This window comes from Rutidosis leptorrhynchoides, chromosome 10 (assembly GCF_046630445.1).
Source record: "Rutidosis leptorrhynchoides isolate AG116_Rl617_1_P2 chromosome 10, CSIRO_AGI_Rlap_v1, whole genome shotgun sequence".
Taxonomy (NCBI): Eukaryota; Viridiplantae; Streptophyta; class Magnoliopsida; order Asterales; family Asteraceae; genus Rutidosis; species Rutidosis leptorrhynchoides.
This window is the reverse complement of record NC_092342.1, coordinates 260920214-260992302: the sequence shown is the minus strand read 5'-3', so window position 1 is coordinate 260992302 and position 72089 is coordinate 260920214. Positions and strand designations below refer to the sequence as shown.

The 72089-nt window shown below is 34.0% G+C and overlaps 2 protein-coding genes, 1 long non-coding RNA gene and 1 pseudogene across 6 annotated transcripts; 1 reads left to right on the top strand and 3 right to left on the bottom strand.

Moving 5' to 3' along the window:
* The first annotated feature begins 15228 nt into the window (after window positions 1–15228).
* LOC139871005 (uncharacterized mitochondrial protein AtMg00810-like) lies at window positions 15229–16035 on the top strand. Its single transcript, XM_071858759.1, has one exon. The coding sequence runs from the start codon at window positions 15229–15231 to the stop codon at window positions 16033–16035; it is 807 nt and encodes a 268-aa protein (XP_071714860.1).
* Window positions 16036–48719: 32684 nt separating this feature from the next.
* Window positions 48720–50452, bottom strand: LOC139872979 (uncharacterized). 3 transcript variants are annotated; one of them, XR_011767225.1, is made up of 5 exons: window positions 49967–50452; window positions 49815–49891; window positions 49456–49640; window positions 49152–49379; window positions 48720–49022 (listed from the first exon to the last, which is right to left on the bottom strand). It is a non-coding gene; the product is annotated as an uncharacterized lncRNA (long non-coding RNA). The 3 variants fall into 3 exon arrangements; XR_011767224.1 differs by having other exon boundaries at window positions 49815–50448; XR_011767223.1 differs by having other exon boundaries at window positions 49456–50444.
* Window positions 50453–51154: 702 nt separating this feature from the next.
* On the bottom strand, window positions 51155–59507 carry LOC139871004 (uncharacterized; annotated as a pseudogene).
* Window positions 59508–60019: 512 nt separating this feature from the next.
* On the bottom strand, window positions 60020–70474 carry LOC139873367 (F-actin-capping protein subunit alpha-like). Of its 2 annotated transcripts, XM_071861296.1 has the most exons (6): window positions 70360–70474; window positions 70157–70272; window positions 61488–61577; window positions 60606–60670; window positions 60310–60471; window positions 60020–60217 (listed from the first exon to the last, which is right to left on the bottom strand). In XM_071861296.1, coding segments are annotated over exons 1-6 (549 nt in total). In that variant the 3' UTR covers window positions 60020–60216. The 2 variants fall into 2 exon arrangements, with proteins under 2 accessions (XP_071717397.1, XP_071717396.1); XM_071861295.1 differs by having other exon boundaries at window positions 60020–60471.
* Between the last annotated feature and the right edge of the window lie 1615 nt (window positions 70475–72089).

The following is a 72089-nucleotide window of genomic DNA, read 5'->3' as shown; positions in this document are numbered from 1 at the left end:
ATTTGAATATTTAAGATTTATATATATTAGATATATTACAACATACATATAATATTAATTGTGTACTTAATTTATATATATATTTATTTACACACATTTGTTCGTGAATCGTCGGGCATAGTCAAACGGTGATTGACTACATGAATATAAATTTCAAAACTTTCGAGACTCAACATTACAGACTTTGTTTATCGTATCGAAATCAAATAAGATTCAAGTTTTAATTTATTCGGAAACTCCCGGGTCATCACACTACATATGTAAAAACAAGACTACTAACTTAATGATTTTGAAACGAGACATATATGTAACGATTATCGTTGTAACGACATTTAATGTATATATATCATATTAAGATATATTAATACATCATGATATCATGATAATGTAATAATTTAACATCACATTTGATTTAATAAACAATGGGTTAACAACATTTAACAAAATCGTTAACCTAAAGGTTTCAAAACAACATTTACATGTAACGACTAACGATGACTTAACGACTCAGTTAAAATGTATATACATGTAGTGTTTTAATATGTATTCATACACTTTTGAAAGACTTCAAGACACTTATCAAAATACTTCTACTTAACAAAAATTCTTACAATTACATCCTCATTCAGTTTCATCAACAATTCTACTCGTATGCACCCGTATTCGTACTCGTACAATACACAGCTTTTAGATGTATGTACTATTGGTATATACCTCCAATGATCAGCTCTTAGCAGCCCATGTGAGTCACCTAACATATGTGAGAACCATCATTTGGCAACTAGCATGAAATATCTCATAAACTTATAAAAATATGAGTAATCATTCATGACTTATTTACATGTAAACAAAATTACACATCCTTTATATCTAATCCATATACCAGTGACCAAAATCACCTACAAACACTTTCATTCTACAATTTTCTTCATCTAATTGATCTCTCTCAAGTTCTATCTTCAAGTTCTAAGTGTTCTTCATAAATTCTATAAGTTCTAGTTTCATAAAATCAAGAATACTACCAAGTTTGCTAGCTTACTTCCAATCTTGTAAAGTGATCATCCAATCTCAAGAAATCTTTCGTATTTACAGTAAGATATCTTTCTAATACAAGCTAATACTCATATTCAAACTTTGGTTCAATTTCTATAACTATAACAATCTTATTTTAAGTGATGATCTTACTTGAACTTATTTTCGTGTCATGATTCTGCTTCAAGAACTTTCAAGCTATCCAAGGATCCATTGAAGCAAGATCCATTTTTCTCATTTCCAGTAGCTTTATCCACAAAACTTTAGGTAGTAATTATGTTCATAACATCATTCGATTCATACATTTAAAGCTATCTTATTCGAAGGTTTAAGCTTGTAATCACTAGAACATAGTTTAGTTAACTCTAAACTTGTTCGCAAATAAAAGTTAATCCTTCTAACTTGACTTTTAAAATCAACCAAACAAATGTTCTATATACATATATGATATGCTAACTTAATGATTTAAAACCTGGAAACACGAAAAATACCGTAAAACCGGACATACGCCGTCGTAGTAACACCGCGGGCTGTTTTGGGTTTGATAATTAAAAACTATGATAAACTTTGATTTAAAAGTTGTTATTCTGAAAAAATGATTTTTCTTATGAACATGAAACTATATCCAAAAATCATGATTAAACTCAAAGTGGAAGTATGTTTTTTCAAAATGGTCATCAAGACGTCGTTCTTTCGACTGAAATGACTACCTTTATAAAAACGACTTGTAACTTATATTTCTGACTATAAAAATATACTTTTTCTGTTTAGATTCATAAAATAGAGTTCAATATGAAACCATAGCAATTTGATTCACTCAAAACAGATTTAAAACGAAGAAGTTATGGGTAAAACAAGATTGGATAATTTTTCATGTTATAGCTACGTGAAAATTGGTAACAAATCTATATTAATCATATCCTAGCTAACTTATATTGTATTATACATGTATTCTAATATATTATGTAATCTTGGGATACCATAGACGCGTATGCAAATGTTTTGACATATCATATCGACCCATGTGTATATATTATTTGGAACAACCATAGACACTCTATATGCAGTAATGTGGGAGTTAGCTATACAGGGTTGAGGTTGATTCCAAAAATATATATACTTTGAGTTGTGATCTAGCCTGAGACGTGTATACACTGGGTCGTGGATTGATTCAAGATAATATATATCAATTTTTTTCTGTACATCTAACTTTGGACAACTAGTTGTAGGTTACTAACGAGGACAGCTGACTTAATAAACTTAAAACAGTAAAACGTATTAAAAATGTTATAAATATATTTTGAACATACTTTGATATATATGTACATATTTGTTATAGGTTAGTGAATCGACCAGTGGCCAAGTCTTACTTCCCGACGAAGTAAAAATTTGTGAAAGTGAGTTATAGTCCCACTTTTAAAATCTAATATTTTGGGATGAGAATACATGCAGTTTTATAAATATTTTACGAAATAGACACAAGTAAATGAAACTACAGTATATGGGTGAATGATCGAAGCTGAATATGCCCCTTTTTCTTGGTAACCTAAGAATTAGTAAACCGATCTACTAATTGACGCGAATCCTAAAGATAGATCTATTGGGCCTAACGAACCCCATCCAAAGTACCGGATGCTTTAGTACTTCGAATTCGTTTTTATCATGTCCGAAGGATTTCCCTGAATGATAGGGGATATTCTTATATGCATCTTGTTAATGTCGGTTACCAGGTGTTCACCATATGAATAATTTTTATCTCTATGTATGGGATGTATATTGAAATATGAAATCTTGTGGTCTATTATTATGATTTGATAATATATAGGTTAAACCTATAACTTACCAACATTTTTATTGACGTTTTAAGCATGTTTATTCTCAGGTGATTATTAAGAGCTTCCGCTGTTGCATACTAAAATAAGGACAAGATTTGGAGTCCATGCTTGTATGATATTATGTAAAAACTGCATTAAAGAAACTTATTTTTGATGTAATATATTCTTATTGTAAACCATTATGTAATGGTCGTGTGTAAAAGGTATATTTTAGATTATCATTATTTGATAATCTACGTAATGCTTTTTAAACCTTTATCGATAAAATAAAGGTTATGGTTGTTTTAAAAATGAATGCAGTCTTTGAAAAACGTCTCATATAGAGGTCAAAACCTCGCGACGAAATCAATTAATATGGAACGTTTATAATCAATATGAACGGGACATTTCAGTTGATATCCGAACGTTGGTCTTAGAGAACCAGAAAATTGCATTAGTGTGTCTTATCGAGTTTGTTAGGATACATTAGTGAGTTTGGACTTCGACCGTGTTTTCTTTAAAAATGATTGCTTAACACTTTTGTTGGAAACTATATATTATTAACATGTAAATTTTATGTGGTATATTAACCTCTTAATGTGTTTGATATTGTATGATAGATGTCTACCACTAGTACAAATCCCATCAATTCACCTAATAATAATGAAGAGTCAAATATATTTTGGGAAGATTCACAAATTCTCGAAGAAGAACCGGAAGAAGATGAACCAGAAGAGGAGGAACCGGAAGAGGAGGAACCGGAAGAAGAAGAGGTTCCGGAGGAAGAAATATTGATACCTATCGTAAATCGATTAAATAAAAGAAAATCCTCAATCAACGGACCAAAGTTAATAATGGTCAATGGTGTTTCAGCCGAGAAAGCAAAATATTGGGAAGATTACCAATTTTTCGATGAATCGGATCCCGATGTGGATTCCGATGATGTTATAGAAATTACCTCAACCCAATTTAATAAAGCGAAAGAAAATAATAAGGGAAAAGGTATAAAAATAGAAAAACCCGATTCCAACCCCGATTAACTTTATATGTATCGGCAACATCCGTATTTCTTAAAATGTAACAATGACCCAGGAACCTCTAAACCACCAGGTTTTTCTAAACCATTATGGAAAACGATGGCTCGTATTAGAGGAACACCATATATTCCTAGAAAATTAGGAAAACGAACCAAGTCCGAAGAAGAAGAAACCAGTGATTCAGATTAGAGGGTTGTAATCATGTTGTGTGTTATATGTATTGTAGTGTGCTTGTACTTTTATGTTCTATGTAAAAATTGCTTGTATAGTTTGTTAATTATCTTTTACGAATCTAATCCTTGTCTATTTTACAGTATAAAAACAAAATGGACGTTAAGGGTAGACAACCGAATATTTTAGAAGACATACCAGAGGATATGATTGAAGAAATCTTGTCTAGAGTCGGTCAGAATTCATCAGCACATTTAGTTATGGCAAAATTAACTTGTCAAACATTTGAAAGACTTTCCATAAATGCCTTAGTTTATAAAAGGCTTTCCTTTGATAGGTGGGGTATATCACATTGGGGAGACCGTAAGTTACGCCGTGTTTTCTTTAAAGCATTAAATGCGGGGAACCCAAATGCAATTTTACGCTACGGGTTAAGAACCTATTTTGATTCAACATATCCCAACATAGGATTTCGTGAATTAGAAAGAGCTTCTAACATGCAACATAAAGAAGCATATTATGCTTACGGGTTAGTGATGTTCGCTTCTTACCAAAGTGAGAAAAAGAACATCAGATTGCAACTTTTAAATAAAACCTTCCCACAAGTGACGGATTCAGTAGTTGGGGTGAAAAACAAGGTTTTTAGATTATTACGGGGCTGTTGGACATTACAAAACCCTCATCCTTTTGACGACATTACAACATGCTGCCTAGCCAATGGTCATAACGGTTATTTTCCACAAGACCAAGGATGGGAAGTCATCTTAGTAAAACCAGAATGCATGACTTGTTTCTGGACTTATGAATTACGTGTCTTTATTTCCTTTGCTGAACAACTTGCATATTAACTAGATTTATCTTCAAAACTATCTTGTATCATAGTGTACTATATTTCATGTTATATGTAATATAGCGAAGTTGTAAGTTTGAGGAATAATTGTATGTGATATATTATTATAATCAGTTTTTTCATATGGAATTGTAGTAGTTAAATTGTATATTAGCTACTAAGTATGAACTTAACGGGTAGGTAGTACCCGAATTTAAACTTATAAAACGCTAATATGAAGAAAAAGCTTTTATAAATGAGTTCATATTATGCTATGAAATACTATTGACTACTCTTAATATTATGTATGATTAACTCGATCCAGTTGGCTATTTTGAAGGAAATGGCACCGACTACTCGACACACCATAAATATGAGTGAAGAGGAATTTCGTACCTTTCTTGCTACAAACATAGCCGCAGTATAGACTGCGCTACATACCAACAATAACTCTGAATCTAGCAATGCAGCTAACGGTGCAAGAAATCGTGTAGGATGCTCCTACAAAGAATTCACTGCCTGCAAACCTTTGGAATTTGATGGAACCGAAGGACCAATTGGATTGAAACGGTGGACCGAGAAAGTCGAATCGGTGTTTACCATAAGTAAGTGTACTGAAGAGGATAAAGTTAAGTACGCTACGCATACCTTCACAGGTACTGCTTTAACATGGTGGAACACCTATCTTGAACAGGTAGGACAAAATGCTGCTTACGCACTACCGTGGTCAGCATTCAAGCTATTGATGAACGAGCAGTATCGTCCTAGAAACGAAGTCAATAAACTCAAGGCAGAACTTAGAGAGTTACGAACACAAGGGTTCAACGTTACCACATATGAACGACGATTCACAGAGTTGTTCCTATTGTGTCCGGGAGCATTCGAAGATGAAGAAGAGAAGATCGACGCGTTTGTAAAAGGGTTACCAGTAAGGATTCAAGAAGATGTAAGTTCACACGAGCCCGCTTCTATACAGAAGGCAATTCGAATGGCTCATAAACTTATAAATCAGATTGAGGGAAGAATTAAAGAGCAGGTGACCGAAGAAGCCAACATGAAACAACTAAAGAGGAAGTGGGAGGAAAACGGTGACAAGAGTCACCAGTACAACAACAACAACAATTACAACCACAATCGCAACAACTATCCCAACAACCGCAACAACAATCGCAACAATAACCGCAATCTTAACAATAACTACAACAAACATCTCAACAACAAAAACAACTACAACAACCGTTTCAACAACAATAACAATCCCAACAACAACCTCAATAACAACAACGACAACAAAAACCAAAAACAGCCATGTCATAAGTGTGAAGAAAATCATCAGGGGTTTTGCACGATATTTTGCAACAGGTGTAAAAGAAATGGTCATTGCGCGACAAAGTGTGAGGTCTACGGACCAAAGTTTAACAGAACTAAAGGAACAAATAATGTCGGAACAAGTAATGCCGAAACGAATAGTGTCGGAGCAAGTAATACCAACGCTGTTTTTTATAAATGTGGAAAACTGGGCCACATTATTAGAAATTGCCCGAATCAGGGGAATACTAATGGGCAGGGCCGTGGAAGAGTTTTCAATATTAATGCGGCAGAAGCACAGGAAGACCCGGAGCTTGTTACGGGTACGTTTCTTATTGACGATAAATCTGCTTATGTTTTATTCGATTCGGGTGCGGATAGAAGCTATATGAGTAGAGAATTTTGTGCTAAATTAAGTTGCCCATTGACGCCTTTGGATAGTAAATTTTTACTCGAATTAGCAAACGGTAAATTAATTTCAGCAGATAATATATGTCGGGAGAGAGAAATTAAACTGGGGGATGAAACGTTTAAAATTGATTTAATACCAGTCGAGTTAGGGAGTTTTGATGTAATAATTGGCATGGACTGGTTGAAAAAGGTGAGAGCAGAGGTCGTTTGTTACAAAAATGCGATTCGCATTATGCGTGAAAAAAGAAAACCTTTAATGGTGTACGGAGAAAAGAACAACGTGAAATTAAATCTTATTAGTAGTTTGAAGGCGCAAAAACTAATAAGAAAAGGTTGTTACGTCATTCTAGCACACATTGAGGAAGTTAAACCTGAAGAAAAGAACATCAGTGTTGTTCCCGTCGCAAAAGAATTTCCCGATGTATTTCCGAAAGAATTACCGGGATTACCCCCACATCGATCCGTTGAATTTTAAATAGACCTTGTACCAGGAGCTGCACCAATAGCTCGTTCTCCATACAGACTCGCACCAAGCGAAATGAAAGAATTACAAAGCCAGTTACAGGAACTTTTAGAGCGTGGTTTCATTCGACCAAGCACATCACCATGGGGAGCTCATGTTTTGTTTGTCAAGAAGAAAGATGGTACATTCAGGTTGTGTATCGACTACCGAGAGTTGAACAAACTTACCATCAAGAACCGCTACCCACTACCGAGAATCGACGACTTATTTGATCAACTACAAGGCTCGTCTATTTATTCGAAGATCGATTTACGTTCTGGATATCATCAAATGCGGGTGAAGGAGGATGATATTCCAAAGACTGCTTTTAGGACGCGTTACGGTCATTACGAGTTTATGGTTATGCCGTTTGGATTGACAAACGCACCAGCTGTGTTCATGGACCTCATAAACCGAGTGTGTGGGCCATATCTTGACAAGTTTGTCATTGTTTTCATCGATGACATACTTATTTACTCGAAGAATGATCAAGAGCACGAATAACATTTGAGAAAAGTGCTAGAGTTGCTGAGAAAAGAAAAACTGTACGCTAAGTTTTCAAAGTGTGCATTTTGGTTGGAAGAAGTTCAATTCCTCGGTCATATAGTGAACAAAGAAGGTATTCAGGTGGATCCAGCAAAGATTGAAACTGTTAAAAAGTGGGAAACCCCAAAAACTCCGAAACACATACGCCAGTTTTTAGGACTAGCTGGTTACTACAGAAGGTTCATCCAAGACTTTTCCAGAATAGTAAAAGCCTTGACTGTATTAACGCATAAAGGGAAGAAATTTGAATGGAAGGATGAATAAGAGAAAGCATTTCAATTGTTGAAGAAAAAGTTAACTACGGCACCTATATTGTCATTACCTGAAGGGAATGATGATTTTGTGATATATTGTGACGCCTCAAATCAAGGTCTCGGTTGTGTATTAATGCAATGAACGAAGGTAATTGCTTATGCGTCTAGACAATTGAAGATTCACGAGCAAAATTATACGACGCATGATTTGGAATTAGGCGCGGTTGTTTTTGCATTAAAGACTTGGAGGCACTACTTATATGGGGTCAAAAGTATTATATATACCGACCACAAAAGTCTTCAACACATATTTAATCAGAAACAACTGAACATGAGGCAGCGTAGGTGGATTGAATTGTTGAATGATTATGACTTTGAGATTCGTTACCACCCGGGGAAGGCAAATGTGGTAGCCGACGCCTTGAGCAGAAAGGACAGAGAACCCATTCGAGTAAAATCTATGAATATAATGATTCACAATAACCTTACTACTCAAATAAAGGAGGCGCAACAAGGAGTTTTAAAAGAGGGAAATTTAAAGAATGAAATACCCAAAGGATCGGAGAAGCATCTTAATATTCGGGAAGATGGAACCCGGTATAGGGCTGAAAGAATTTGGGTACCAAAATTTGGAGATATGAGAGAAATGGTACTTAAAGAAGCTCATAAAACCAGATACTCAATGCATCCTGGAACGGAGAATATGTACAAGGATCTCAAGAAACATTTTTGGTGGCCAGGTATGAAAGTTGATGTTGCTAAATACGTAGGGGAATGTTTGACGTGTTCTAAGGTCAAAGCGGAGCATCAGAAACCATCAGGTCTACTTCAACAACCCGAAATCCCGGAATAGAAATGGGAAAACATTACCATGGATTTCATCACTAAATTACCAAGGACTACAAGTGGTTTTTATACTATTTGGGTAATAGTTGATCGTCTCACCAAATCAGCACACTTCCTGCCAATAAGAGATGATGACAAGATGGAGAAGTTAGCACGACTGTATTTGAAGGAAGTCATCTCCAGACATGGAATACCAATCTCTATTATCTCTGATAGGGATGGCAGATTTATTTCAAGATTCTGGCAGACATTACAGCAAGCATTAGGAACACATCTAGACATGAGTACTGCCTATCATCCACAAACTGATGGGCAGAGTAAAAGGACGATACAAACGCTTGAAGACATGCTACGAGCATGTGTTATTGATTTCGAAAATAGTTGGGATCGACATCTACCGTTAGCAGAATTTTCCTACAACAACAGCTACCATTCAAGTATTGAGATGGCGCCGTTTGAAGTACTTTATGGTAGAAAGTGCAGGTCTCTGATTTGTTGGAGTGAAGTGGGGGATAGACAGATTACGGGTCCGGAGATAATACAAGAAACTACCGAGAAGATCATCCAAATTCAACAACGGTTGAAAACCGCCCAAAGTCGACAAAAGTGCTACGCCGACATTAAAAGAAAAGATATAGAATTTGAAATTGGAGAGATGGTCATGCTTAAGGTTGCACCTTGGAAATGCATTGTTCGATTTGGTAAACGAGGGAAATTAAATCCAAGGTATATTGGACCATTCAAGATTATTGATCGTGTCGGACCAGTAGCTTACCGACTTGAGTTACCTCAACAACTCGCGGCTGTACATAACACTTTCCACGTCTCGAATTTGAAGAAATATTTTGCTAAAGAAGATCTCACTATTCTGTTAGACGAAATCCAAATCAACGAAAAACTTCAATTCATCGAAGAACCCGTCGAAATAATGGATCGTGAGGTTAAAAGACTTAAACAAAACAAGATACCAATTGTTAAGGTTCGATGAAATGCTCGTAGAGGACCCGAGTTCACCTAGGAACGATAAGATTGGATGAAGAAGAAATACCCGCACTTATTTCCAGAAGATACGTCAACACCTCCAACTGCTTAAAATTTCGGAACGAAATTTATTTAAATGGTAGGTACTGTAGTGACCCGAACTTTTCCATGTTTATATATATTAAATGAAATTGATATTTACATGATTAAGTGTTTCCAACATGTTAAGCAATCAAACTTGTTAAGACTTGATTAATTGAAATAGGTTTCATATAGACAATTAACCACCCAAGTTGACCGGTGATTCACGAACGTTAAAACTTATAAAAACTATATGATGACATATATATATATGGATATATATATATATATATATATATATATATATATATATATATATATATATATATATATATAGTTAACATGATATTATAATAAGTAAACATATCATTAAGTATATTAACAATGAACTACATATGTAAAAACAAGACTACTAACTTAATGATTTTAAAACGAGACATATATGTAACGATTATCGTTGTAACGACATTTAATGTATATATATCATATTAAGATATATTAATACATCATGATATCATGATAATGTAATAATTTAACATCTCATTTGATTTAATAAACAATGGGTTAACAACATTTAACAAGATCGTAAACCTAAAGGTTTCAAAACAACATTTACATGTAACGACTAACGATGACTTAACGACTCAGTTAAAATGTATATACATGTAGTGTTTTAATATGTATTCATACACTTTTGAAAGACTTCAAGACACTTATCAAAATACTTCTACTTAACAAAAATGCTTACAATTACATCCTCGTTCAGTTTCATCAACAGTTCTACTCGTAGGCACCCGTATTCGTACTCGTTCAATACACCGCTTTTAGATGTATGTACTATTGGTATATACACTCCAATGATCATCTCTTAGCAGCCCATGTGAGTCACCTAACACATGTGGGAACCATCATTTGGCAACTAGCATGAAATATCTCATAAAATTACAAAAATATGAGTAATCATTCATGACTTATTTACATGTAAACAAAATTACACATCCTTTATATCTAATCCATATACCAACGACCAAAAATACCTACAAACACTTTCATTCTTCAATTTTATTCATCTAATTGATCTCTCTCAAGTTCTATCTTCAAGTTCTAAGTGTTCTTCATAAATTCTATAAGTTCTAGTTTCATAAAATCAAGAATACTTCCAAGTTTGCTGGCTTACTTCCAATCTTGTAAAGTGATCATCCAATCTCAAGAAATCTTTTTTATTTATAGTAAGATATCTTTCTAATACAAGGTAATACTCATATTCAAACTTTGGTTCAATTTCTATAACTATAACAATCTTATTTTAAGTGATGATCTTACTTGAACTTGTTTTCGTGTCATGATTCTGCTTCAAGAACTTTCAAGCTATCCAAGGATCCTTTGAAGCTAGATCCATTTTTCTCATTTCTAGTAGCTTTATCCACAAAAGTTGAGGTAGTAATTATGTTCATAACATCATTCGATTCATACATTTAAAGCTATCTTATTCGAAGGTTTAAGCTTGTAATCACTAGAACATAGTTTAGTTAACTCTAAACTTGTTCGCAAATAAAAATTAATCCTTCTAACTTGACTTTTAAAATCAACCAAACACATGTTCTATATACATATATGATATGCTAACTTAATGATTTAAAACCTGGAAACACGAAAAATACCGTAAAACCGGACATACGCCGTCGTAGTAACACCGCGGGCTGTTTTGGGTTTGATAATTAAAAACTATGATAAACTTTGATTTAAAAGTTGTTATTCTGGGAAAATGATTTTTCTTATGAACATGAAACTATATCCAAAAATCATGATTAAACTCAAAGTGGAAATATGTTTTTTCAAAATGGTCATCAAGACATCGTTCTTTAGACTGAAATGACTACCTTTACAAAAACAACTTTTAACTTATATTTATGACTATAAACTTATACTTTTTCTATTTAGATTCATAAAATAGAGTTCAATATGAAACCATAGCAATTTGATTCACTCAAAACGGATTTAAAACGAAGAATTTATGGGTAAAACAAGATTGGATAATTTTTCTTGTTATAGCTACGTGAAAATTGGTAACAAATCTATATTAATCATATCCTAGCTAACTTATATTGTATTATACATGTATTCTAATATATTATGTAATCTTGGGATACCATAGACACGTATGCAAATGTTTTGACATATCATATCGACCCATGTGTATATATTATTTGGAACAACCATAGACACTCTATATGCAGTAATGTGGGAGTTAGCTATACAGGGTTGAGGTTGATTCCAAAAATATATGTACTATGAGTTGTGATCTAGCCTGAGACGTGTATACACTGGGTCGTGGATTGATTCAAGATAATATATATCAATTTTTTTCTGTACATCTAACTTTGGACAACTAGTTGTAGGTTACTAACGAGGACAGCTGACTTAATAAACTTAAAACAGTAAAACGTATTAAAAATGTTATAAATATATTTTGAACATACTTTGATATATATGTACATATTTGTTATAGGTTCGTGAATCGACCAGTGGCCAAGTCTTACTTCCCGACGAAGTAAAAATCTGTGAAAGTGAGTTATAGTCCCACTTTTAAAATCTAATATTTTGGGATGAGAATACATGCATTTTTATAAATGTTTTACGAAATAGACACAAGTAAATGAAACTACATTATATGGGTGAATGATCGAAGTGGAATATGCCCCTTTTGCTTGGTAACCTAAGAATTAGTAAACCGATCTACTAATTGACGCGAATCCTAAAGATAGATCTATTGGGCCTAACGAACCCCATCCAAAGTACCGGATGCTTTAGTACTTCGAATTCGTTTTTATCATGTCCGAAGAATTTTCCGGAATGATAGGGGATATTCTTATATGCATCTTGTTAATGTCGGTTACCAGGTGTTCACCATATGAATGATTTTTATCTCTATGTATGGGATGTATATTGAAATATGAAATCTTGTGGTCTATTATTATGATTTGATAATATATAGGTTAAACCTATAACTCACCAACATTTTTGTTGACGTTTTAAGCATGTTTATTCTCAGGTGATTATTAAGAGCTTCCGCTGTTGCATACTAAAATAAGGACAAGATTTGGAGTCCATGCTTGTATGATATTATGTAAAAACTGCATTCAAGAAACTTATTTTTGATGTAATATATTCTTATTGTAAACCATTATGTAATGGTCGTGTGTAAACGGTATATTTTAGATTATCATTATTTGATAATCTACGTAATGCTTTTTAAACTTTTATCGATAAAATAAAGGTTATGGTTGTTTTAAAAATGAATGCAGTCTTTGAAAAACGTCTCATATAGAGGTCAAAACCTCGCGACGAAATCAATTAATATGGAACGTTTATAATCAATATGAACGGGACATTTTATCTATCCGCTCACCTCCTCCATGATGCGCACCATCACTTCTTCTTCTTTTATTGCTTTATCCTCGGACATTTGGCATCATCGTCTTGGACATCCAGGCGCCAATGTTTTACGTGATCTTAGAAATAAAAAGTTTGTTCAATGTAATAAAACTTCATTGCATTCTGTTTATCGATCATGCGTGTTTGGAAAACAAATAAAGTTACCATTTATTTCATCTAATTCTAGCACATCATTACCATTTGATATTATACACAGTGATTTGTGGACTTCACCCATACCCAGCTCATCCGGTCATCGTTACTATATATTATTTCTCGATAATTACTCTAATTTTCTATGGACTTTTCCCATTGTAAACAAATCTGATGTCTTTTCTGTCTTTCTTACCTTTAGTAAATACATAAAAACACAATTTGGTCGTGACATAAAAACCGTTCAATGTGATAATGGAACGGAATACAATAACAAACAATTTCACAAATTTTGCAATGACAATGGCATGTCCTTCTGTTTCTCTTTCCCCTATTCTTCTCCTCAAAATGGTAAATCCGAACGCAAGATTCGTGCCATCAACAATATAATTCGTACCATACTTTCTCATGCTTCTGTTCCAATCTCTTTCTGGCATCATGCCCTACAAATGGCAACTTACCTCTTAAATATTCTGCCCACTACTCTTCTAAACTATCAATCACCAACACAAGTGTTATATTGTCGAACACCCTCTTATTCTCACTTACACATTTTTGGTTGTTTATGTTATCCATTACTTCCGTCTCACACCATCAACAAACTACAACAACGTTCCACTCCTTGTGTTTTTCTTGGGTATCCACCCAATCATCGTGGATATAAATGTTATGATATCTCTTCAAAAAATTCATAATTTCACGACATGTTGTTTTTGATGAGTCACAATTTCCGTTTGCAACATCAATAGAATCTAATATCTCTGACTACAAAATATTCACTAATAGCATACATCCATTTTTTACTATCCCACAAGAAATATCCAGTCCATCAACCAACTCACGGATACACATATCTACACTGGATTCCAGCCCACTACAAAGTCCAAGTCCACTTTCATGTCCACAAGCGCATACCTCTCCTGAGTCCAGTCCACATGCTTCTACCGAATCCATTATACCTCTTATTCATTCTCAACAGTCTAATACTCTTCCTATCTCACAACCATCTTCACCATTTAATGCATCTGTTACAAATTCCTCACCAACTAAAGCTTCTGTTACCAATTCTTCTACATCCACCATGCATAATTCTCCTCCTCCTCCAACTCGTACAATTACTACTCGTAGCATGACAGGAATACATAAACCAAAAATACAATTTAACTTGTCGTCTCTCACATCTTTTTCTCCTCTTCCTCGTACACCAAAAAACGCTATTTCAGACCCCAATTAGAATAATGCCATGATTGATGAATACAAAGCTTTAATGGATAACAATACTTAGGTTCTTGTACCGCGAACACCTGAGATGACTATTATTAGGAGTATGTGGATATTTAAACATAAATTGAAATCTGATGGGACTCTTGAACGTTATAAAGCAAGATTAGTCAGAGACGGTCGATCACAAACAGTGGGTGTTGATTGCAATTAAACATTCAGTCCAGTAGTTAAACCTGCAACCATTCGTCTTGTCCTATCCATTGCACTTTCAAAATCTTGGAACATAAATCAGTTGGACGTTAAGAATGCTTTTCTTCACGGTTCATTAACCGAAACAGTTTATATGCACCAACCTTATGGATTTCGTGATACTTCAAAACCTAATCATGTGTGTCTTCTCAAACGCTCTCTCTATGGCTTAAAACAAGCACCACGTGCATAGTACCAATGCTTTGCAACATTTGCGTCGTCCATTGGCTTTACACATAGCAAATCTGATAACTCTTTATTCATTTATAAACATGGGCCGCATACTGCTTATCTATTATTGTATGTAGATGATATTGTGTTAGTTACCTCATCTACAGCACTTCGTGAATCTCTGATGACTCTTCTTGGACGTGAATTTGCTATGAAAGACCTTGGCTCTCTTAGCTATTTTCTTGGAATATCTGTCACTACCAATGCACATGGACTATTTTTAAGTCAAAAGACATATGCTGACGATATAATTTCACGAGCTGGAATGAGTTCTTGTAACCAGGTTAAAACCTCAGTTGATACTAATAGTAAGCTGGGTAATTCTGGTCCTGCATATGCTAATCCTTCCGAGTTTCGAAGCCTTGCCGGTGCATTGCAATATTTAACTTTTACTCGCCTTGATATTTCGTATGCTGTTCAACAAATTTGTCTACACATGCATGATCCGAAAGTTTGTCATATGCATGCGCTTCGTCGTATTATACGTTATTTGCAGGGTACTTCTTCGTTTGGCTTGCAACTCACCAAGACGTCGTTGCAATCTCTAGTCTCTTATACAGATGCTGACTGGGGCGGTTGTCCTGACACACGCCGATCCACCTCGGGCTATTGCGTGTTTTTCGGTAACAATTTGGTTTCCTGGTCTGCCAAAAGACAACCAACTGTCTCACGATCCAGTGCTGAAGCAGAGTATAGAGGAGTTGCTAATGTTGTTTCTGAGTCTTGCTGGCTTCGAAATCTATTGCTCGAATTACATTGTCCCATTTCTAAAGCAACGATTGTCTTATGTGATAACATTAGCGCTATTCACTTGTCCGGAAATCCAGTTCAACATCAGCGTACAAAACATATTGAAATGGATATACACTTTGTAAGGGAAAAAGTTGCTCGCGGACAAGTACGGGTACTTCATATTCCGACTCGGTTTTAGATTGCAGATATTTTCACCAAAGGCTTGCCTCGAGTATTATTTGAAGACTTTAGGATCAGTTTAAACGTTCGGCCATCTCTCGCTTAAACTGAGGGGCTATATTAGATAGAAACTATATTTGTAAAATATATTCGGTCAAACATGTTATATAAATTAGGAATAGTTGTCTGCCACTCACAAATTAGGATTAGTTTGTCTGCCAATATTCCCTCATGTTTAGCCTTGATTGTAGGAAATCTTTTGTATTTATACATATCACATAATCGAATGAGGGCAAGGGATCATTCACTTATTCACAATACACAACCGCAATTAACCTACTCGTAAGTAATATTAAGAGGTCAAATATTCCAGCTCTATTTGTTATGGGGGATGATTCTCACACACTGTTTTTTGATCCTCACACACCAATTTACTTGAACTCCTTCCTAATAATAGGGTAAAAAGGTGTGTGAGGATCAAAAAACAGTGTGTGAGAATCATCCCCCATTTGTTATGTGTAAGCATATATGTAAATAATAATTTGATATTAATTTGTGTGGCCTCTATGCTTTTGAAGAGAATCTGAAAGGAGATGAGTGAGACAGACTACTAATTGTTGGGTGGTCGGGTACAATATAATAAAGCTCTGTGAGTTCAACCATGCTCGTGATCACTTGGTATTTAAAATTGTCTCTTTATGATCAGTTCTTTATTAGGGTTTAGCTCAGCAAGCTCGAGAGAAACAAGACAGTAATCACTCCCATGAAAGCCTCCAAGAAAAGCTAATACACATCATATAGACCATTATATAGATCGTATTACTATTAATGTAAGCAATAACATTCATATTTCCTAAAGGTATGGTTTGCTATAGCCTTGAGTAATAACATTCATATTGTTAATGTAAGCAATAACATTCGTATTGTTCTTTTTTATTTTGTTGAATTTGATGAAGTATTATATTTTATTTACATGTTAGTTATATAACATCTACATTTTGGTTAAATAACATCGTCAATTATATCTTATCATACAAAAAAATTTCTTTAAAATCTCATGATTCCACGGGTCTCTGCACTAGTTGACACATACACGTAATGAAAAGTGTCAGCAAGAAGAAAATATGTAACTACCAAATTTAGAAAAATTAAAATAAAAGAAGATAAAACATAAAAGCACATACCAAATTAAAATTATACAACTATTTTTTTAAAAAAAAAAATAGTATAAAGGCCATATTATTGCTTGATATGGTTTGACTACCTAAAACTACAAATTTCCTCATCGCTTTTAGTATAATGAGAACCCAACTGAAAAATAGTATTCGATTAAACCGTTGTTTATATAAACTAATATATACTATATGAAAAATATAAAAGATATAAAAATATTTTAATCTTTTCCTTTTGGAGATGTACTACATTAATGGTTATAAAGAGTTAGCACATACATGTAACCAAAAGCTCCAGTGAAAAGAAAATATTTAATGACAAAATAAAAAAAAAAAATTAGAAGAAGATAAAACATGAAAGCACATACCAAAATAAAGTCATATAACTAATTCTTAAAAAAAGTAGTATAAAGTGGCCATATCATTGGTTGATGTCGTTTGACTACCTAAAACTAGAAACTTACTAGTCTCTTTTAGTATAATGAGTGATATCATTACATACATCAAAGTATTATGGCATCATCCGTTAAAAAAAAAGAAGAAAAAAATAATGGCAACAAAATACACGAATTGTGAAATATGACGTTGATCAGTAAAAAATTTGTATTTATCCGTTGCTAATTTTTGGCGAATATAAATTAATACCTGAATGGTATGATTTTTAAGAGCTGAATGATTAAAAGCCGGTTGCTTGTAAATGTTAACGCAGTCAATTGTATCCCTATCTTTAACCTGTGCCATATCATAATAATCAAGTGTTTAACTACATAACATTTACCCACAAACATATATGAGTATGTGCGGCAAAACTAACTGGTAGTTCTTAAAAAAATTTTATTAAATATTTGTTTATTCATAAACATATATTATATGAATATGTTTAGCAAAACAAAACTCTTACTAAATACGAGTTTTTTTTTTTTCTTCATAAAAGCTAGAAGCTAAAAAAATTTAAAATCTTCAAAAAAACTCGCATTCAAACATACTCTATGTGTATATGAAACAACATTGAGACATCAACATCTAATTTGTGTATGTAAAGTATGAAGATGTAAGATGTAAACATATATTTATTTTTGAGATTAAACTATAAAAAGTACTCCGTATATTTTAGTGAGCACAAACCCGAATAGTTCTTAATATTTTGTGAATGTCCGGTTTTTGTGATTTGATAATGTATGTTATGAGCAGTGTGAAAAAGACTCTAAACTTGAATGCCATTTGATGCTATGAATGAATGCCAAATTACTAATCAACATAAAATTTCTACGCGTATATTTATTTATAGGCAGAGAATGTATATTTGTATATTGAGTATAAAATAATAAAATAATTGCATTAAAGATGGTCATCTATCTATATAGTCTAATAAACCTCTAAAATGATGACATCATCATTAAGCTAAATTACCCTTTACTTTTCATAATAATGATGTCATAATTATATATTAATTTAATTAAAAAAATAATACAAAATCTTTTATAAAAGGAAGTCTAATAAACTTCTAAAATGATAACATCATCATTAAGGTAAATTACTTTTTACTTTTCATAATAATGATGTCATAATTATATATTAGTTTAATTAAAAAAATAATACAAAATCTTTTATAAAAGGAAATATTAATGTCTCCTAAATTGTAATTTCACTTTTCTAAAAAAATTTAAAAGGCATTTATTATTATTAATAATTATTATTATTAAAAATTTAAATATAAATATTCAACTTTGAGCGAACTTTATGTTTGTAAAATTAACGACAAGTTTTTTAGTCGGAATCCGTGGTTCCACGTGTCAATAAACTAAATGAATTTAATATCTACATTCACTTAATACCTAAAACATATCATTAAAATGTTTCGTTTAAACAAACCCGTGTTTTCACGGGTCATTTCACTAGTTTGTACATATACGCCTTCTTAACTACACGTACGTAATACTAATAATAAATAAATGAAATAATCAATTTCAATTTAGTAATAATAAATATATAGTAGTTTTTTTTTTTTTTGGCGAACAAAGGAACTGTATATTAATAGGACTTCATCAAAATGATGAAATCAAACAATTACAAGAACAAAGACCATATAACAGGCCATTGGAAATAAAACTTACAACATCAAATTACACAAGAAATGAGGGGTTTTGATCACAAACATGAGCTTGCAAACCATGAACAAGTTTAAGATTAGTCGCCCAAAGAAAAGTCTTGAGTTTGATATTTCGGACGAGCCTTGATCGACATGTGAATTTACTATTAAAGATAATATTGTTTCTTGCGACCCAAATTGCCCAAATAGTAGCGGGCCCAATCAACTTCCAAAACTTGGAAGCTTTGATTCCCATACCATAAAACCAATCGAAAGAGAAGTCGAGAATTGATCTCGGGATAACCCATCGAATGTTCCACCAACGAAAAAGGTCCGTCCAAATGCAAGAAGTCCACTTACAATGAAGTAACAAGTGATTAATAGATTCAATTTCGCGTCTACACCAAACGCATAAGGTAGATTGGTTGGGGGGGTAAGATGTGCCTATGAGCTAAAACCGCTTTAACGGGGATACTTCATTTGATGGCGAGCCAATGAAAAATCATTACCTTAGAGGGAACGGAATTACCCCACACGACTTTGGGCCAAACCATTGGAGAAACATTAGTCGATTGCACAAGAATACGAACTCCATCCGCTACAGAGTAAGATTCGAGAGGGCCTGCAGTCCATAAAACCAAATCTTCCACAGCTTCATTAATACGAAACCGAGCCAGAAAGTGAGCCAATTCGTTGGCTAAAAAAGTGTCATAAATGGACAGAGGGTGAACAAGATGAAACTCCCACCCATTTTGAGGAGAGGCCGAGCATGCAGGGGACCGAAATTGATTGACAGAGGACGATTTTAGCGAACATGAGGCGAATAAAGATGGGAATTCATCTTTTAAAATACGCCCGTCGGCCCAAGGATCGAACCAAAAAATAATACTCTTTCCGTTGCCTAACTTCCACTTCCAATTATTGGGACCAACAATATCGAATACGGAGTCATTTTTGTGTAGGTTCACCAAATCTTTCCAAATTGGAGATAACATTGAGATCTTTAAAGTAGAGACATTATTCATAATTTTACCTCTAAAAGACGGACCGAAAGAGGTGACAACGATAGATTTCCAAAGGCCTTGTTTGTTATTATTCAAACGCACCCACCATTTAGCAAGCATTGCAAGATTTTTTAGGCGTAAAGGAGTAACACCTAGACCACCCAACTCTTTAGGCAAGCACACCGAAGCCCATTTTACCAAGCAAGTCTTCTTTTTAAGGCAATCACCGCCCCAAAGAAAATTTCTTCTATACCTTTCAAGTTGCTTTATAACGGAAACCGGAGCTTCGTAAATTGACATAAAGTGAAGAGGGAGATTAGAAATAACCGCGTTAACCATGACCAATCTTCCACTGAAAGAAAGACACCGACCTTTCCACCCGGCTAACTTTCGTTTGAACTTATCTATAATCGGGGTCCACATCTCCTTTCTACCTCTATTTAAGCCGATTGGAATCCCAAGATATTCCAAAGGGAAGGAGCCTACTTTGCAATTGAAAACATCCGAGAAAGTTTTCATATCATCTCTAGAAACATGAATGCCATACATCGCCATTTTGATAGCGTTCATTTGGAGGCCGGAGAGTTAATAGAATAGATGCAACACATTCTTAATTCTATTAAGTTCTCTAAGATCGGTTGAGCGAAGATTATAGTATCATCGGCAAATTGAGAGTGGTTGATTTTTAAGTTACGAGCGATTTTACAACCCTCCAAAACATCACTCTCAAGATCATTGGAGAGAAGCTTGCTAAGTACTTCGGCCACAATGATGAAAAGGAAAGACGATAACGGATCCCCTTGGCGTAACCCCCGCTTCATAACCCCCTCTCTAGAAGGTGAACCGTTTAAGAGAATTGAAAAATTTATGTTGGAGATGCAAGTTTTGACCCATGAGATGAACTTGACCCCAAATCCCATATTGTGTAAAACATCAAGCAAGAACTCATGGAATACACAATCGTAGGCTTTAGAAAAGTCGATTTTCAATAAAAGAATAGGGTGCTTCTTCTTTTTGGCACTATGAATAACTTCACTAACCACCATTACTCCATCCATTAACAAGCGAGATGGAACAAACCCATTTTGAGATTCACTTATAATGGAAGGGATTGCCTTTTTGAGTCTATTAGCAAGAGATTTTGCGATTATCTTGTACGGGGCATTTATAAGACTAATGGGGCGAAGGTGATCAATAGTCGTAGCCGAGTTGGATTTTGGAATGAGAACAATAAAAGAAGAGTTGAAACCTTTAGGAAACATCGGATTGGAATGAAATTGTTCAAACATTTCCATAATTGTATCTTCAAGAAATAACCAGCCTTTCTTAAAAAATTGTAACGAAAAACCATCGGGACCCGGAGTTTTATTCCCTTCAAAATTATTAATCACATTCAGAACATCATCAGAGGTAAAATGGGCTTCAAGAGATTCGTGAAGATGGGCCGGGACCTGGGCCAAATTTAAGGCAGCCCAATCGAAGTCAGAGGGTACAGCAGCCGGCTGAGCAAACAACTTCTCAAAAAAATCGATTGCAAAATCTTTAACAACACTCGGTTCTTCACACCAGGAACCACTGATTTTTAAACCAGAGATAAGAGAAGATTGTTGCTTAATTCGTGAAACAATATGAAATAAGCGAGAATTTTTATCTCCCAAATTCAACCAAAGGTAACGAGATTGCAACCTTCGTTTTGAATCAATTTTAACCGTTAACTGTTTTTTCAAGATTTTTAAACTGGCTAGGGAAGCCATCTCGCCATCAGAGAGATCTCTCGACTTGAAGCAATTTTTAAGAAAAATAATATCATTCAAACACACCTGGAGGTTGATTTCATCATCACTCTTCTGAGATATGCACCATTCTTTGATATCAGCTTTCAAAAGTCGAAGCTTTTTATTGATGATGAATGCAGCCCATCCGTGAAATTGGTAAGATGCCCACTTTGTTTCACAGAATGTGAGGAAATTGCGATTAGAAAACCATATATTATTGAATCTGAAAGGCCTCGGTCCCCAGTAAGTTAATTTATTCCCCCAAATTAACGGTTTGTGATCCGATTTATCTGTGTTACCCGTTTGGAGAATTGCATCGGGCCAAAGAGCAGCCCATTTGGCATTAACAAGCATTCTATCAATTCGAGAAAATTTGCCATTTGGGCCTTCCCAAGTAAACTCGTCGTTCACCAATGATTGATCAAACAAAGAGGCACTAAGAATAAAATCATTGAATACTGCTAATATTATTTAAATCGATGATTTCACGAAGTCTCTCATCCGGGTGACATACAGCATTAAAATCGCCAATCAAACAAAGAGGACCCGGCCAAGAGATAGCAATATCTCTTAGTTGTGACCACACCAATCTTTTCCTATTTTCACAATTGGGAGCATACACATTAATTAAAAGAACAGTGAGGTTGGAAGGGAGATACCGTAGTATAGTTGCAATCCAATATCTCTTCTTCCAAGACTTGACCAAAGAGAGCACGTCGGATCTCCAAATAGATAACAATCCACCCGACCGTCCACTTGATTCTACTTGAACATAATCGAAAACATGATGTTTCCAAATTGCATTGAGCACTGGTTGAGGCTGAAAGGACCCGTTCATATACATTATAAACGATTTAAAATAGTTGATTACATTGCGAGGTATTTGACCTCTATATGATACATTTTACAAATATTGAATTCGTTTTTAAAAGACAATCTTTCTTTACATCGAAAATTGACAGGCATGCATACCATTTCATAATATCCACTATCCAACTATAAATTTATTTAATAATAATCTTTGATGAACTCAATGACTCGAATGCAACGTTCTTCGAAATATGCTATGAAAGACTCCAAGTAATATCTTTAAAATGAGCAAATGCACAGCGGAAGATTTCTTTAACACCTGAGAATAAACATGCTTTAAAGTGTCAACCAAAAGGTTGGTGAGTTCATTAGTTTATCATAATCATTTATTTCCATCATTTTAATAGACCACAAGAATTTCATTTCCAGTTCTCATAAATATACGTCCCATGCATAGAGACAAAAATAATCATTCATATGGTGAACACCTGGTAACCGACATTAACTAGATACATATAAGAATATCCCCTATCATTCCGGGATCCTCCTTCGGACATGATATAAATTTCGAAGTACTAAAGCATCCGGTACTTTGGATGGGGTTTGTTAGGCCCAATAGATCTATCTTTAGGATTCGCGTCAATTAGGGTGTCTGTTCCCTAATTCTTAGATTACCAGACTTTAATAAAAAGGGGCATATTCGATTTCGATAATTTAACCATAGAATGTAGTTTCAATTACTTGTGTCTATTTCGTCAAACATTTATAAAAGCGCATGTATTCTCAGTCCCAAAAATATAAAGGGTAAAAAGGCAAATGAAACTCACCATACTGTATTTCGTAGTAAAAATACATATAACGTCATTGAACAAGTGCAAGGTTGGCCTCGGATTCACGAACCTAAATTAATTATATATATTTATGTGTTGGTCAATATTTGTCTAACAAATTAGGTCAAGTCATAGTGTACCACAATCCTAATGCTCGAGACTAATATGCAAAAGTCAACAAAAGTAAATTTGACTCAAAATAATTTCCAAAAATCTATACATGATTAATATATAGTTTAAATATCGTCGTTTTATATTTTTAAATATTTTTAAAAGATTTATTAGAGTAAATAATATAATTTATTTATTAATAAATAAAATTTTATGTTAAATTTATATAATAAAATATATTTTTATATATATTAAGTAATAAAATTTATAGGGTTCATTTAATATCATAAAGATAATATGATAGGTATTATTAAAGTAAGTTATTACACGTAGTAAAATATGTTTGTATCACATATTTATTTAATAAAATAATATCTATAATGATAGTAAGTAAAAGTTGTATTATTTTGTAATAATAATTATTATTATAAAAATATCAATATTTATAATTACTAAGATGACATTATGATAAAACGATGATTCTAATTATGATAACTTTAATATTTACGATAATTTTAATATTATCTTTAAAATAATAATAATAATGATATTTTATAGTAACAATGACATTTCTATTAAAATGATAATTTTTGTTAAAATGATAGTTTTAATACTAACGATACTTTTAATAATAATAGTAATGATAAAAATAATAAGAACGATAATTTTATCTAAATCAATATCTTATAATATTTTAATTTCATCATGATACTCTTACCCATTATTTCCTAATTGTTTCGTTTAATAGCTTTTAATCGTCTTTTATATCGTGTTCATAATAATGATAATAATAGTAATCAAAATAATTAGGTGTTACAAATATTTGTTTTAATTACACTAATATTAATAATGATAGTTACTATAACATTATTAACGATAATACTAATAATTATCTTAATGATAATATAGTAATAATAATAATAACAATAACAATAACCATTTTTAAATAATGATATATATATATATATATATATATATATATATATTGTAACATCCCGCCTTTTTCCATTTACTTTTCCGTTATACTAATATAAAGTCCGTTATATGTTTATAACATCTTCCGTTGATACGCGTTTTAAATTATCTCGTTTAGGTAATTCCCGCACCCGAACGAAAGTTTAGGGACTAAACTTGACAAGGGATCAAACCCTTGTCTAGGTCAAAGGGTCAAACCCCTTTCACCCATTCATTATCATCTCCATCTCTCTCTTTCTCTCTAGCAAGAACACACACCCAATTATCCAAATTCATTCAATCATCATCTAAATTCGATCTAGGAGGCTTACAACAAAATAAATTACATATTCGTGATCCTCTCTTCATCCTCTTCATTTTGGTACCAACTTCATCTCATTTGGGTAACTTTCTAAAATCACTAGATTTTGTGTTCTTGATGTTTTTGAGTTATAAAGTTGTTAATTAGTGTCTATGGCTCATTGTGATGTCGTGTATGTAATTTGTATGCTCGATTCGTTGTTTTTGGTGTAACTAGTTCAATATGAAAATTACTTGCTAAATCCTTGATTTTGGATGATCAAATGTTGTTAGATTGTTAAAGTGCATGTTTTAAAAGTGTTACTAGTATCATTAGCTTCGTTTTGATGTATAGGTTGATTAAGGAAACTCCAAGAACATGATTAATGATTTTGAGAACTTGGATTAGGGTTTGATGAGCTTTACATGAACTTTTGATGCGTCAAATGCTATGAGATATTGTTGTTAAGTGTTTTGTTGCAATGTGTGTTTGATTACCTTCGAAACGGCATAACATACATGTAATTTGGTTGCCCGAATCATAAAATGCGTTTTTGGAACTTGAACTTTGATTATGAATGTTTAATTGCGGTTTTTGGTTGTTATAAGTGGAAGTTTGATTGATGATATGTGTTTAGTTGCATTCCTCGTCAAAATACCTTTCCAACGATGTATGATAGGCGTTATAAGTGTTTGCGGGTCAAGAATTGTGTTAGAATTGGTTTTGGCTCGTGCATAGTTTGAAAGACAGAAAAATAGCTGAACTACAGGTCGCGCGGCGCGCACCCTACCCCGCGCGGCGCGCCAAATGGCCTGGACAGATTCTGACCTCCATGTCCCTTTTAACGTGAAATGTTTGACTAGCTACCGACCTCCGATTCACATGAAACTTGTTTTAATATACTTGTATATGAATAATTAGCATGGAAAATTTGTCCGGGACCCGACCCGAACATGTTGACTTTTTCGTTGACTTTGACCCGACCAAGTTTGACTTTTTGTCAAACTTAACCAATTAATTATGCAATCTTCCTAACATGCTTTTATACTTGTATCTTGCATGAAACTTGACAATTTGCTTCACATGCTATATTAATCGAGTCGTATTGAGCCATAGGACTAATTGAACATCTTTGACCCTTCGTGACTATCGTTATTGATACAACCTAATTGTTTAGGTCGAGACTAGCATTGTTCTGTGCACGTTTACTTGTTGAAGTACTATTTCACTCTTGCAATCAAAGGTGAGATCATAGTCCCACTTTTACTCTTTTTGAACTTATATTTGGGATGAGAAAACATAAACGATTCTTTTGAACTAAGTGAACACAAGAACGGGAAAACAAACATTCTACATACGAGTTTAGAACAAAAATCCTCAATTCGATTATCATTAGTTACACTTGCCGGGTGTAAGCGAGAACTTATGTTATATGGCCATATGGGTTGACAACCCTCATCTTTGACGGTTCGCTACCGTCTACGGATGAAATATATTTTCGAGAATCAGTGTTTGTTCTAGCACTATGGATGGGGTATACAATGGATGGAATGTTAAGCTTTGATAATTGGGTGCTCGTGAAACAAACTTTTGGAATGTATTACTATTATTTCATTGATGCAAATCTTGTGGTTCACTTGTACTTACTTACTTAAACCTATGATTTCACCAACGTTTTCGTTGACAGATTTCTATGTTTTTCTTAGGTCCTTGAACGATACATGATACATGCTTCCGCTCATTATTTTGATACTTGCATTGGATGTCGAGTATACATGCATACATGGAGCGTCTTTTGGATACTTTTAAATTGTGTCGCATAAGTTTCATTTGTACTTAAAACTTTGTATCGTAACTTGTGGTGGAACTATTCTTGTAAAACTTGAACAACCTTTACATTTGAAATGAATGCGACATATCTTTTGGTCAAACGTTGTTTTAAAGACTTATGACCACGTAACGGGACCTAAGTAGACGGCGCCGCCAATGACGATTTGGTCGGGTCGCTACAGATGGTATCAGAGCGTTGGTTGTAGGGATTTAGAGTTCATTAGTGTCAACCCCGAGTCATAGGGTACATTGGTGAGTCTAGACTACAACCGGCATATAGACTTGAAGTAGGAATTACTTGACTACTTGTGCATTTATACTCGAACGCTTCTACTCATATCTACTCTTAGTTCATCTTAATCTCACGTTGTTTAATTTGATTGACGCGCCACCTTGACTATATGAAATGATGTCGAATGCACATATGAATCAGGGTAATATAATTTCCGGGATTATATTACGGTGACTCATATGAACGTTCCGACATTATGACATAAAGAATTTAAGGAGAGTCGAGGAAAAAAAAAAAAAAAAAAAACTTCTCTTTATCTTTATTCTATATCACGGTTAGTATTATTGAGAATACTAATCAATGATATTCTTGTGTCTTGAAGGAACAATGGCTCCTCGTCGTGTACGCCGCAATGAAACTCCCGAACAAGCTCTCGAACGGATGATAGCCACCGCCGTAGATGCGGCCATGGCCGGTCACTCATCCAACAACAATAATAATAACAATCACAACAACAACAACAACAACAACAACAACAACAACAACAATGGAGCCGGAAACTCAAACGAGGGATGCTCCTATAAAGCTTTCATGGGGTGCAAACCTCACACTTTTGATGGAACCGGGGGACCGGTCGTGCTCACCCGATGGTTTGAGCAAACGGAAGCCGTCTTTAGCATAAGCGGTTGTCGGGACCAAGACAAGGTCAAATACTCCACTCACACTTTCTCCGGAATTGCTCTAACATGGTGGAACACCTATGTTCAATCGGTGGGTACCGATGAAGCTCATGCCCTCTCTTGGGCCGATCTAAAGGAAAAGATGATTGTTGAATATTTTCCGCGCGAAGAAACCCGAAAGCTTGAGGAAGAACTAAGAGCTTTAAAAGTGGTCGGAAACGATCTTAAAGCTTATAATCAACGCTTCGCCGAACTATCCTTGATGTGTCCTAATCTTGTTAACCCCGAATCTCAAAGGATTGAGCTCTACATGCTCGGCCTTCCAAAAAGCATCAAACAAGGGGTGATGTCATCCAAACCCACTACTCATCAAGCCGCTATGAACATGGCTCGCCAACTAATTGAAACGGTTGACGAAATCGTAGTTCCGGCACCTAAGGCCGAGGATAAATCGGGCGGCAACAAAAGAAAGTGGGAACCCTCCCAATCAAGCAACAACAACTTTGCTAAGAAGCCTTACACCTCCGACGGCAAGAAAGGTTATGCCGGGAACCTACCTCTTTGCAACAAATGCAACAAACATCACTTTGGCGAATGTAGTAAGTTAATTTGCCACCGGTGCCAAGGAGTTGGTCATAAGGCCAACGATTGTAAAAGTGCCACTCCCGTCGCTCGAAAGTAGCCCAATGCACCAAAGACGGGCACTTGTTACGAATGTGGCCAAACGGGTCATTATAGAAATGCATGCCCAAAGAAGAAAGATAACCCCAATACGCGCGGCCGAGCTTTCAACATAAACACCGAGGAAGCCCGGGATGACACTGAACTAGTCACGGGTACGTTTCTTCTCAACAATTCTTATGTCTCTTGCTTATTCGATTCAGGTGCCGATAAATGCTTTGTATCCAAGACTTTGACTCATTCTTTTAGCACTCCACCTCTTCCATTAGATACCACTTATACCATTGAAGTGGCTAACGGGAAACTATTAAGTGCCGACACATATTACCGAGGGTGTACGATAAACATTTTGGGTAAGGAATTTGAAATTGATTTGATACCCATGGAACTGGGAAGCTTTGATGTAATAATCGGTATGAATTGGTTAGTCAAAACGAAATCTCACATTCTTTGTGATCTTAACGCAATCCGAATTCCTATCGAGAATGGTGAACCTTTGATCGTCTATGGCGATAAGAGTTGCACCGGACTCAACCTCGTTTCGTGTATTAAAGTTAGAAAACTACTCCGTAAGGGCTGTTTTGCGATCCTTGCTCACGTTAAGAAAGTCGAGTCCGATGAGAAGCACATCGATGATGTGCCAATTGTTAGTGACTATTCCGATGTATTTCCCGACGAATTGCCGGGTCTTCCGCCTCATCGACCGGTTGAATTCCAAATCGATCTTATTCCGGGAGCCGCACCCGTAGCACGTGCACCATATAGACTCGCTCCATCTGAAATGCAAGAATTGCAAAGTCAAATCCAAGAACTACTTGATCGTGGTTTTATCCAACCTAGCCATTCACCTTGGGGCGCTCCGATTTTGTTTGTTAAAAAGAAAGACGGATCCCTACGAATGTGCATTGATTATCGTGAACTAAATAAATTGACGGTTAAGAACCGATATCCTCTTCCTCGCATCGATGACCTCTTTGATCAACTACAAGGGTCTTGTGTATATTCGAAAATCGATCTCCGCTCGGGTTATCATCAATTAAGGGTTAAGGGGGAAGATGTCTCCAAAACCGCTTTCCGAACTCGCTATGGTAGTTATGAATTTCTTGTAATGCCATTTGGTCTCACTAACGCACCGGCGGTGTTCATGGATCTTATGAACCGCGTGTGCAAACCGTATCTTGACAAATTCGTTATCGTGTTCATCGATGATATTTTAGTCTATTCAAAAAGCGAAGAAGAACACGAGGAACACCTCCGACTTGTGCTTGAACTTTTAAGACAAGAACAACTCTATGCCAAATTCTCCAAATGTGAATTTTGGTTAAAGGAAGTTCAATTTCTTGGTCATGTTGTAAGTGACCAAGGTATTAAAGTCGATCCAACGAAAATCGAAGCCATTAGTAAATGGGAGACTCCTACTACTCCTACTCACATTCGTCAATTTTTGGGTCTCGCCGGGTACTATCGTAGATTCATCGAAAACTTCTCTTTGGTTGGACGTCCTCTAACCGCATTGACTCACAAGGGAAAGAAATTCATCTGGGCGACCGAACATGAATCCGCATTCCAAATCTTGAAAACGAAGTTAACCACCGCTCCTATCTTGTCACTTCCCGAAGGCAATGATGACTTTGTTGTATATTGTGATGCCTCGAAACATGGTTTTGGATGTGTATTGATGCAACGAACGAAAGTCATTGCTTATGCTTCTCGACAACTCAAAATTCATGAACGAAACTATACGACACATGATCTCGAACTCGGAGCCGTCGTCTTTGCACTTAAAATGTGGAGACACTATCTTTATGGAACCAAGAGTACTATCTTTACCGACCACAAAAGTCTCCAACACATTTTCGATCAAAAGCAACTAAACATGAGACAACGAAGGTGGATTGAAACCTTAAACGATTTCGATTGCGAGCTTCCTTACCATCCCGGGAAGGCAAACGTAGTAGCCGATGCCTTAAGTCGAAAAGAAAGAGCGGTGCCTCTCCGTGTCCGAGCTTTAAACATCACCATTCACACCAACCTTAATAGCCAAATTCGGGTAGCCCAAGATGAGGCTCTCAAGGATGAAAACATCTCTCTCGAACACTTGAACGTCCTCACCTCTCGATTCGAAGTTAAAGAAACCGGACTCCGATATTTCGCCGGAAGGATTTGGGTGCCTAGTTATGGGGACCTACGAAGCCTTATTTTAGATGAAGCCCATAAGTCACGATACTCGATTCACCCTGGTGCCAATAAGATGTACCACGACCTTAAACAGCTATATTGGTGGCCGAACATCAAAAGGGACGTAGCTACTTATGTTTCCAAGTGTTTGACATGTTCCAAAGTCAAAGCCGAACACCAAAGACCGTCCGGACTACTTCGACAACCCGAGATCCCGCAATGGAAGTGGGAAAGGATAACGATGGATTTTATCACCAAACTACCAAAAACGACGGGCGGTTATGATACCATTTGGGTTATTGTTGACCGTCTCACCAAATCCGCACACTTCCTTGCCATGAAAGAAACGGACAAAATGGAGAAACTTGCACAACTTTACATTAAGGAGATCGTAGCCCGACACGGTGTACCTTTATCGATTATCTCCGACCGAGATGGCCGTTTCGTTTCTAGATTTTGGCGTACATTGCAAGAAGCGTTGGGAACGCGTTTAGACATGAGCACCGCATATCATCCTCAAACCGATGGACAAAGCGAACGTACAATTCAAACCTTAGAGGACATGTTACGAGCTTGCGTGGTTGATTTCGGAAAAGCTTGGGACAAGCACTTACCTCTCGCCGAGTTCTCTTACAACAATAGTTATCACGCGAGTATTAAAGCCGCACCTTTTGAAGCGCTATATGGCCGCAAATGTCGTTCACCTCTTTGTTGGGCCGAGGTAGGCGACGTGCAAATCACCGAACCCGAACTCATTCACGAAACCACCGAGAAAATCGTTCAAATCCGAGATAGGCTTAGGACGACCCGAAGTCGTCAAAAGAGCTATACCGACAAACGACGCAACGATCTTGAATTTCAAGTCGGTGACCGAGTAATGTTAAAAGTCGCACCTTGGAAGGGTGTAATCCGTTTTGGGAAATGCGGGAAGCTAAATCCGCGGTATATTGGTCCTTTCAAAATCTTGGAGCGTATTGGAACCGTTGCTTATCGTTTAGATCTTCCGCCTCAATTGAACTCCGTTCATCCTACCTTCCATGTATCTAACTTGAAAAAGTGTCTTGCCGAACCCGATATCGTCATCCCTCTCGAAGAACTTACTATGGATGACAAACTTCATTTTGTGGAGGAACCGGTTGAAATTGTGGACACCTCCGTCAAGACATTGAAACAAAGCCGAATCCCGATTGTCAAGGTTCGTTGGGATGCCAAAAGAGGACCCGAGTTTACTTGGGAAAGACAAGATCAAATGCAAAGGAAGTATCCTCATCTATTCGTGAATTCGGAAACGCAAGATCTCGAGGAAGAAACAACGACTACTACGCCTACTTAAATTTCGGGACGAAATTTCTTTTAAGGAGTAGGTAATGTAACATCCCGCCTTTTTCCATTTACTTTTCCGTTATACTAATATAAAGTCCGTTATATGTTTATAACATCTTCCGTTGATACGCGTTTTAAATTATCTCGTTTAGGTAATTCCCGCACCCGAACGAAAGTTGAGGGACTAAACTTGACAAGGGATCAAACCCTTGACTAGGTCAAAGGGTCAAACCCCTTTCACCCATTCATTATCATCTCCATCTCTCTCTTTCTCTCTAGCAAGAACACACACCCAATTATCCAAATTCATTCAATCATCATCTAAATTCGATCTAGGAGGCTTACAACAAAATAAATTACATATTCGTGATCCTCTCTTCATCCTCTTCATTTTGGTACCAACTTCATCTCATTTGGGTAACTTTCTAAAATCACTAGATTTTGTGTTCTTGATGTTTTTGAGTTATAAAGTTGTTAATTAGTGTCTATGGCTCATTGTGATGTCGTGTATGTAATTTGTATGCTCGATTCGTTGTTTTTGGTGTAACTAGTTCAATATGAAAATTACTTGCTAAATCCTTGATTTTGGATGATCAAATGTTGTTAGATTGTTAAAGTGCATGTTTTAAAAGTGTTACTAGTATCATTAGCTTCGTTTTGATGTATAGGTTGATTAAGGAAACTCCAAGAACATGATTAATGATTTTGAGAACTTGGATTAGGGTTTGATGAGCTTTACATGAACTTTTGATGCGTCAAATGCTATGAGATATTGTTGTTAAGTGTTTTGTTGCAATGTGTGTTTGATTACCTTCGAAACGGCATAACATACATGTAATTTGGTTGCCCGAATCATAAAATGCGTTTTTGGAACTTGAACTTTGATTATGAATGTTTAATTGCGGTTTTTGGTTGTTATAAGTGGAAGTTTGATTGATGATATGTGTTTAGTTGCATTCCTCGTCAAAATACCTTTCCAACGATGTATGATAGGCGTTATAAGTGTTTGCGGGTCAAGAATTGTGTTAGAATTGGTTTTGGCTCGTGCATAGTTTGAAAGACAGAAAAATAGCTGAACTACAGGTCGCGCGGCGCGCACCCTACCCCGCGCGGCGCGCCAAATGGCCTGGACAGATTCTGACCTCCATGTCCCTTTTAACGTGAAATGTTTGACTAGCTACCGACCTCCGATTCACATGAAACTTGTTTTAATATACTTGTATATGAATAATTAGCATGGAAAATTTGTCCGGGACCCGACCCGAACATGTTGACTTTTTCGTTGACTTTGACCCGACCAAGTTTGACTTTTTGTCAAACTTAACCAATTAATTATGCAATCTTCCTAACATGCTTTTATACTTGTATCTTGCATGAAACTTGACAATTTGCTTCACATGCTATATTAATCGAGTCGTATTGAGCCATAGGACTAATTGAACATCTTTGACCCTTCGTGACTATCGTTATTGATACAACCTAATTGTTTAGGTCGAGACTAGCATTGTTCTGTGCACGTTTACTTGTTGAAGTACTATTTCACTCTTGCAATCAAAGGTGAGATCATAGTCCCACTTTTACTCTTTTTGAACTTATATTTGGGATGAGAAAACATAAACGATTCTTTTGAACTAAGTGAACACAAGAACGGGAAAACAAACATTCTACATACGAGTTTAGAACAAAAATCCTCAATTCGATTATCATTAGTTACACTTGCCGGGTGTAAGCGAGAACTTATGTTATATGGCCATATGGGTTGACAACCCTCATCTTTGACGGTTCGCTACCGTCTACGGATGAAATATATTTTCGAGAATCAGTGTTTGTTCTAGCACTATGGATGGGGTATACAATGGATGGAATGTTAAGCTTTGATAATTGGGTGCTCGTGAAACAAACTTTTGGAATGTATTACTATTATTTCATTGATGCAAATCTTGTGGTTCACTTGTACTTACTTACTTAAACCTATGATTTCACCAACGTTTTCGTTGACAGATTTCTATGTTTTTCTCAGGTCCTTGAACGATACATGATACATGCTTCCGCTCATTATTTTGATACTTGCATTGGATGTCGAGTATACATGCATACATGGAGCGTCTTTTGGATACTTTTAAATTGTGTCGCATAAGTTTCATTTGTACTTAAAACTTTGTATCGTAACTTGTGGTGGAACTATTCTTGTAAAACTTGAACAACCTTTACATTTGAAATGAATGCGACATATCTTTTGGTCAAACGTTGTTTTAAAGACTTATGACCACGTAACGGGACCTAAGTAGACGGCGCCGCCAATGACGATTTGGTCGGGTCGCTACATATATATATATATATATATATATATATATATATATATATATATATTAATAATGATTAATAATGATAATAATAATAATACCAATATTAATAATAATAATAATAATAATAATAATTGGATAATAATAATAATACTAATTATAACTTTAACGATAATAACGATAGTAATAAAAAAAATTAACAATTTTTAATGAGAAATCTCTTTTATTGTTAAAGATAATAATAATGATAATAATAAGATAAAACTAGAACGACGATAAAAACGACGATAATAATAATCATTTTTAATAAAAATATCGAAAATTCAATTGATTATAACTTCTAATCCGTCCATCGAAACCATTCGATATCTAAAGGAAAAGTTCTTAATTTTTCGCTAGCTTTCCAAGGACATGCATATCTTATACCTTATCTCAACCGCAAGTGTAACTAATTTAAGATTCAACCTAACCTGTCTAAGGGCAAAATCAAAAGTACAAGCATGCATAATCCTAAATACTCGAGCACTAGTCAGGGATACACTATTAATATGTAAAAGTTAAATTATGAGTACTCACGTATCAATATTGAGATTCAATATTGTAGGAAAGGTACGTGGACGCAACGGAAATGATAAACACTATATTGACCTCACGAGCATACCCATGACCATACTCAATCACCTCCATAGCTATAACCCATAATTTACTTAATCCTATCCCATTCGAAAAACAATTTCGAAATCACTCGGACAGCACTCCATCGTAATATTTTATGTATACTAATAATATTTTGAAATAATACGGAGTAAATATATATATGTAAATCGATTGAGAGAGTTTAGAGAAAAATATTTTCAAGTTTCTATGAAATAATGAAACCTATTGAATTCTATTTATAATAGATTTTTGAATTATTAAAGTGAATTATTAAAGCATGAATTATTAAAGTATAAATTATTAAAGTGAATTATTAAAGTATGAATTATTAAAGTGAATTATTAAAGTATGAATTATTAAAGTGAATTATTAAAGTTAAAGTAAAGTAAAAATAAAGTAAAGGTAAAGTTTAAGTATAGTAAAAGTATAAAACTATGTACGTATAATACGCGTATAAATATATATAATATTAATTTAAATCGTTATATATATTTAATAAAATAAAATATAAATATCTTTATCTTTATCATACTAGTTAAGTAATGAGTTATCAAAAGTGGTTCTAGATATTTATAAAAGTTATATACGTTTTAATAATAAAGTTCTTTTTAAACTGAAAACGTTTTTGTACGTTTGAAACTAAATAGATCAATTGAGTCTTTATGAAATTCAATCTTCCACTATCCTTTGTCTAGTTCTCAATGATTGACAATTTGTTCTTATTTATAAATCACTTTACCATTTTCCGAATATTGTTAAAATAGAAAGATTTCTCAAATCAACGTGGGCCTTTCAACAGAGACTTGTAATCATAATTCAATATATCTGATAATTCAATCATTTGATCTTATCTTCTAATTCCATTGATAAACATTTTGAAACAGATACAATCATATAAAGTATTTAATCTAATATTTTGTTTACGTTTCAAGTTATAATATATATACACATATACATATATAATCATATTCGTTTAATGGTTCGTGAATCGTTGGAACTTGGTCGAGGTTGAATGAATGTATGAACATAGTTTAAAATTCTTGAAATTTAACTTAACAAATATTGCTTATCGTGTCAGAAACATATAAAGATTAAAGTTTAAATTTGGTTGGAAATTTCCGGGTTGTCACAGTACCTACCCGTTAAAGAAATTTCGTCCCGAAATTTGAGTGGAAAGGTCGTGAATGATAATAAGTATGTTTTCATGATGCATACGGGCTGAAAATTAGAGTTTTATTATCAGCGAATAATTTGGATAAACAATCCATTTATATGAAGAGTACGAATGAAGCTAACATAGAAGAGTGAAATGAGTAAGTGTAGATTCATCTTATCATTTGACGTAGATATGATTGATTTCCTGATTTCAAGGAATTTGAAGAAAATCTTCTTAATAAGATTTGACTCTCTGATAATCAAGGGAATTAGGATCCGCTTTAAATGCGATCGTCCATTTTAATTGTTCTGTCAGAGATTTTCTTATAAATTCACCTCCTTCGTTTCCTTATAACTCACACCTTCTGTTGATGCATTTTATGCAAGTCCCTAGACATCTACCCACGTCCATTGCAGGTACAACAGTTTACAGGCTACCATGATTGCTCGTTATTATACTATCCGTGTTTGTATGTGGTTACAGGAACTGCAGGAACGAGATTTAGATGTTTGACTATGTTAGACTTAGTCAGACGTACGAGTGAAGCCTCACTAGTACGGCTGACAGGCTCATACGCACGGTTGATGTTGAGCTAAGCCACAATTACAACCTAAATGAGAAGACACGAGTGAGTGATCACCCGTACGGCTGATGAAGCCAACTCGTACGTGTGATGAATGAATCGTATGGGTGAGTCAACAGCAGGGGTATATAAAGTCTTATGTTCTTCATTTTAGGTTAAGCCTCTCATTTGTTACACACACTCAGATCTAGTGAGCTCCTCCGATTCTCTCTCAGTCCAAATCACCCAGGTGGTGAATAATAGCTCTAGGTGTTGATCTAATCACACTTGATTTAGTTGTGGTTTGACTAAATTAATCAAAAAAAACTTAACATATTCACTAGAGGGTTTGATTCACTTATTCCGCCATTGTGTGAGTTAAATCTGTTGATTTCTAAGTTCCTAGTCATGTTTCATCACCTTCTATTCTTTCCCCCCCAACTCATATTTTAAAGTATTCATCAATATGCTCCATCCAGTTCTGATTCTCGATATACTTCTAACTTTCATATCGGTCATTCTTCTTTTTCATCTACCGCTGGAAGAATCTATTTACTTCTACTATACTCTTGGGTTTATAGTGTTTCTAGTTCTCCCGTGTCTTTATATTGCTATATGCATCGATATATATGGTTTATAATTTCTGGTTTATCGTTGGGCTTTATATGTTCCCTTATATTTTAAAGTCTCTGCTTCTGTCTTCTATAATCATTATCATTCACAGTTAATGCTCTCTTTTATTTGCTGCAAATTATACCCCAATTTCTATTTTGGAGTTTTGTCCTTTCGTTTCTTCTTCTTGCGATTAAGCACCGCTTGTAATGGTCCAGAATTCACAGATATGAATTTTGAAATGAACATTGTTAATGTTCTAGAAAGGAAATTGTGATGGCACGATCTTGACTTGTCAAATTACTAGAATACCTTGGAAAAGGCCGAATCATCAAGAAATATTTTCTTGATATTTTAGAGGTTAAATAGAATACAAGAGTCGTATAACATGGCACATGATGATGTTATGATCTGTGAATCATCACGTTCCATTTAGAAACTCAGCATGACTTACTGTAATATAATCACGTTGATCAAGTGTCATTATATTATACTAATTCATGCTTCAGTTCCCAACACTACTTCAAAATATTCCTATTTTAAACTTGAATGTTCCAGAATTTAGAAACTAAAATAGTTTCTTTTATGATGTAATACAGATAGCGCGAAGAGGTAAATGATTTCAAATAAGAAAAATTAAGAAAATATCTTCAGAAATATGGAGGATATTTATAATGAAAGATATGATGATATTTTATAATATCTAAGATCAGAGGATGATGAAGAATATTATTCACAAGGGTTAAGAGTCAGGAGTAAGGTATTTGATAATAATTTCAGTAGACACTGAATCATTTGGATTCTTTGAAGGCAGGTTTAGTCTTTGTGATTTGTCCATAGCCTCCTTCATGGTTTGCTTAATCCGTTTTCCAGTTCCAAACCTTCTCTTTTTCTAAGCTTTTCCAACACACTATCCTTTATTATCAAACTTTTGACTGTTAAGGTCGTTTACAGTTTTTGCTGCTTCATCAGCATTTTCCAAACTTCGGAGAACTAGTTCGCAGTTTAGGGTGTTTTTAGAAACTTCACATTCAAAGTATATAAGTCTAGGAGATAGACGTTATATATACACCTATAACCGTTGGCAGAGACATGCTGCAAGATTTCAAAATACTAGTTGCTGATTCCCAGTAATTGGCATGACAATTCTTGTTACAAGATGCGAATGAGTAAATGATGGGGTTTCGATAAATATAATGACTTTTCGGAAAGTCAAAGATCAGTGAAGTTGTTGGTAAGTTTATTTTTAATGTGGTGAGACATAAAAGGTTCTTCGGTAACGATGACGAAAGCGCAACGTCTATATCAAGGTTATAATAAGACTGTTTCAACTGAAAAGTCGAAGTTGACTTGCTAAAGCTGTGACAAAACTGACTAATTTGAAAAGGAATCGCAAAGTTATTTTTACTAATAAATGCCAAAGGGTCTGACACGGATACGTGTTAAATTATGACTCTGGTTTTGAGAGCTTTTCAGATGCAAGACTGTGGTTAATATGTGGTTGGATCATCATCTCGATTGTTCATTATTTGAAGTGTCTTCATGAATTTCGAAGGGTTTTGAACACAGATTGTAATCGTTAATATATATATGATGTTCTAACACAGTTTTGAAGTCAAAGTATAGCTTGTGAAAAATGTAAGGATCTAAGAGTGATGATTTCGGTCATATCTCAAGTTGAATTCTGAGATTTCAAAATCAGAATATGTAATTAAATTTTGAATGAGTATGGTTGTTTTGATTTCTATAAAAGAATATATATTGTTTGGGAAAATAGTGAGTATAGTTGATGATTGCTGAATCAGATTCGAAGAATGTAACATATTAATTGTGAATTTGTATATCTCTCGGGTATTACCTACCCGTTAAAAAAAAATATTTCACAATTAATATTTTGTACAAAAGAATTTTTATTACAGTCTTTTTGAAAATATATATATATATATATATATATATATATATATATATATATGTATATTTTCTTCAGATGTAACATCGATTTAATGAGTTAATATTAAATTAAACTCATTTAATTTACGGTTGAAACTAGAATTGAATAATCTCTTAAAGGCTTTAGAGATTACATAAGTATTACTTCAATAATATTGAAATTATGAATCAATACTTCGTTATTTGTTAGGGCATGATATTGGTTTTCATTAAATTCTTGTGAACTTCGCAAAGTACGAATGATGTTATCTGAAAAGTTTCGAGTACATTGATGACGAAAGTGTAAAATCAACATATATTTGAATAATACACTTGATTTATTATGAATTGGAATTTATTGAATTGAGACAGAGGTTGTAGTTAATGATAGTTAAGTTGCGGACGAAGGACGTGCATTATTGCATATTAGTAATATGAATTAACTGAGTAGTTAAGATTCACACATAATAGCTTAGTACGGAAAGATTTATTATGGTTTAAAGATTTATATATAAGATATACATATAAATCCTTCAGTGGAAATGAGTTAATTCTTCATAACTTGATACAATATACTCGTTGTTGATTCATAATGATGTCCGCGGTGATTCTTGAACTGACAGAGCTTGTAAGGTTATAGGTGCTGCTAATGCTAATGCTGACAACACTGACGATGCTGGTGATGCTGGCGGTACTGTTGATGCTGTTGGTAAAACAAGTCTAGTTTGTAAATCGTGCACCATTCTGGTCAGGGTTTCTTTTATCATTTCGGTCCACTCATCTAATTTATGGTTAGATCTAGAATAAGTAATCTCTAAAATTTTAGAGATTACATAATCACCGTAAAATATTTCTCCGATGAAGTCATGAATTAATACTTCATCATTTGTTGTTGTTGGTCTTCCATGTTATTTATAGGACGTATGACCTTGATGCTCGTGGGATAGATTGTGGAGTTGAGGTTTACGACGCGATTGTGGTTGGGGGTGGTAATGGTACTGTTGACGTTGATGTTGGTGGTACTGATTATGATGCTGGTGCTGCTGCTGGTGTTTGTAACCTTTGCACCATATTCTCCAAAGCCACTACCCGAGCGCGAAGCTCGTTGACTTCTTCTATTACACCGGGATGATTGTCAGTTCGAAAAAGCGGATAAATAAAATCTAGAATTTGATGTAGTATATAATCATGACGAGATACTCTGGAAATGAGAGAGAAAATGGTGTTTCAGACAGGTTCGCCGGTGAGTGCTTCAGGTTCTTCGTCAAGAGGACAATGTGGTGGATGGAAGGGATCACCTTCTTCTTATCTCCAATGATTGAGGAGGCTACGAACCCATCCCCAATTCATCCAGAATAGGTGATGACTAATTGGTTGACCCATTCCGGTCACACTGCTTTCGGAGCTTGAGTTGGATTCCATTTCATAATCTGAGGAACTTGAACTAATGACGAATTCCATTTAGTACGATTGAATAAAGGATTTTTCGATATGAAATGATTTTCCGGCTATCGAATGGTATTCTAATTACATAGAATATCTATATATATAGAGCAAAAGATTTCATAGATTACGGAGGAATTTACGGAATATGTCAGACAAAGTTTAAAGTAATAGATACGATAAGATATGATTTAGCAGATACGCTAAGATATGAATTTTGTCTATACACTACTCATGCAATTAATGTAGCAAGACGTGTTTAGACTAATAATGATAAGCAAGTAATTTCCTAAGGATGATAAGCAGATGATTTCCGACTAGAAATGATAAGCAAAACTTTTGATATGTAGACACGGTCGAAGTCCAGACTCACTAATGCATCCTAACGACTTATCAGTTAGACACACTAATGCAGACCTGGTTCGCTAAGACCACCGCTCTGATACCAACTGAAAGGACCCGTTCATATACATTATAAACGATTCACAATAGTTGATTACATTGCGAGGTATTTGACCTCTATATGATACATTTTACAAACATTGCATTCGTTTTTAAAAGACAATCTTTCTTTACATCGAAAATTGACAGGCATGCATACCATTTCATAATATCCACTATCCAACTATAAATTTATTTAATAATAATCTTTGATGAACTCAATGACTGAATGCAACGTTCTTCGAAATATGCTATGAAAGACTCCAAGTAATATCTTTAAAATGAGCAAATGCACAGCGGAAGATTTCTTTAACACCTGAGAATAAACATGCTTTAAAGTGTCAACCAAAAGGTTGGTGAGTTCATTAGTTTATCATAATCATTTATTTCCATCATTTTAATAGACCACAAGAATTTCATTTCCAGTTCTCATAAATATACGTCCCATGCATAGAGACAAAAATAATCATTCATATGGTGAACACCTGGTAACCGACATTAACTAGATACATATAAGAATATCCCCTATCATTCCGGGATCCTCCTTCGGACATGATATAAATTTCGAAGTACTAAAGCATCCGGTACTTTGGATGGGGTTTGTTAGGCCCAATAGATCTATCTTTAGGATTCGCGTCAATTAGGGTGTCTGTTCCCTAATTCTTAGATTACCAGACTTTAATAAAAAGGGGCATATTCGATTTCGATAATTCAACCATAGAATGTAGTTTCAATTACTTGTGTCTATTTCGTCAAACATTTATAAAAGCGCATGTATTCTCAGTCCCAAAAATATAAAGGGTAAAAAGGCAAATGAAACTCACCATACTGTATTTCGTAGTAAAAATACATATAACGTCATTGAACAAGTGCAAGGTTGGCCTCAGATTCACGAACCTAAATTAATTATATATATTTATTTGTTGGTCAATATTTGTCTAACAAATTAGGTCAAGTAATAGTGTACCACAATCCTAATGCTCGAGACTAATATGCAAAAGTCAACAAAAGTAAATTTGACTCAAAATAATTTCCAAAAATCTATACATGATTAATATATAGTTTAAATATCGTCGTTTTATATTTTTAAATATTTTTAAAAGATTTATTAGAGTAAATAATATAATTTATTTATTAATAAATAAAATTTTATATTAAATTTATATAATAAAATATACTTTTATATATATTAAGTAATAAAATTTATAGGGTTCATTTAATATCATAAAGATAATATGATAGGTATTATTAAAGTAAGTTATTACACGTAGTAAAATATGTTTGTATCACATATTTATTTAATAAAATAATATCTATAATGATAGTAAGTAAAAGTTGTATTATTTTGTAATAATAATTATTATTATAAAAATATCAATATTTATAATTACTAAGATGACATTATGATAAAACGATGATTCTAATTATGATAACTTTAATATTTACGATAATTTTAATATTATCTTTAAAATAATAATTCTATTTAAAATAATAATAATAATGATATTTTATAGTAACAATGACATTTCTATTAAAATGATATTTTTTGTTAAAATGATAGTTTTAATACTAACGATACTTTTAATAATAATAGTAATGATAAAAATAATAAGAACGATAATTTTATCTAAATCAATATCTTATAATATTTTAATTTCATCATGATACTCTTACCCATTATTTCCTAATCGTTTCGTTTAATAGCTTTTAATCGTCTTTTATATCGTGTTCATAATAATGATAATAATAGTAATCAAAATAATTAGGTGTTACAAATATTTGTTTTAATTACACTAATATTAATAATGATAGTTACTATAACATTATTAACGATAATACTAATAATTATCTTAATAATAATATAGTAATAATAATAATAACAATAACAATAACCATTTTTAAATAATGATATATATATATATATATATATATATATATATTAATAATGATAATAATAATAATACCAATATTAATAATAATAATAATAATAATAATAATTGGATAATAATAATAATACTAATTATAACTTTAACGATAATAACGATAGTAATAAAAAAAATTAACAATTTTTAATGATAAATCCCTTTTATTGTTAAAGATAATAATAATGATAATAATAAGATAAAACTAGAACGACGATAAAAACGACGATAATAATAATCATTTTTAATAAAAATATCGAAAATTCAATTGATTATAACTTCTAATCCGTTCATCGAAACCATTCGATATCTAAAGGAAAAGTTCTTAATTTTTCGCTAGCTTTCCAAGGACATGCATATCTTATACCTTATCTCAACCGCAAGTGTAACTAATTTAAGATTCAACCTAACCTGTCTAAGGGCAAAATCAAAAGTACAAGCATGCATAATCCTAAATACTCGAGCACTAGTCAGGGATACACTATTAATATGTAAAAGTTAAATTATGAGTACTCACGTATCAATATTGAGATTCAATATTGCAGGAAAGGTACGTGGACGCAACGGAAATGATAAACACTATATTGACCTCACGAGCATACCCATGACCATACTCAATCACCTCCATAGCTATAACCCATAATTTACTTAATCCTATCCCATTCGAAAAACAATTCGAAATCACTCGGACAGCACTCCATCGTAATATTTTATGTATACTAATAATATTTTGAAATAATACGGAGTAAATATATATATGTAAATCGATTGAGAGAGTTTAGAGAAAAATATTTTCAAGTTTCTATGAAATAATGAAACCTATTGAATTCTATTTATAATAGATTTTTGAATTATTAAAGTGAATTATTAAAGCATGAATTATTAAAGTATAAATTATTAAAGTGAATTATTAAAGTATGAATTATTAAAGTGAATTATTAAAGTATGAATTATTAAAGTGAATTATTAAAGTTAAAGTAAAGTAAAAATAAAGTAAAGGTAAAGTTTAAGTATAGTAAAAGTATAAAACTATGTACGTATAATACGCGTATAAATATATATAATATTAATTTAAATCGTTATATATATTTAATAAAATAAAATATAAATATCTTTATCTTTATCATACTAGTTAAGTAATGAGTTATCAAAAGTAGTTCTAGATATTTATAAAAGTTATATACGTTTTAATAATAAAGTTCTTTTTAAACTGAAAACGTTTTTGTACGTTTGAAACTAAATAGATCAATCGAGTCTTTATGAAATTCAATCTTCCACTATCCTTTGTCTAGTTCTCAATGATTGACAATTTGTTCTTATTTATAAATCACTTTACCATTTTCCGAATATTGTTAAAATAGAAAGATTTCTCAAATCAACGTGGGCCTTTCAACAGAGACTTGTAATCATAATTCAATATATCTGATAATTCAATCATTTGATCTTATCTTCTAATTCCATTGATAAACATTTTGAAACAGATACAATCATATAAAGTATTTAATCTAATATTTTGTTTACGTTTCAAGTTATAATATATATACACATATACATATATAATCATATTCGTTTAATGGTTCGTGAATCGTTGGAACTTGGTCGAGGTTGAATGAATGTATGAACATAGTTTAAAATTCTTGAAATTTAACTTAACAAATATTGCTTATCGTGTCAGAAACATATAAAGATTAAAGTTTAAATTTGGTTGGAAATTTCCGGGTTGTCACAGAGGCACCCTCTTAACCATGGTTTCTTGAATTGCTAGAAATTGAACATGAAAACGATTGACTAAAGCTCCCGCTAAATGACCTTTTGATTTGGTACCTAGGCCACGGGTATTCCATGAGGCTAGCCTCATGGTTTCGCTTCTTTAATGGGAGTGTAATCGTCGGGCATATTCTCCATGAAAATACCAAATTTAAGTAACTCTTCTCTGTGAGTGAGTTTTTTAGACCCGAATTGTTGTGCTCCTTTTACATTGCTTTTACAAGTAGAATATTGACCTACATCATGGTTTATTTCACTTGTCGTGTCAAAGATGTCCGAAATATTAGGAATATCATCCACCCATATGGACTCTTTCTCTTTTGAAATCTTTTTTGAAGACTTTAGGTTGAAGAAAGATCTCTTTTTTGCAAGGGGATTGAAGACATTGAGCCTTGATTTCCTCACAAGACTTACGACAATCACTACCAAAACATTGATTTTCGGCAGTTGGAGTAGGGACAGATTGCTCAAGAAGTTTAGAAGCAAAAGAACCTTCTTTGCAGGAAGGTATTTTTGGAGATGAATTTGAAAGATTGACAGGAGAGATGGGATTTTTAGGAGAAATAACCTGAAGGGTAGGATAGTCATTTCCTGTAAAGTTAAAAGGTTGCTTTTGGGGCATGTTCAAGTTAGCAGCCGAAAGCTTCTGACTTTTGGAGTTCATATTGTCCTTTGACCCATCCCTATCACATGGTTTGAACAGGCTCTTTTTGATTGCGTCAGCAACACCCAATGAACTATGGTTGAGATTTTTTTGAGATCGAACTGCTCTAGTTACTTTATCCAACGAGTTGTGAATTTCAACGGTAACCTTTTCTCTTTTGGGAGTTTCGAATTTTGAATTTGAACCGATTTCAATCACCTCACCCTCCTCCGGTACCTTTTCCGGCGAAGTACCATTGCCACCTTGATCAGAGTTTTGTTCATGAGAGGATGAGTTTAGATTTACTGATGTGTTCATTGATTGTTGAAGCACGTCATTGTATTCAGCGATTAATTCGTCATCAATTAATTCAACTTCTTGGTCGTATGAAATTTCCTCAACCCATAAATTGCAATCTTTCGAGTTATTTATCTTGGCCTTAATCATGTTGTTAATTGGACCTGGACTAAGTACTTCAATTAAAGCAAATGCTACATCTGCTCTTTTGAGATTGTAAGAAGTATGGTTGAGATGCATCACTCTTCCAAATGATTTTGCAACCACAATATTGCCATTCGGCCCACAATACTCAAAGGGAATGCCAGAAATCGCCACTTTGGCAAATCTAGAGTAAATGTTTTTGCGTTTAACCATGGGTATAACCTCCAGGAATTCCAACTCGTTAAGAGTAGGACCACTCGTCATACGTTTAAAGTTCTCTAAGTCTTTACACTGGACAATAACTCCAAATAATCCCCAAGTTGATATAGATTCAATCGCAATAAAGCGACTTTTTAGCCAACTGAACAATTTAAAAGCTGTAATTGGGGATTTGTCAATAAGAAGGGCAGATAAGTGTAACCTGTTGCAAATCTCTGTATTTTGGGGAAGAGATGTGGAATGAGTAGATGAATTTGAATTAGTGTGTAGATTTTGAAAGCTTGGTTCGAATTTAGGGAGAGCATTAACATTTAACTCCTTTTTTGCATAACCAATTGACATAAATCTTCCGTTAACTGAACTGCCGTTCAAAGATTGCAATGCGTTAGAAGCCTGAGCCGTAGACTGGAATTTGACAAAAGCGTATGAACGATTGCTTCTCCATGAGATTCCTTGAATGGTACTGTATCTTTGGAATAGGTTTTGGATTGTAATTTGGTCGGTAAATCTTGAAAGGTTACCTAAAAATAAAGAGGATTTGGGAGGAAACAACGTTGGATTACTCTGGTTGGGGTTGGATTTGGGGTTTGAATGGTGATTGATAGGTATGGAATTTGGAAAAGTGGGTTTGAAGGTATGAGAGAGAAAGGGATGCATTGTTTTTAGAGAGAGTATTTTTTAACTAATTTTTTAGTTCATAAATATATAGTAGTTGTAAGGGTAACTTTTTTATCCACTCTTCTTGTAATAAATGTTACTCTCTTCATCTTGAATTTACTTTTCCTTTTTCCTTTATTTAATTTAAACTTATTAATAAATTATCTAATTTGTTTCCATTCAACGATTTATTTTAAATTTAATCAAGTGAACTTATTATAATAACTAATACTGTAATTAATAAAATAAGTTATTTTTTTGGACAACAGTTAGTTGGAATCACTCGAGGGACTTAACCACTCACGCAATTATCTTTTACAGTTACCATACCTGCTCCCCAACTGCGTGCCAGGAGGAAACCCGCACCAATCTCATACGGAGCATGGAAGGTAAAACCTCCTCCCCTTTACCTCCCAACGCGATGTGAGAAAGGTACCATGAGTGATACTTCATGACAAGGATGAAATTGTTGGTTAATATGTAGCCAACGAGAGTCGAACTTCTGAACTCACTTAAAGGAGGCAGGAACCACCAACTGCTAGGATTCATAAGAAAGAGTGGATAGCTAGGAACACTAATGTACACAAAGGATTCGTAATAGAGAATTTTGTAAATGTATTTTTATGTGTATAAAAAGAATACTAATTGGGACTTTAAATTGGTAGAAATTATAAAGGAGTACTTCCCACGATTCCGATATTTACTGATTAAGTAAATAACTATCAAAAACGAAGTAATCCTTTAACTTTGTTTAAAGTCGCCCTTTTTTGAGAAAGGAGAATAGGAACGAAAAAAAAAACGAAAGACTAAATGCAGCGACTAAGCAAACCAAACTCAACCCACTTAGCCTCAAAACTTATGGTTTATACAAAAGGTATAATTGAAATTTCGATAGAAATTTATAGTTATTTTGTGTAATGGACAATTTTTGTGAAAAGAAAATAATACTTATGTGAATAGCTATTTTGAAATGAAAGAAGTAAAAGTTTTACAAGCCAGTTTTCAGTAAAAACATTTTAGTATAGAAAATCTTTGGTTACACTAGGAGAGGTAACAATCATCCAACTGAACGGAGAGGTAAAATTTACAATGAAAATGACTTTATACTTTAGTTCACATAAAATTGCTACAAAACGGAACTCAAGTGACAATACTAAGATGTAAGCAAGGTTGAAAAAGACGTGAGACGGAGCCGAAACGTTAGCGACCTCAAAACGTCGCAACGAAAAAAAGGGATCGAAACGGGGTCGAAACGGATGTTGACTAACGTTGACTTTATATATATATATATATATATATATATATATATATATAATTAGGAGGGAAGAGGGAAGTTACTGTGAGCCTTAGATCTGATCAAAACATTAAAAAGGGCGGAGGGGCACGATGGTCTTTTAGTAATTAGTTTAATCACAGTATACGGACACAAAAATACAGCGGGTGAATCCAGAAAGTAGGGTTTTCAATCCCAAAATCAAAATCGTCTAAAATTAGCTGCAAATTCACCAAATTCACTGGAATCTCAAACAAGTCTGGAGTCACCGCCGTCGATCGGTAACGGTCTTCACTTCGCAAGGGCAATCTAAAATCTCGTTTTCTTCATCTGGTATATATCAGACTATTGATTTTCAAAAAACAATTAATATGTGTTGATAAATCTGCATTGCGAGTTTTCGTATCTTTTGTGACTGAATTATCATTTTTTGTGATGAATTATCATTTTTTTGTGATGTATTAGGTTGAATTGTTTTGTAGTTTGATTGGATTTAGGTCGATTTTACTAACTTGACAAGATAACTCGGATAGAAATCGCTAAATTAGGTTGCTACAATTCATTTGTGAATAAGGACTGGACCACTCGCCAAAAGGTTCTTTCCCATAAAATTGTAAAAATGGCTTTGAAGCTCGATAGGCTAATCGACAGTTATCTAATGCCATAGTTGCAAGTCTGGTAGACCTATTTTTGTCTATTTTAACCTTTTTAACTCATGGTCATTGAAGCTTTAAAATGTATCAGGCAACATTCAAGCAAATGTCTAGAAGGGACCCATTTGGGCCATACATGAATATTATTGATGATATGATAAATCAAATGGTATGTTTGCTTCTTGTGTAACTGACATCATTTGGATTGAGCTATTCATACGAAAGGTTAACGCCAAGATCTTCAGTATAGTTATAGAAGAACCTGGATGAGTACTATTCCTAAGCATTCAACAGAGGATACTACAAGTTCAACCACCACTTATCTAGCGTTATAGAAGGATCTGGATGTGAACTATTCCTGAGCATTCAAATATGGAAGGATTCGTTAATATGACTACTAAATGTAACCATAGTAACAAAAGGAAATTAATAATCTGAAAAGATTCGGTACAAATGTGGTAATGGAAAACATGAAAGCTTAACATACACATCTTCTTGTGATTTGTCATGGAAAGACTTCTTAGATAGGTCCATGTATGTGATTGACACCATTTCCAATACTTGATTTTCGATAGTAGAGAGGAATTTGACTAGTCACCAACAAACCTTAAGGCATGTGAGACCATTTCTACATTAAGCAGCTTCAAGAATTGGCCTTAAACTAGTATTAACATCAACTGAGTACATCCGCCTTATCATGAGCTTATACATATACCTGAGAAAATTTGTAAATTCGTTACATTACTTGAATACAAACTTTGTTCACAAATTAAATAGGATGGTTGACTAACTTCATAAAGTGAGGAGTTACGATAGCAGCAGCAGTAGCACTCAACATCCGACCAACATGAGCAATCTGATCTATCAAAGTCAGCTTCACAATATTTGACTTCTTATTTTGACTTACAAAAGTCAGCACGATTTGACAGTTTTACCTGACGCGAACATTCCATCCTGATGTTTTATTCTTCCAAAGCTGATCATAACAATTCTATGTGTAATAAAGTGTGAACCGCAGAGGTGAAAAAAATTATAAATCTTTAAATGACGTGCAATGTTCTATGTGTAAAAATATTACAATTAGAATAACACAAGCCACATATTGAAATGGTGTTTGGATGTACACTTAGAGCGAAGATGTTGAAATTACCTTAGGATTTCGGAATAATCTCCAGCTTAAGTGCATCTTCTTGCACAAGTCTTTTAAGTGCATTCAAGTTCACCCACCTGGAAAAATAATTGTATGAGTGAGTATTCAATTCCTACATGAAACATATTCACATTTTTATGAGCATAACTCACAAGTTGTTGGTGTTGAAGATTTTGAACTTTTCATATAGATGTATCCTTGATGACACGCATATCAAACGAACATGTTAATATAGAGGTTAAGTGGCTTGGGCTTTTTATCAAACAGGTGGTGTGCAATTACACACATGTCACACAAAAAGCATAAAAACATATACTAGCATCATAATTTATGTCCAAGTACTTAATAATAAGAAATCTTAACGCTATAATTTAAGTTTTATATACTGATAATTGTTAAAGTTACTAACCACAGTGATATGAGAATAGTATTCATTAATGAAGAAGCTGAGATGTGAGGATGATAATGAAGATCAAATCCAAATAATCTAGAGCACATGAAACCTAACCGTGTGATTAATCTGAGATTGAAGTAATCTTTATTGAATAAATCATAATTGAAGAAATTTTATATAAAAACGGGATTGCACCTGATATTGAATGAATCTGAGAATGTCAGATTTTGAATCTCGTTTTTCAACCTGAGAATGTATTTTGAATTTGTATATATGATGAAAAACTGCAGCAATTTCTTCTTGATATATAAATCGATTTTAGACATGCGAAGAAACATTAAATCGGTATGAATAATCGATAAAAAAAAGAATGCGGAAGAATCAATTGAGCATGAAACTTTAAAAGTCGAAATTACCCTTGACACCTAAACTAATGAGGTGGGAAGGAGGTAACTGAACACGGGAAAGGAGATAAATCTGGACTGTTAGATAAAAAATGAAGGGTGAGATTATTAACTTCTCTCTTCCCCTAAAAATCACTTCCCTGTTATTATGACTCTATATATATATATATATATATATATTTTCGTATTTGGGGTTGACGCCGAGAAAGACTAAAGACGGGAGAGCACGCACAGACATCCTCGGGAAAGCACTAATGAACTACGCCATCCCTGTTTTGCACGCCTACGGAGAGAGACTCAAAAAGTACCGACGCTCAATCGAAAGAAAGAGAAATCCACTATATGCTTAACTCATTATATATATATATATATATATATATATAACTAAATATAAAGTTGACCTTTTTCCGGTCTTTGACCCTTTTTCCATTTTTTTCCGTTTTTTTCCGTCTTTGACCCTTTTTTTCCGTCTTTGAGCGTTTTTTACCGTTTTTAGCGTTGTTGACCGTCTTAGACTTTACCGTTGAGACCCTTTTTCCTCATTAATATCTTACTACATTTCATCCCTCCATTTTAGACTTTGCTGACCTATTTCCAGACTTATTCAAGCTACCCAAAATACCATTAATCAAGTCTTCTTTATCATCCTTGGATTTATCTTCCACAAACGAGTAACGTCTCAACGGCTTTTGCTTTAGATCATACTTTTTGTAATCATTCAAAACATCAAAACTCTCATCAGACCCATCTGACGATATCCTGCAGCTGTTGCTTTCCTCTTTATTGCTATACCATGAATCGAGTATCTGAAGTAACGAGCTTTCTTGTTGAGTTCGCTTGGGTTGACTTTGACTTTGTATTCTTGCTACAGAACTCTCTTCCTCTGAATCAGACAGGTCATTATCAGAAACGGGTTCAAAATCATCATCTTGTTTAGTTTTCGTTTCAGCAATGGGACCCAATTCTTCCCATCGAGTATCATCATCATTGTTTAAACTTGATCTTTTCAACCGATCCCTAGACAAAAAATACAATTCGACTCTAACTTGATCCCGTGCATTATCTGAAGAAGCGATGCGAGCTTCTGGTAACCAAGTTGTTGAACTTCCAAATTATAACCGTATTTTTCAAGGAATGATTTTTTAAAGTTGCTTATTTGAAAACCTTGCGGATATTGTTCGACAACCTCATTTGCAAGCTTCTGACAGTCACTTATTATTTGACTTCGGTTTTTGGGCGGGACGTTATTCTTCATGTGAAGCGAAGAAACTCCAGTTTTACCGTTTTGCCCTTGTGAATTGCTATCGGCATCTTTTGAAGATGAAGGTTTGTTGGAAGAACTGATTGTAGAAGGTGCAACGAGTCTGAAAGGATAAGTCTGGGATGGGGTTTCGGCTATCCATTTTTCTCTGTAGTTAGCAAGTTTACGAGGTGTGTTATATGGCTTTCGGTTAAAGATTGAAGTTGAGAAGGTCCGAATTGTAGCAACTTTTGCACCATCTCCTGCCTATAATTGGAACAAACATGCACACAAAATAATCAATTAGTGCCATGATTGTAATTAAAATTAAAATGAAGAATGATTTGAAATACATATTAATGCATACGCCAGTCAATCAGTTATGTCATATAGGAACACATTTGTACACATTTTGTAACTATTATTGTACACTAAATGAAAAAACTGGTACTCCAGTCAAAATACATCGCATACAAGTCTAAGGATATGTCGTATGTGATATGACTCGTGTGATAGCTATCATCTAGTGCACATTAACAAACTGCTACTGCTGAATATTTATGTACACGTTCGTTAAAAGTGTCCGCACGATTGCTTTGCAAGAACGTACCATAGTGGTTTTTGGAATAACCACTGTACTGGTTTATACAGAAAATACATACTTCATGGAAAATCAAGAATCAAAGCATTATGTTTAGTTATCAAAATATATAACACTTATTCAAAAGACAAGGTCACCTTAAAACATGTGGGTTTTTTTTTTTTTTTTTTTGAGAACATAGTCTACCTCAAGTCGAGGACTAGTCGACCCGGGACCATGTAGGGACTAATAAGCCAAGTTGGAGTAGTCGGATGATGACGAACTTTGACTGTATTCGACCTACTTTTACGAATTTTTACCAAATAAATCCGATTTTGAACTAATAATACGACTTTGACATACTAAATTGGACTTTTGCCAACTTTGACCTAATATATCGGTCGTCGGGAACCAATCGGACCATCTCAAAATCCTGACTAATCGAGGACTAGTAGGGAGGCTTTTACAACCATGGTCCGCCTATGGTATGAGACCACAAAAGCTAAAGCTGCACATTCACATGATGTTGTTTATATGCCTATGTAATATCCCAGGTTACTGATTAGAAAGATAGCCTATTTTGCCAACAACCTATCACCGAACGAGTATAGATAATATGGCAGTGGAGTTGATAATCAAATTAGAGCCACAAAAGCTGAGCAACTTACCTATTTTATCATTCTAATTAATTTAAATATACCTACATTTGTAAAGAGACCTACATACCTATTAGTAACAGTATTAAAGGTTAAAGCTGGTCTTTCATACATAATCTTTTATTAAAATTTAGAACCTCACAGGCGAAAATGAGTGTATTGAGTAATGGAAAATGATTTAAATCAATAGTAAGAAGCCTATTAGATAATAAACGCATGCTTCTTTGAATCTATACCGTCCTATTATATATATATATATATATATATATATATATATATATATATATATATATATAGTGGTAGGATCAAGAGGGAAGGAAGTAACCAATCGGGGGAAGCGGGGGGAAGCATAATTTTTTTTTTTTTTCGTTTTTTGAAAAAAACTTTGTTCACGAACATTAAAGATTGGATGAAAATAAGAACATTTAGAAAAGATACTTCGTGATGAATGTTATTATTTTGGCGGGAAAACGCTCGAAGAAGTAATATATAACAATTATCATGTTTTTCGAGCGTATGTTTAGGTTTTAGACATTAGGGTTTAGATATTAGGGTTTAGAAATTTAGGGTTTAGGGTTTAGATTTAGGGTTTAGATTTAGGATTTAGATTGAGTTTTTAACACGAACGGTTTAGAGTTTAGGGTTTGGTGTTTTGGGTTTATGGAATAAACCCAAAACACCAAACCCTAAACCCTAAACTCTAAATCGGGCTAAATTTTACTTCACAAAAAATGGAAGAAAAAAAACGTTAACATTCTTCACGAACAATATTATCTTGAATGTTATTTTTGTCGATCGTTTTCCCGCCAAAATAATAACATTCATCACAAAGTATCTAAACCCTATATACATATATATATATATATATATATATATATATATATATATATATATATATATATATATATATATATATATATATATATATATATATATATATATATATATATATATATATATGGGCAGGATCAATGGAGAAGTAACCAATCGGGGGAAGCGGGGGGAAGCAAAAAAAAAAAAAAAAATTAGTTTTTTGAAAAAACGAATGTTATTAATTAGAAAAGACACTTCGTGATGAATGTTATTAATTAGGCGGAAAAACGATAGACAAAAATAACATTCAAGATAATATTGTTCGTGAACAATGTGAACGTTTTTTTTCCATGTTTTGTGAAGTAAAATTTAGCCCGATTTAGAGTTTAGGGTTTGGTGTTTTGGGTTCATAAACCCAAAACACCAAACCCTAAACCCTAAACTCTAAACCGTTCGTGTTAAAAACTCAATCTAAATCTTAAATCTAAACCCTAAACCCTAAATTTCTAAACCCTAATATCTAAACCCTATAAACCCTAATATCTAAACCCTAAAATCTAAACCCTAATATCTAAAACCTCAACATACGCTCGAAAAACACGATAATTGTTATATATTACTTCTTTGAGCGTTTTCCCGCCAAAATAAAAACATTTATCACAAAGTGACTTTATTAAATGTTCATATTTTCATCCAATCTATAATGTTCGTAAACAAAGTTTTTTCAAAAAACGAAAAAAAAAAAAAAAAAAAAATTGCTTCCCCCGCTTCCCCCCAAATGGTTACTTCCCTCTTGATCCTACCACTATATATATATATATATATATATATATATATATATATATATATATATATATATATATATATATATATATATATATATATATATATATATATATATATATATATATAGGGGCAGGATCAATGGGGAAGTAACCAATCGGGGGGAAGCGGGGGGAAGCAAAAAATAAAAATAAAAAATTCGTTTTTTTTGAAAAAAAAAATTTCCGGCATCAAGATCACACGAAAATATGAACATTTAGAAGAGACACTTCGTGATGAATGTTATTATTTACGCGGGAAAACGATCGACAAAAATAACATTCAAGATAATATTGTTCGTGAAGAATATGAACGTTTTTTTTCATGTTTTGTGAAGTAAAATTTAGTCCGATTTAGAGTTTAGGGTTTAGGGTTTGGTGTTTTGGGTTTATTCCATAAACCCAAAACACCAAACCCTAAACCCTAAACCCTAAACCCCAAACTCTAAACCGTTCGTGTTAAAAACTTAATCTAAATCCTAAATCTAAACCCTAAACCCTAAATTTCTAAACCCTAATATCTAAACCCTATAAACCCTAATATCTAAACCCTAATATCTAAACCCCAATAGCTAAAACCTCAAAATACGCTCGAAAAACACGATAATTGTTATATATTACTTCTTCGAGCGTTTTCCCGCCAAAATAAAAACATTTATCACAAAGTGTCTCTACTAAATGTTCATATTTTCATCTCATCTATAATGTTCGTGAAAAGTTTTTTCAAAAAACGAAAAAAAAAAAAAGGTTTTTGCTTCCCCCCGCTTCCCCCCGAATGGTTACTTCCCTCTTGATCCTACCACTATATATATATATATATATATATATATATATATATATATATATATATATATATATATATATATATATATATATATATATATATAGGGTAAGGATCCAGCGCTAAGTGGGTGTTGGTGGGATAAGGGGATAAGTGATTTTGTGATTTTTATATCTCGAGTTCTACAGCTCCGATTTAAAAAAAAAAATTGCTGGTATCTATTTTCAGTGTGCAGATTCAGGAAAAAAAAAAAAAAAATTTTCAACTGGAGCGTTAAGATGCATTTGATGCATGTTAACCGCAGTTTTGATGTTGTTTGATGCATGTTAACTGCCTTTCATGCCGCAGATGCATCTTAACAAAAAAACAAAGAAAAAATGACTTTTGATTAAAAAAAAAACAGTGTTTATGGTTTAGTAATTAGGGTTTAGAAATTAGGGTTTAGAAATTAAGGTTTTAGAACGAGTTTTAAACGAACGGTTTAGAGTTTAAGGTTTAGGGGTTAGGGGTTAGGGTTGAGGGTTTTCGGGTTTACTCCGTAAACCCTCAACCCTAACCCCTAACCCCTAAACCCTAAACTCTAAATCGGGCTAAATCCTTAAAAAACTCAAAAAAACCACAAAAAAACGTTAACATGCATCAGGTGCATTTTAAGCTCCTGTTGAAAAAAAAAAAGAACAAAAAAAAAAAAAATTCTGAATCTACACAATGTCAGTAGATCACGGAAATTTTTTTTTTTTTTAAATTGGAGCTCTAATAAAAAAGATATAAATATATCATTTTACTTATCCCCTTATCCCAAAAAAGTCACTTATCCCTTGATCTCCCTCCTATATATATATATATATATATATATATATATATATATAGGGGCAGGATCAATGGGGAAGTAACCAATCGGGGGGAAGCAAAATTTTTTTTTTTTTTCGTTTTTTTTGGAATTTTTTTTTCCGGCATCAAGAACACACGAAAAATATGAACATTTAGAAGAGACACTTCGTGATGAATGTTATTATTTAGGCGGGAAAACAATCGACAAAAATAACATTCAAGATAATATTGTTCGCGAAGAATATGAACGTTTTTTTTTTTTCATGTTTTGTGAAGTAAAATTTAGCCCGATTTAGAGTTTGGGGTTTAGGGTTTAGGGTTTAGGGTTTGGTGTTTTGGGTTTATCCAAAACACCAAACCCTAAACCCTAAACCCTAAACTCTAAACCGTTCGTGTTAAAAACTCAATCTAAATCCTAAATCTAAACCCTAAACCCTAAATTTCTAAACCCTAATATCTAAACCCTATAAACCCTAATATCTAAACCCTAATATCTAAACCCCAATAGCTAAAACCTCAACATACGCTCGAAAAGCACGATAATTGTTATATATTACTTCTTCGAGCGTTTTCCGCCAAAATAAAAACATTTATCACAAAGTGTCTCTACTAAATGTTCATATTTTCATCTCATCTATAATGTTCGGGAACAAAGTTTTTTCACAAATCGAAAAAAAAAAAAAGTTTTTACTTCCCCCCGCTTCCCCCCGCTTCCCCCCGATTGGTTACTTCCCTCTTGATCCTACCACTATATATATATATTATATATATATATATATATATATATATATATATATATATATATATATATATATATATATATATATATATATATATATATTACAATACTATAATAGCAAATAGTGAAACAGCTATAGAAAGATAGACAAGCATGCACCTGGTCTTGGACTGCGAAACTGAGTCTGAACCTTTGGAGGTTCCTAAAAAAGCCAACAAGTCATTCCAAAAAGACTCCGTAAATAGCTCTTGCTCCTCTGAATAACTTGATATCTCTTTACTATTTTTACTGAATTCTGCATTCGAATCACCATCGTTCTCATCACTTGCCCAAAATTTACACCATCTCACTATCTTGTCAAACATACCACGAGGCTTGCTAACTTTATCAATATTTTCTGCCGTTTTCGAACCAACTTTTGCATCTTCAACTTCTGCATTACTTGATATAGAAGAAGATGGGGACACCTTATCCACTTCAGACACTTAAAGTTTCCATCTTTTACCGTGTCAGTCCTTTTTCCCGAAGTAGAAAGGTCATCATCAGTATGACATATCTTTTCTTGATCACCTTCATTACCCCTAAACCATTTCCTCCACATAGACTTGAATATTCCCGCTTCAGTCACAGGTTCATTAATCTTTACGGGGAACAGTTGACCAAGGTTGACTTCACTTTCATTCACCTTCTCAAAAGTTTGTGACTGCCCCTGAACATTCAGGGGTTCTTCATGTTTTACTCCAATTTTGTCCGACTCTGTAGAAAGTTTTGCTTCATTTAATCTGGTCACAGAAACATTGTGGGGTCCATCTTCCTTATAAGCAACAATCGGATCCGAATCTTCTGTAAAAACTTTTGCTTCTTTTAATTTGGATGATGGTGACAATATTTCCTCCTTAGGGTTCAAAGAAGCATTTTGGGATCCATCTTCCTTTAGAGCAACAACCGAATCTGCGTCTTCTGTATCATTTGTACTTTCTGTAGTCAGACTAGGACCAGATGCCGTATTGGAAATCGGCAAACACGTTTCGGGAATTTTCGATCAAACTCCACGTATTATATGTTGACCATCTCTTTGAGGCTGAACCTTTAACAAATTTGGCATGGCCATAAAAATGAAGAAAACTTCTTATGACCATAAAAGTTCTTATCAATGGTAACATTACTCTTCCCCAACTCAGCTCGAAGCTCTGTAATTGACATGCCTTTAGGATAAGATTTCAATATATTTCTTATCACATCTACAACTGTCTTCGGTATTGGACGAGCGCTAGACTCCAAATTTGTACCCGAAACCTCCTCTGGTTGCACACAAGAAGTTCGGTTAGAAACATGATTACAAACCGTATAAGGGTCTTCAAGCGGGACCCGATAATGGCCATACCAAGAAGCATAAGGTCCATCTAATGAAGTCCACTGCCACATAATACTTGCAGCACTACAGAGAACTGCAGGGGCATTTTCGGTACTTGCGAGTAATATGTTGTAATTGTTCATTCGTAACCTGTGTAAAGTGCTGGCGAAATCTCGGTCTCCGGAAATTAGAAAAAGATGTGCAGGTGGTGGGTTTTGAGAGACCCAATACATAAGGTCCACCAAAAGAGACCTGTCAGCACTGTTCTTCCCCCCTATACAAAACAAACAAAACATCATAATTACTCACTGTAAACATCTCAAATAAGATTAGAGCAAAATTCTTTAAATGAATCATGTAAACAAAATCAAACAGCAATCATTACTTTCAGTAACCAGTTGATCACTCAGGTGGAATCTAAAGTCATGATCTAATAGAGTTAAAAAATCACTATAATTAGCAATCATAGAACATCATCAAGTAAACCCTAGAAACTAATGTATAAGGAATGTCATGAGCTTAATTTCTAACAACAGAATACGAAAACATATACTCCGTATATACATACAAATTTGATATACAACGAAATAAGGAGAACACGAACCAGGAATGTGAGTAAGATTAATTCCTGTAGCAGATAAAGCCTCTTGATTTGCCCTAGATAATTGAAAAACATCACCAAACGCAGTGATCTGAACAGGTCCTTTAATACCAACATTTCTAACAGCAGTAGTTATTAATTGAGTCACTTTAAACGCATTAACAGTACACGGCACTTGACAATTTTCCAAGTCCCACCATACTGAAACCCTAACGTTTCTGTAATCATCTGAAATTGCGTCTAGAAGATGAATGATATGATGTGGAGTCAAGTGAGGAGGTTGAGAAATGTGAGACTACGGTGCGGCGGATGAGATGGCGGGAAGATGAGTAAAGGAAGACGGTGATTGATGACGTAAGTGGTTTCATGACGGAGTACGGTGGATGGAGGCGGTTAACGGCGTGCGTTTCAGTTTGTAGCCATTTTTTGATTGAGAAATGATATAGCCACTAAAAATATACCAAAAAACTCCCACACATGGCATGCTGAAGTGGAAATACACGTAGGCTTAATTGTAACTGCTACCATTTATTTTTGTTCCCATTTATTTCTGGTTTTTCTTACCCACATAAAAATACAAATAATTATTTATTCATTTTCTCTATTACGACTCTTTCTTCTTCAAATTAAAATCTATTATCCATTGTTGATTATACCAAGCCCTTGAAAATATTTCGTTAAGCTCGTATAAGAGGGTGTATAAGTCCAAACGGATTTGCAATCGATCCAGAGTTTAATTTTCATGTGATTTCATAAAATTTTAATGGACGGTTGGGTCCTAAAAATGTCGAGATGTTCGAGACGCGGTCGAGACGGGGTCGAGATGGACGTTGACCAAAGTTGAATTTTAAATATATAAGTATATAAATGTATATATGTATACATATTTTAAAGCGAAAAACTTTGATTGACTAATTTGTAGCATGCCATGTCACCAAGTGGGAGTTATTTGGTGAACTAGAGGGTGGACGTAGCATTTCTGAAAAACAGAAGAAGAGGTTGTAATGTGTTGATAACATGTCAAACAGCTAAAAAAAAATTACTACAAAAAAATGTGCTTAGTTGCTCAAGCGGGTCAAAGGGTTTAATTGCCTGACTTGTATTCAAATTTACGATCGCCTAAATTGCTTTGTTGACAAGCTCACATTGAACTTGAAATCATATGGGTCTTTAATCATAAGTTTTACATCTAATGTATATAGGGTAGCAAATTAATAGTTATATTATGACTTATGATGTGTAAAAAATGAACGGGGAAATAATTAAACTATCTTAACTAACCAAAAGTTTTGTGGGCTATGTCGAGTGGCAGTAATCACCACAAGAAGCTCAAAATCGAACCCAGGTTCTTCAGTTTCTTTTCCACTTGTACAGTAAACTGAAAAGACACCTTTTGAATAAGCGTCTCCAACATACTTGGAAATTTCAGCATCCAAAGCACATCTGCAACAACCCAATGTAATAAATAGAGTAAATATTAAGATACAATAACTAGTGACATGATTGTAAGTGAGTTATAAGATTCAAATTCTTGAAAGACGGTTAAAGATTAAGAAATATCAAGACAAGAAGATCACCGATACTCTTCCACATAACGGGATGGAAGCTCATCATCTCTAGCTGGTCTCATTTGTGTACAAATCTGAACAAATTTAACATGCCTTATAAATTCCAAAATGAATGAAGTAACAAAGACAGAAGTTAACATAATGATTAGTTCAATTATTCTAAAATGTTTGAGTTCAAACTAATATAAACTTCACAAGTATTGCACGTTCAGAATTTAATAGCTAGCGCTTAGGGTATAACTTCATACTTAGAGACTCAAGGTATGATTAAGGTCAATACTTATATCTTCTTCTTAGCAATAACTCTACACGCATTAAGCTAAGCAAGTAAGCATATACTCTAAGCAATGTGATCAACTCAATAATAATAACTTATTAAACTCCACGTCAAATAAAGGGTTTCTTCTTACACATTACATATTCAGATACATATTTCATACGAAAAATAGTAATACCTCATTAAACAAGTTTGGTAATACACATACATGAGTTTTGACTGATAGGAGGAGTTTGTTCATCTCTCATGCACCTTATCATGTTGGAAGATAAGAATTTGGCCCTTGAAAACTTTGTTGCTTCATGTGAAATGATTATATTCAAAACATTAAACTTATATACAGGAACAGTCTTTCTTAACCAGATCATAAGTTGAAAACTTACAACTTCATAAACTCATTATAAATCCTAGTACCTAATCTAGAACATGACACCAGATCCTAATACATGATATAAGAACAATATTTCCTAGTTATTAATAGTATGGCCAATATGGTTAGATAGCTCAAGTATGCTAAAAGTGTTTTAGCAAACTAGGTTGAAAATAATAATATAATTAAACTTTGCTCAAGTATAAAATGCTAGATACAACAATCACTCGCTTGTAAAACTTACTTGTCTAACATGATCAACCTTTGCCACTTGTGCCGTCCTAGGATCAAGATATTCATCCTCACTAATCTCACTAAATGATGATATCAGCACCTGCAGAGATCGATAAAAGTTTGAGTTTTGAAGATTGCAAACAATAATAACGATTGAAGATTTCTGCATACATCTACCCCATTTCTCACATCTACTGAAAAAAATTAAGCATGCATTTGCAACCACCTATTGTAGGATTAATGTGCAAGGTACAACATATAACTATATGGCTAAATTTATTTGAGCCTTCGGGGTCACACACATATACACCTAGACGTCAAATTAAATATATATATATATATGATGTATATATATTACTCAAGTAACAAAATAAGTTAAAATATTTAATTATGAATTGATTAATTAATTAATTTGTAATTAATTAGTTAATTATAATTAAGTTATATGTTTAAACAACTTGGTCAGCAAAATTAATATAGAGGAGTTGGTTTACAATTATGGTCTATCTTATTATTTGTTTTGAAATATAAGTATCATAAAAAAACATTTTGGAGTTAGTTGTGTTGGAGTAGTTGAAAAGAAGGGAATATATAAAACAACAATGGTGTCTCATTGGTACAGATCTTAGATATATACACACATCTTTTGACTTGTCTAAAAGAAAACACACAACAAAAAAAAGGGAAAGAAAAATCAATCATCTCTCTCAAAACCATTGTTTTATTTTTGCTGTACGAAACCAAAGTACCCAGCTCAATTAATCAAGAGTTGATTAATTCGTAACTTGAGTTTGGACTAGCATCCATTGACAGTCGTTTGAAGTGTAGTGTGTACTATCCAAAGAGACGGTCATACTATTGATCGTAAGTTTCTCTCCTACAATCCGTTTCTTCAGGAAAGGTATATCGTTTACTCACTTTGTGAATTTATATATTTTGACAATTATTAGTGGTGTAATTGGATCTTGGTGGAACCGTCAATCGTGTGCATGTTTTGTAATATAGATTATATTTATTTTTTTTTTTAACTATCCGCTGCGTTATCTGATATGAAAAGTACACACGGTTTTCCATCAGTGGTATCCGAGCCGCTTTTACACCATTTTAATTGTCACGTGATTTTCTCAGATCTAGTTTTGTGAGATGGTAAAAAGTAAAAAAAAAAATTTTTACAATTTCAACATGTTTGTTTTAAATTAAATCTCATGACGCACAAATAAGATCTGAAAAATATCACTGTTATAAATTTTGAATTTATTTATTATGGCTTGAATAATTGTTGTTTATTTCATTCCATGGTTGTACACATGCATTGTAACCATGGACAAGCCATATGTAGTTTTTAATAATGTAGTTATTAGAATTGTGATTGCACACATAGCCCATAATGTCCCGGCCTATGTATGATTGTTGTGATTGTTGATTACAACAATATTGTGTCATGTTGATTATTTGTATTATAAGGCCATTTTGAAGCCAAAATTGTATTATATTTATTTTTCTTTTTCATAGTATTGTATTTAAGTTTATTTCAATTTGTAAAAGTATTAGTTTAGTTGTAATTTCAAATTTAAATAAATGTAACAAGATGAAGATTGAAGATACAATACAACATGCTTTTGGCTTAGAAGATGACGAACAGGTCAAATTGACAACGATGGCGTTTTGTTAAGTTTTCACATAATTCTTGAATTAAGTGGGAGCTACGATATTACCCTTAGTTTGACCTCTTGATCCCATGTCGGCTCATGGGATCAAGCATAGGATTTTTGGGCTAGGCTATGTGTGTGTGATGCATGGTTGTGTTTTATTTTTGCATTTATATATAATTGTTGATTAGAATATATATGCTAAATGTTTTTGATGAAAACATCAAATAAAACCGGTAACGAGTTTCAAGATTAAAATTGATGATTTTAAAAAGTTAAACTCTAACGAGTTTAAAGTTAAATGTTTTTTTTTTTTTTTTTGAAACTCAAATAATATATATGGGCGACATCTTTTAAAATTGTTTTAAAACGATACACAATGTGTATTTGTAACTTTTATATATAAAATAAAATAACAAACTAGACGCATAAACACGATCGACATATATAAAATTGGTTAAAATGATTTTTAACAAATAGTGTAGCGAATCTTGTGTGCATGCATTATTCGTTAACACAAACTTTTTCAAAATACCCGTCAAATTTAAGTCATGCCATCCAATGAGCTTGCAAACACTCCTCGTTATTTTTTGATTACGGTGAGACCTAATCGAATTATAGCCACGAGGTGGATTTTCAGTTACGAGTGAGACTAGGCTGAATTTCCACTGTTTTCAAATTGGACGACTTAATCGTATTCACGGTGAGACCTGAGTTCGAGGCAAGGATGGGACAAACATGCTAGTAGATAATAGTGGTTTGTTGAACTACACATATTTCTGAGTCCCATAAAGATCTAAGAGTTGCACTTGTAATGCAATTGGTAACCGCTACCTACCAATAGACTCTATAACTACTAGCTGATCAACAGATGTAGTTATGGAACCTCTATGTGGATCTTAGGCTTTCGTAAATTAATTGTTTTTTAAAATATATAAAACTTGGGTAGTTAATTTATTAAAGTTTTATATCGAAAATACTAAATTGAATCTTGTTCTTATGTAGATGTCAAACAATCAAAACGTAAACCAAAACAATCTCCGTTCTTTGTTGGAGAAGGAGAAACTCAATGGTTCAAACTTCCTAGACTGGCAGCGCAACTTGAGAATCGTTCTCAAATATGAAGGGAAGTTGAACAAAATTGAAGAACCCTTACCCGATGCTCCTCCTGAGACAGCTACTGCTGCTCAACAAACTGCTTATCGGAAGTTGTTCGATGAGCAAGAGAAGATAGCTTTAATCATGCTTGCTAGTATGACTCCTGACCTCCAAAAGGAAATGGAAGATCGTACAGCATATGATATGATGACTGAGCTGAAAAATATGTTTCAGAAACAAGCTAGTCAAGAGTTGTATGAAACTTATAAGCTTCTTCAAACATGCAAAATGGAGGAAGGTCAGTCAGTGAGCTCTCATGTCTTGAAAATGAAAAGCTACATTGACCGATTGGAAAAACTTGGAACTACCTTGCCGCCTAACTTGGCTGTGAACACGGTTTTGAATTCACTACCAAAATCGTATGACCAATTTGTGATGAATTACAATATGCAAGGTTGGGAGAAATCTCTGGCAGAGGTGCATTCGATGCTTAAAACTGCTGAACAGAATATTCCATCTAAGGTTTCCAATCCAGGTATCCTAATGATTAGGGATGGTAAGGTGAAGAAGAATAAGCCGAAAACTTGGGGAAAAGGAAAAGGCAAGTCAATTGCTAAGAAGAAAATTCCACCACCCCCCAAGAAAGAAAACCCAGCTAAAGACGCCGACTGTTTCCACTGTGGAAAGGTTGGCCACTGGAGGAGGAACTGTCCTTCATACCTATCTGAGTTGAGAAAAGGCAAAGCTGGTCAGACCAGCAAGTCAGGTATATTTCATATACAGTTATATACTTTTTCTAGTGATTCCTGGATTTTTGATACTGGTTGTGGTACTCACATCTGTAACAATATGCAGGGAATGAGAAGAAGTAAGAGACTGAAGAAAGACACACTAGACTTAAGAGTGGGCAATGGGGCTCGAGCTGCTGTTGAAGCTATTGGAACCTATGAGCTTACTCTACCTAGTGGTCTTATTGTTTTGTTGGAACAATGTCATTATGCTCCTAGTATTACGAGCAATGTAATTTCAGTTTCTCTTTTGAAAAATGTTGGTTTTGAACTTACATTTATGCACTTTGGTATTTCAGTTTCTAAGAATAATGTATTTTATTTTAATGCTATTCCACGTGATGGTATTTTTGAAATTGATATGCATGGTGTAATTTCAAATAATAATTCTGTATATATATGTACTGCCAAACGAGTCAAGAAAGACTTGAATAATACCTATCTATGGCATTGTCGTCTTGGTCATATAAACAAACAACGCATTTCAAAACTCCAATCTGATGGGATTTTGGAATCAACTGGCTCTGAGTCATTTGATGTATGCGAGTCGTGTTTATGTGGAAAGATGACAAAGGCTCCTTTCTCCGGTTTAGGTGAAAGAGCTAAAGATCTTTTAGGACTAATACATACTGATGTATGTGGCCCTTTTAGAACTATGTCTAGAAATGGTGAAACATACTTCGTTACATTTACTGATGATTATAGTAGATATGGTTATGTTTACTTGCTGAAACATAAACATGAAGTTTTTGAAACGTTCAAAATCTTCCAAAATGAAGTAGAGAATCAACTTGGAAAGACCATTAAAGCCCTTCGTTCTGATCGGGGAGGGGAATATATGAGTCAAGAGTTTTTGGACCACCTGAAGAATTGTGGGATTGTCTCACAATTCACTCCACCTTATACACCACAGCACAATGGTGTGTCGGAGCGGAGGAATCGAACTTTACTTGATATGGTTCGATCTATGATGAGTCTAACTACTCTACCGATGTCTTTTTGGGGTTATGCATTAGAGTCTGCTGCACGCATACTCAATATGGTTCCAACCAAGAAGGTAGATAAGACACCATATGAGTTATGGCATGGAAAGAGTCCTAAGTTGTCTTATTTGAAAGTCTGGGGTTGTGAAGCGTATGTGAAACGTGACACTTCAAACAAGTTAGAACCCAGAGGTATCAAATGTCACTTTGTGGGATACCCAAAGGAAACAATGGGTTACTACTTTTACTACCAAGCTGAAAACAAAGTGTTTACTGCTCGGTTTGCTGAATTCTTTGAAAGAGATCTTCTCTTACAAGAAGTCAGTGGGAGTAAAGTAGATCTTGAAGAAATTCAAGAATCACAAGGTAACATACCTTTTGAAGGCACTAGTTATCCACACGTTGAAGCTGAGCACATTATTGATGAGCCAGAACGTGTTGCACCTATAATTCGTAGATCTAATAGAACTCCTCATCGACCTGAGAAGTTAAATCTTCTAATTAATTCAGATGAATCTCATCTAGGGGATTATGATGAACCCTCTAGCTACCGTGAGGCCATATCAGGTTTAGAATCTGAAAAATGGGGAGATGCTATGAATACAGAGATGCAGTCCATGAAAGAAAATCAAGTATGGGACTTGATTGATCTTCCACCCAATTGTAAACCAGTTGGGTGTAAATGGGTCTACAAGAAGAAGGCTGACATGGACGGTAATGTAAACACTTTTAAGGCTCGATTGGTGGCAAAAGGTTATACTCAAACTCAAGGAATTGATTATGAGGAAACTTATTCACCAGTCGCGAGCATTAAGTCAATTAGGATACTTATTGCCATAGCAGCTTTTCATAATTATGAAATATGGCAAATGGATGTGAAAACCGCTTTCCTAAATGGCGACCTAAGTGAGGACGTATATATGGTTCAGCCGGAAGGGTTTGTAAATCCAAAGCATCCTAATAAAGTATGCAAGCTTCTAAAATCCATTTATGGATTAAAGCAAGCATCCAGGAGCTGGAATCTTAAGTTTGATCAGAAAATCAAAGAGTTTGGTTTTTCTCAAAACCAAGATGAGCCCTGTGTTTACATTAGAGCTAGTGGGAGCAAAGTTGTCTTCTTGATCTTGTATGTTGATGACATACTACTTATTGGAAATGACATTCCAACTTTGCAAGATGTCAAATCTTGGCTTGGAAAATGTTTTGCCATGAAAGATCTTGGAGAAGCTAAGTATATTTTAGGAATCAGGATCTATAGAAATAGATCCAAAAGGCTTATTGGTTTGAGTCAAAGTACATACATTGACAAAATCTTACGAAGATTTAACATGCAAAACTCCAAGCGCGGAGCATTGCCCATGCAAAAGGGCATAACCTTGAGCAAGTCTCAAAGTCCTATCACACCTGATGAGATAAGACGAATGAAATGTGTTCCTTATGCTTCGGCTATAGGATCCATTATGTATGCTATGTTATGTACTAGACCTGATGTCTCGTTAGCTTTGAGTTTGACGAGTCGTTATCAACAGAATCCAGGTGAAGAACATTGGATTGCTGTTAAGAGCATTCTTAAGTATTTGCGGAGAACTAAAGATATGTTCTTGGTTTACGGTGGTTTGGAAGAAGAGTTGAGTATTAGATGTTATACAGATGCTAGCTTCCAAACTGATCGAGATGATTCCCGATCCTAGTCAGGGTATGTCTTTGTCATGAATGGCGGGGCAGTTGATTGGAGAAGCTCAAAGCAGACCACAGTTGCACAGTCTACAACGGAAGCAGAATACATTGCTGCTTCAGAAGCTGCTCAAGAAGCTGTCTGGATTAGGAAGTTTATTGCTGAACTCGGAGTAGTTCCCAGCATTGAATCCCCTATGGAAATGTACTGTGATAATTCAAGTGCTATTATACTTGCGAAAGAATCACGTGTACGTAAAGGTAGCAGACACATTCTTCGAAAGTTTGACTACATTCAAGAAGTCGTTGAGAGGAATGATATTAGTATTCTTAAGGTTCATACAGATGATAATGTGGCTGACCCGTTCACGAAGCCCATGACACACAACAAGCATGATGATCATGCTAGTAGTATTGGACTTCGTTATGCTGCTGATCTTTTTAATTTGTAATTTAGTATTTGGATATTTTTGGAACATTAAACAGTTTTATCATAATGAATTGATATATTGATGGTATGATCATTTTCATTTATATCACTATGTTCTATATTAGCATGTTTAATCCATGAGTAATTGTTGATTATTCAAAATCTCCATAATCGATCATGTTATGGGAATAACATGAATTAAGATTAATATGAAGTTTTGGTTTATATTTATTGATGATAAATAGTTAACTTGTAGAGACCAAAATTCATATGTATTCATTGATGATGAATATTGGAATGACCCAACCGAGATATCACTGCATGGATGGTTGTCAGTAGTGAATCTTTTAGTGATTATGTTTTTATGTCCTTAGACTTGAGATGCACGCCGGTTTTGATGTGTGAAATATTGTACTTTGATATGGTTAAATGCTGTCCTGAATAAGGCTGTAATAAAGGCCATTATCGGGTATAATGTAAAGCTCGTGAGAGACACGTGTATGCAATATAGGATTTGTTCCTCCAAAATGTTTGGAGTTAGATACTTTTGAGCTCCTCGATGAATGAATAAGATATTTGTGTGGCCGCACCCAGATGTAATTAAGATGCTACTTAATTAATTTGGTGATCTAATTCAGTTCTAGGATCGAGAAATAAAAGTGTTAAACAAATGAGAATGACCGATGATCCATATCTCAAGTTTAACTAAAGTATCTGAAATAAAAGGACGAATGACATTTAACACTTACTATAAGCAGTTCTGAGAAACTATCCTCACGTGAATTTAGGGACAATGGCGTGTTGCTAGACGCTATCCATTGTTTGTATAGTTATCTGGGGTTGTACCATGCACAAGTGGGAGTCTGTAGGATTAATGTGCAAGGTACAACATATAACTATATGGCTAAATTTATTTGAGCCTTCGGGGTCACACACATATACACCTAGACGTCAAATTAAATATATATATATATATATATGATGTATATATATTACTCAAGTAACAAAATAAGTTAAAATATTTAATTATGAATTGATTAATTAATTAATTTGTAATTAATTAGTTAATTATAATTAAGTTATATGTTTAAACAACTTGGTCAGCAAAATTAATATAGAGGAGTTGGTTTACAATTATGGTCTATCTTATTATTTGTTTTGAAATATAAGTATCATAAAAAAACATTTTGGAGTTAGTTGTGTTGGAGTAGTTGAAAAGAAGGGAATATATAAAACAACAATGGTGTCTCATTGGTACAGATCTTAGATATATACACACATCTTTTGACTTGTCTAAAAGAAAACACACAACAAAAAAAAGGGAAAGAAAAATCAATCATCTCTCTCAAAACCATTGTTTTATTTTTGCTGTACGAAACCAAAGTACCCAGCTCAATTAATCAAGAGTTGATTAATTCGTAACTTGAGTTTGGACTAGCATCCATTGACAGTCGTTTGAAGTGTAGTGTGTACTATCCAAAGAGACGGTCATACTATTGATCGTAAGTTTCTCTCCTACAATCCGTTTCTTCAGGAAAGGTATATCGTTTACTCACTTTGTGAATTTATATATTTTGACAATTATTAGTGGTGTAATTGGATCTTGGTGGAACCGTCAATCGTGTGCATGTTTTGTAATATAGATTATATTTATTTTTTTTTTTAACTATCCGCTGCGTTATCTGATATGAAAAGTACACACGGTTTTCCATCACCTATTTCCCTCTTAAAAACTTATTAACCGATATAGGAAGTTACGCAGCAATCATAGAAGAAGCAAACAGATTCACTTGGGCAATATTACAACATATTGTTGAAATCAAAAACTGAATACGAAATGAAAACAGATGTACAAAACCGACTTAATTTGCAGTGTGCTTTAAAAGTAAATAAATACAAGGTCCCACATATAATCAGCATAGTTACAGTATAATTTACGACCTATAAACCTAACAGATCAAGTAAAGTAAAACCTAAACCGAAATTCTAAAGTCAAAATAAAAATTAAAAAAAACTCATATAATTGACTGCAAATTAAGGGGGAAAAAAAAGCTTACCTCACCGCTTCGATTAGGGAACTGGATACAAACAATATGAGATTTGTTGTAAACAGGAAATGTTTGTGATGCAGCTAATCGATACACATTTTCATCGTTCAGAACCGATCTCAGGTCTGTGAAATTGATATCAGAAACATCAGTGATAAATAAAATGCATATCAATTAATAATCAATAATTAAATTTAAAAAGGATGTGTTACCTTTAGCAACGTATTGGATTTCACCAGGTGGAGAATTGAGAAGAAACCATTTGGCAATGTCGGTTTTCTGATCATCGGAAACAACTATTTCTTCTTCTTCTTCTGTATCTGACATAGATGATGGTAGATGTAGATGGATACAGATATGGAAAATTTGTGTGTGAAATTTGACAGGAATTGAGTAATGAAACCTTCGGGATTTGAAATTGGGAACGGAGGCAGGGCGGTGTTTGTTTGTTTATTTGTTTGTTTGGTGACACACAGAAACCTTATGGATGTAATGACACTTTGTAAAACGACATCGTTTTTCATGGGTAACTCTTCTTTTTTTTATAAATTTAGAGAAAGGAAAATTAAATTAATGCATCAATAGATTAAATTACAATTTTTTTTTTTACGAAAAAACGAGATTCTTATAACAAATTTTTTCTCGAAAAAAAAAAGATAAACAAGATACAAGAAATGAAATGAGCATAAACACGGCTCGAAGTAAATTAACAAAGCTAAAACTAACTAAACTCGAACCTTGCTGAGAGCCAACAAACTTACTACAACAAAGAAAAAAACATGAATATAGAAAACAAACTAACATAGAAGACAAACTACTAACTAACAAAACAAATTCAAACCCCACTAGACGATGACCTCATCGCCGGTGATGTTAGAGTCGACGCCATTGTCCACACTAGCTTTGAACGAAAAGGTCAAACCGCTTCCCGTACCCAATGGAGGAGGACTAAAACCGCGCTTTTTAAACTCCTCGGAAAACCCCCTTTTCCTAACGAACCTCCCGAACCCGAGCCCGCGTAAGACCACTTGCAAAACTCGTTCACTTGAGCATCTTTAAACGAATTTTGGATCGCATCTCCCTTTTCATCATCGTCGCTTCTATCCTGTAAACTAAACGAATCACCCGACGCAACCTTCTTCTTAACTTTTTCCTTTGTCTTACTTTTTGAACAAAAATTCTTCACCCCGTGGCCACGACATTTGCTCGAATGTGTAACCAACCCCGACAAAAACCATTACACGACGCATCTAAACAAATGCAAAACTTTCTACCTGCATTGTTACCCATAGCTACAATAGCCAAATTATCTAACAAACAACTAGTCTCCAAACCATTCAAAAGAGAAGCATTCGGCCCCGAAACGACCTTCATCGTCTCTTTTAATTTCCAAAAGCCCATAAACTCTAGTTTCTCAAACACACCGAACACCCTACACACAAATTGAGGGCGAACGCCCGAAATTGAATACGTTGAGAAAGGCCATATCCTACATCATTTAAACCCGACTAAAGGAAATTGATAACGTTGAGAACGGTCAGATCCGACATCATTTAAATCCGACTAAAGGAGCCTGCAACAAAGACCTCCCACACCATTCGAGATAGGTCTGAAAGTGTTTTTAGCAAACATATAAGCCATATACTTTTTTAACGTCAAAACACTTTATTAACAAACCAACCCTCTAGAAAATCGTTGATTTTGGAGTTACCAGCTCAAGGCAGCTCATGAGAATTTCTTTAAGTAAGAACGGTCCTCAATGTCATCCTCTTCGTCTTCTCTTTAGGAAAGCAAGCCCCATCGAGTGGAGTCAAAGCATGCCTTAAGGTAGCGACTGACTTTCAGGTGAGATGGTTCAATAGTAGATCAGATAAAGACTCTTGCTACTTTCCACGAGGGGAGGAAAGTAATAGCATAGATAAAGAAGTGGTTGTTCTTGTTT

Bases quoted from the DNA above. Each gene is read 5' to 3' on its own strand.
- LOC139871005 (XM_071858759.1), top strand. From the start codon at position 15,229: ATGACTCTTCTTGGACGTGAATTTGCTATGAAAGACCTTGGCTCTCTT.
- LOC139873367 (XM_071861295.1), bottom strand. From the start codon at position 70,474: ATGTCAGATACAGAAGAAGAAGAAGAAATAGTTGTTTCCGATGATCAG. The intron at 70,273-70,359 runs GTAACACATCCT...TCAATTTCACAG, and splicing joins AATCCAATACGTTGCTAAAG to ACCTGAGATCGGTTCTGAAC. The intron at 60,671-61,487 runs GTAAGTTTTACA...AAATTTGTTCAG, and splicing joins AGGTTGATCATGTTAGACAA to ATTTGTACACAAATGAGACC.